Source organism: Salvia miltiorrhiza, unplaced genomic scaffold (genome assembly GCF_028751815.1).
Source record: "Salvia miltiorrhiza cultivar Shanhuang (shh) unplaced genomic scaffold, IMPLAD_Smil_shh original_scaffold_302, whole genome shotgun sequence".
NCBI classification, from domain to species: Eukaryota; Viridiplantae; Streptophyta; class Magnoliopsida; order Lamiales; family Lamiaceae; genus Salvia; species Salvia miltiorrhiza.
Genome location: NW_026651523.1, coordinates 221,378 through 292,915, shown reverse-complemented (window position 1 = coordinate 292,915; position 71,538 = coordinate 221,378). Strand labels below are relative to the sequence as shown.

General features: G+C 36.8%; 5 protein-coding genes across 8 annotated transcripts; all 5 read left to right on the top strand.

Moving 5' to 3' along the window:
* Positions 1-4,951: 4,951 nt before the first annotated feature.
* LOC131003954 (uncharacterized) lies at positions 4,952-6,957 on the top strand. Of its 2 annotated transcripts, none has more exons than XM_057930526.1 (7): positions 4,952-5,235; positions 5,389-5,436; positions 5,531-5,590; positions 5,811-5,999; positions 6,232-6,350; positions 6,462-6,573; positions 6,667-6,957. In XM_057930526.1, the coding sequence occupies exons 1-7, from the start codon at positions 4,996-4,998 to the stop codon at positions 6,766-6,768; spliced, it is 870 nt and encodes a 289-aa protein (XP_057786509.1). In that variant the 5' UTR covers positions 4,952-4,995; the 3' UTR covers positions 6,769-6,957. The 2 variants fall into 2 exon arrangements, with proteins under 2 accessions (XP_057786509.1, XP_057786510.1); XM_057930527.1 differs by having other exon boundaries at positions 4,956-5,211.
* A 7,542-nt stretch (positions 6,958-14,499) lies between these two features.
* LOC131003955 (uncharacterized) lies at positions 14,500-16,401 on the top strand. The gene is made up of 7 exons (XM_057930528.1): positions 14,500-14,824; positions 14,978-15,025; positions 15,119-15,178; positions 15,292-15,480; positions 15,674-15,792; positions 15,904-16,015; positions 16,109-16,401. Exons 1-7 carry the CDS (start codon positions 14,585-14,587, stop codon positions 16,208-16,210), a joined length of 870 nt encoding a protein of 289 aa, XP_057786511.1. The 5' UTR covers positions 14,500-14,584; the 3' UTR covers positions 16,211-16,401.
* Positions 16,402-25,745: 9,344 nt separating this feature from the next.
* Positions 25,746-27,518, top strand: LOC131003953 (uncharacterized). The gene is made up of 7 exons (XM_057930524.1): positions 25,746-26,045; positions 26,156-26,203; positions 26,297-26,356; positions 26,448-26,636; positions 26,825-26,943; positions 27,055-27,166; positions 27,261-27,518. The coding sequence occupies exons 1-7, from the start codon at positions 25,794-25,796 to the stop codon at positions 27,360-27,362; spliced, it is 882 nt and encodes a 293-aa protein (XP_057786507.1). The 5' UTR covers positions 25,746-25,793; the 3' UTR covers positions 27,363-27,518.
* A 16,080-nt stretch (positions 27,519-43,598) lies between these two features.
* LOC131003952 (uncharacterized) lies at positions 43,599-45,422 on the top strand. 2 transcript variants are annotated; one of them, XM_057930522.1, is made up of 7 exons: positions 43,599-43,878; positions 44,023-44,070; positions 44,165-44,224; positions 44,380-44,568; positions 44,741-44,859; positions 44,971-45,082; positions 45,176-45,422. In XM_057930522.1, exons 1-7 carry the CDS (start codon positions 43,765-43,767, stop codon positions 45,275-45,277), a joined length of 744 nt encoding a protein of 247 aa, XP_057786505.1. In that variant the 5' UTR covers positions 43,599-43,764; the 3' UTR covers positions 45,278-45,422. The 2 variants fall into 2 exon arrangements, with proteins under 2 accessions (XP_057786505.1, XP_057786506.1); XM_057930523.1 differs by lacking the exon at positions 44,023-44,070.
* A 4,325-nt stretch (positions 45,423-49,747) lies between these two features.
* Positions 49,748-51,836, top strand: LOC131003951 (uncharacterized). Of its 2 annotated transcripts, XM_057930520.1 has the most exons (8): positions 49,748-50,052; positions 50,189-50,238; positions 50,334-50,391; positions 50,513-50,701; positions 50,918-51,036; positions 51,148-51,259; positions 51,350-51,484; positions 51,563-51,836. In XM_057930520.1, exons 1-7 carry the CDS (start codon positions 49,813-49,815, stop codon positions 51,449-51,451), a joined length of 870 nt encoding a protein of 289 aa, XP_057786503.1. In that variant the 5' UTR covers positions 49,748-49,812; the 3' UTR covers positions 51,452-51,484; positions 51,563-51,836. The 2 variants fall into 2 exon arrangements, with proteins under 2 accessions (XP_057786503.1, XP_057786502.1); XM_057930519.1 differs by having other exon boundaries at positions 51,350-51,836.
* The last annotated feature ends 19,702 nt before the right edge of the window (positions 51,837-71,538 follow it).

The following is a 71,538-nucleotide window of genomic DNA, read 5'->3' as shown; positions in this document are numbered from 1 at the left end:
CGAATAGAGACGTCCCAAGCCAATCATTGCCTGCATTGGTTCAGGCATATTTTCAAACACCTCTTGCCCATTAATATCGGGTTCTGGCAATTTATCAAACAGCTTTAGTACATGTTGACAATGCACATGTAGCCCCATATGTGTCATGCCTGCTCGTTTAGAAAAATTTTAGGAGTTGATTTTGCCACAAATTAGAAGGTGGTGACGTTTTTCAACGTTTCAAAAGTCGTGTGTTTGAATTGCTAAATAAGTAAAAGTTCGTGCATTAATCGGTAATTAACCCTAAAACTAACAAATTTGGTTCAAATAATCCTCTAGTATTCATGAGAATTAAGTAACAATATAAAAGCTTAAAAATATTATTCTTTCCTTCTTTTTAATCATTTCATTGTTTTTCAACCTCTTTTACCTACAATTTCGGTAGTCCATATCTTAATTTAGCACTAAAACTCATCCATCAATTCTTGAAAAAACAAAAAAAAAAAACTAATTGCATCCAGTGGTCCTCCTCAAAATACGAACAAATTTGCATCTCAACTGCATCCTTTCTCCTATATATAAAGTCATGTGATATTCGAAATAATAAAACCAAGAAAACTGCGCAATAACTCGAGAGAGAAAAAATACAAAAAATTGTCCTGCATTTCCACCTTCACTCTTGAATTAAAAAAGAAAAAAGTTTGCTATGGCGAAAGCAGCGGCAATGTTGATGGTGGCAATGCTTGTCATGAGCGTCGTTGTTTCATCATCAGCTAAGCAAATCAGCTACGGTGCTCTCAGCTACGATAATATTATAGGACAACCGCGGGGAGTCCCGGTGAACCTCTACCACAGCCGCAAGCTTTTGGGCGATGATTCTGAGGTGTCGATCGTCTGGCATGGGACAGAGCAGGAAGCTGAGGATCTGAAACAAAAGATTATGAGCTTTTTCCAAGGATAATTTTTCTCTCGAAATTGTGCGCTAACCATATCATGGTTGGTTTTCTTTGTTTGGTTTGAGTGTAATATGATTGCACAATATGATCATTTATGAATAAAGACATAATGGCAATTTCTCTTGCCATTTTTAAAACATTATATTGCAATATATTATTACGGCGTTTTTAAACTTTTTTTTTTTTTTGCAATGATATGATCTCCAAATTCTTCGAAATCTTAGGTTAAACATCAGGAAACTTCACAAAAATATATATATATATGAATGAGAGTACTATATATTAAATCGTACCTAATTTGTTGCGGCAATGTGACGGCAAGCTGAAGGTCAACAACTTTCTTAAAAGTTCTAGAGGTACTATTCTAGACTCGACATTAGAAGCTTATGGTAATCAAAGACGTGAAAGAAAATATATGCTCTGATATAATTCTGTCACGCCCCAATTCTTGAAGGGATAACTAAAATTAAGGTGCGATCAATTCATAAAAATAAACAAGGGAAAAACCTTGTGAAATATCAATAATAGGATAACAAATCGGGCAATGCTCCTTTAAACGAAGAAAGACTGATATCAAATGATACAAATAAATCAACAGCATAGCTAAGCCTCAGGATCACAAGTTTGATTTTATGTTTCTGATAACCAACATTCATTAGTATAATACTAGAAGTCATAAGTCGAAGCTCGACAATAATATAGTAAGAGTATCGAAATATGTCTTAAGTTTGTGAAAACGAAAGACAAGACTTTAACTAATGCTACAACAAAAGTCAAAATAGGGAGATGCATTGGCTCTGTCCCGTCGGTACCTGCCAACCAACTTGTAAATATTTAAAAACATTTGGACTAAGTACTATTGTATTCAGTGGGCATATATTTCATTGGATAAGTAGTTTGCATTTCATGAAACATTTAGAGCTTTATAGCTCAAAGCTTGTAATTTACTCATAAACATGTCGTGGAATAAAAATAGTAGTGCTAATCCTCCTGATCCACAAAGCCAACAAGAAATTTAATTTTAATAGGTCTCCAAAATCTAATCTTATGTCATAGTGAAAGTGTGGTGGACGTCGTATACCACTAAATAATTCCTGCATAATTATCAAAACAAATTAGTATGATGATCCTGCATAATTATCAAAACAAATTAGTATGATGATAAGCAGGGTCGATCCCACATAGAGCAGGTAAAATCATTCAGTTCCCTAAAATCTATATTTTTGGTGATGCCACCACGCCTTAATTTTGAGAAGAATTATTAATTAAACTAAGAAAACAAAATTAATCAAATAAAAGGATCTAGAAAAATATCAATAGAAAGGTAATTCGGCTCAAATAAATCCATTACTAATTCAAAGCTCTGATCATCGACGCAATAATTAATTAATCCCTATCAACCAACTAGTTATAGGATACCGTGATACGCACTGACATACCCCAATTCCTACTTACTGTGTCGATAGACGGTTGGATACGCCAGTCCTGCCTATTTCCTTTATTAAAATATAACCTAGCCGGATATAACAGTCATAGATTTAATATTCTAATAGCATTAAGATGAAGAAACCCATTTTATATCAATTATCCTAGATACGCTAGTAATAATTAATACACCAATTAATTCCCACTACGAACACGGTAGCTTTATCACTAATTAGTCCTATTCCAACAATTACGGATTGACAGGAACTAATTGACTGTTATCCAATTAAACCTAAGTTGGCCAGACTTAAATAAAATCGAAATTATCTTTAAACCCTAGGAATTAATCGAAATCAATAGGAACCAATTTTATGTTCAATTAGGTCTCACAGATTAATAAATTAATGCTTCATTATTCTTGCCGAATTAAAAGTTTAGCTACTCATAATTAAACTAAGGAAAAGCAAATAAATTAAAGCAAACATAGAACAAAAGAATTGAAATTGCAATTAAATAAAATCACCACCAAACCAAAAGAAATTGAAGAAAATCGTCTGCCACAAGTTGAATCCAAGGTCCAGCCGCAAGTACCAAAAAAAAAGCAAGAAAATTTAAACCTTAACTTAGGGAATTAAAATCGTGTAGTGCAAAAGTAATTAACAAAACTTAAATCCTATCCTATCACTAATATGCATGCGGCTGGTATGTTGTGTCCTACTCAAACTAAACTAATCCTACATATATATCTAAAAAATGGCGGCTACCAAACTAAGGGAATTGATTCCCACAAAACACAAACAGTCGCCTACTCCAAATAATTGGACTTTCGGCCCTTACATAATATTAAACCTAAAATAATTAAAAACATGAGTTTTGAATATAATAAAAATTAAAATAATTTATCTTCAAGCCCAATCTCCAAACATCTTCAAAATTCACACGAACTTCATCCAAAACTCGACTTCTTTCGATTTCTTCCATCCACAAGATCATCTCCAACTTTCGCTCACTTCCTACATCCAAAATACCACAAATCATGTAAAATCATATAAAATCATAGCAAACACACACTAAACTAGGTAGCTAAAATACACACATCAAAGTGCTAGACATTCTTTGATTCATCACGCACGTCGGGTGTTCAAATTTAATAATAAATATTGAAAACTCACTTTTATTATGCAAATCATTCTTTAAAATAATTAATTAATCAAACCTACCCATTTATGAATCAAATTGATTAATAACTTAGCTTAAATCTTTAGTCCAATTAAAAAGATTGATTAGTTGCCCAATAATATATGCTAGTACGCCCAACCGTACGATGCACGACAAACATTGAAATTAAACGGCATGTTTAAATAAATAAGTATAAATATTAAATGTAATTAAAATATAAATAAATGCAAAATGTGTTTTAAAAATAAAATAAAATAATCCACATCAATTACTCAATAAAATTCCGAATTTATAAACATAAATTTTCAACTCTATATAAAGTGTAATACTCCCTCCATCCCACGAATCTTGATGCATTTGTTTTCAGTACAGGACTTAAGGAGTTGTAGATTAGTGTTTTAAGTGTGACGGTAATAAAGTCATAAAATAGGTAATTAAGAACCCTTATCTTTTAGCTAATTATTTTTATATTTAAAAATGCATCAAGATTCGTGGGACGGGGGGAGTAATAATTATAATTATTAAATAATTTTAAATCATTTGATGAAGATTAACATTGCACATTATTGTCATAGAGTATTACATGTCATAAGAAAAAAAATCATATACAAACATACATAAAAGTTGTAAAACTTTAACGAAGAGAGAAAAATTCCTGATTATTATAAAGTTTTCATCACTTATTCATTCTAAATTCAGTTTTGATGATTTTGATATCAAATTAAATATTTTCTCACAAAATTAAATTTAAGATGTATATTAAATCTCCTCTTAAAAAAAGATGTATATTAAATATTTATTCATTAATTAAATTTGACGATTTTAGAAAAGAATTAAATTACATAAAAAAATTAAAGATAAAAATTGGTGGGAGTGGAGAGAAAAAAAGGAAGAAAAAAATAGAGGCAAAAAACTCCTCTTTTATATATTACTCCCTTCGTTCCACGAATCTTGATGCATTTATTTTCGGCACGAAAATTAAGGAGTTATAAATTAGTGTTTTATAAGTGTGTAGGTAATATAGTAGATTAGTGATAAAGTAGAAGTGTCTATGTAATAAAGTAGAAAAGTGATAAAGTAGAAAAATGTGTAGGTAATAAAGTGATAAAGTAGGTAATTAAGAACCTTTATTTTTTAGTTAATTGTTACTATATTTAGTAATGCATCAAGATTCGTGGGATAACCCAAAAAGAAATATGCATCAAAATTCGTAGGACGGATGTAGTATATAGATTAAAATAAAAGGGTCAAGTTTTAAAATTGCATCCCAAATTTAAATGCTGATGAGCCCAATTACAATAAATCAAACCCAAGAATTTAGTTAAGAGGGCGTGGCCCAACATAATTAAAAGGCCTAAGCCCAACAACCCAAGCCCAACCTTAAATCTAACCCTCCTTCTTCCTCCACACACACAGTTCACTCACACACTCGCCCAAAATCGGCAGTAGAGGAAAGATGTACGGATTCAATTCGGCCACTCTCCTCACCGGCGCCGCCCCCTATGCGAAAATCAGGCACTCCTCTCGCCGCTCTCTCGCCGGAATCAGTCAGATTGTTGACCGCAGCAAATTTGAGAGGAAAATGGAGAAAAAGCTGAAGAAGCTCTCGAGTAATGTGGTGATGCTCACGTGCCAATCATCTGCGGATACTGGCGTGTGCAATGTTTATTTGGTCGGAAGCAATCACGCTTGTCAAGTAATTTAATGTTATTTGTTTGTTTTATATTTATGTCAATTTGAAGCAGCTCATTTTATCCAATTGTATTAATGCTGGGAATCATTTTGCATTGTTGAGATAAGAATTTTTAGTGAATCGCAATAGTTTACGATAATTGTTCTTCAATTTCAGAAATCTTGGGCAGAAGTCAAGGCTGTAGCGAAATTCTTGAAACCAGAGGTGTTTTTTCCTTTGAAATTAGAAGCAACAGTGGCTACTGCTATTATTATCCTTTTTTCTCTCTCTAATTAATATGGAGATTTTATGCTTTCAGGTTTTTTTCCTGGAATTGTGCTCTAATCGCCCAAATATTCTTACACGTGAAATACCGAAGGTTGGTCCGAATTTGTATTTGTTTTCAATATTTGAAGAAATAATTGAAAAGGTCACTAGTAGTATAAAGTAACACGAGGTATATATTTGCTAGCTCTTATTTGGATTCTTGGAGAATTAATTGAATTTAGTACAAGTCAATAGTCATGAAATGGTAGCTCTTATTTGGATTCTTGGAGAATTAATTGAAAAAGTCAAGGTTGGCCGGCCTTGTTATGCAGGTTCCGACCATGAGAGAAATGGTCGATATGTGGAAGAAAAATTATCAACCTACTTGGATTCTTTACAATTGGTTTATTCGCATATGGTATCCTCGTGAGGTTCCATTTAAAGGTGGAGAATTCCGCGCGGCAAATGAAGAAGCCAAGAAATACGGCGCCAAGGTTATACTTGGTGATCGACTTGATGATGTGAGCTACTTTTCTTCTTGTGTTTACTTGTAGTTGTAGTATAAAGTAACACGAGGTATATATTTGCTAGCTCTACTGTTGCCATAGGCTCATAGCCATACTACTTTTGCATGTTTGTCGATGTTATTATTGAAGTTTTTTTTGTCGGATCTATATGAAGCTTTCTAAATGTTTCTACACGTATATTCTTTAGCTTACTACAACCAGTTCCTAAGTTTTTCTTTTTTGGTAGATTTCATTGCAGAGATATCGTGCTAGGACGTCTCTTTGGCAAGTGCACACCTATTTATTTGAAGACACCACTTCGTATTATGATATTTGGGAAGATACCTTTGTCCACGAGCGCAACCTGTTTGTGTTCTGATCCAACTATGAATTTCATTCTAATTCTTAATCCTAGGCTTCGTATCATTGTAATATTTGGATGTTTGATTGCTTTCATTCTATATTTGTTGTTTACAGATATATGTCGGCCAAGATATTGGAAGTCGCGCGCAAGCATAAATCAATGGTAGCCGTTGTGGGAAGCTCCCATCTAGAAGGAATACAGAAGAATTGGAAAAAACCTGTTGACGTAAAGATGCTATTTCAAATACTCTGATCGTTCCATGTGTAATTTCAAATACATCATTTTGATGTAATTTCATGTTCTTGAATTTAATTTCAGATGGAGCAACTACTTTACGTACCAACAGGGAAGAAAAAAGTTGCATCCATTGGGGCAGCAGTTGCCATAATTTATGGCATTTATCTCTACATGAAGAATTAGCACTCTGCATTCCATGAGCCTAATCGAGACCAAGTGACAGATGTTGCAACAATGATGTCCTGATGATGTAATTAGTGTACTTATGTTGTTAGGCAATAGTGAATGGTGAGCGAATTTTTATTAGTGAGCTGGTTTAACCTTGACAATGGAATTAATTTTGATTTAATTCAAAATTTGGTTGAAATTTAATTAATTATCAAATTTGAGGCTAATTTGATCAAGCCCGAGAGTATCGACTTGAGTTGTAAATTCATACACGAGGGATGCGACGATTGGGAATAGACTTAGCCTTTTCTCGAAGAGCTCGATTGACATTTGACACAAGTAGGGCGGACAACTTTTAACACAGTATGGTAAATCCGACACGACCATGTACGGATTAAATTGGTTAATTTTATCGTACACAATATGGTAAATCCGACACGAACATGTACGGATTAAAATGGTTAATATAAAATCTTATCGTGTTCGTGTTGTTATTGGATCAACTTATTGTGTCGGGTACGAGTCACATACAAGCCACATATTAATTAATATAGATATATAGTATAATACTCCCTCCGTCCCGCCGAGCTAGAGGCGTTTCTTTTGGGCATGAGAATTAAGAAGTTGTTGTTTAGTTATGGGATAATTGTAGTCTGTGGCCTTAACTTTGGAGTTATTTGTAAAAATGGCCCGAAGTTTTATAAATATAAAAAAATAGCATGAACTTTGAAATCATTTGTATAAATGGCCCGAACTTTAAAAAATTCAAAAAAATAAGGGTTAATATTGTTTTATGTTCCGAACTTTCAGCGTTTTCCACAAAATGTCCCGAACTTTCATTTTCCCCTAAAAAACCCCGAACTTCCAATTTTTTTCACAAAATGTCCCGCTATACGAAATTCGTTGACAAAAGGATGAATTATCTCACCGAAAGAAATGTTTTGGGAACCGTCATTGTTGAAAAATCATATTAGGAACCAATTTCTACATAAGATTTTAGTAATGTAGGTGTAGCATAGTCACTAAGTCACATTAGACCAAATCCAGGAATTTCAATTTGGGGGTGTAACGTGGGCCGAAAATTCGAACAGGGATTGCGGCAAGAAGATTTCAATCTGGAGTAAAAGTGAATGTTGATGTAGAGAAGACATGTTTTTTATTAAGAATTCTAAAAAGAAAATATCACAGACACAAACAAATTCACAAATCAAATAAGCAAAAATACGATCTACAAATGAGTTGGACATTTTATAAAAGGGTTAAATGCATGTAAATTCACCAACTTTAGTCAAATTCCATGATCTTTCAAATCTTCAATTTTATACACCAACTTTGGGATTCTGTTCAATTTTAACAACGAATTCATCTCCGTTAATCTAAAAGCACACGTAACACTGACGTTAGTGACGTGTAAGCTCACTACCCTTTATCTTCCAACCTATCAGTCTTCGCGTCTGTTTTGGGAAGGATAGTGAGCTTATACAAGATGCCACGTGTGTTTTTAAATCGCTAAAAATGAACTGTAGAGTTTAATATAGTTACTTTAGTGATATTTGATGAGTGTAGAGTTTAATATAGTTACTTTAGTGAGCTGATCTTAGGTACACCCAGGTGTACTGTACACCCAGGTTACCCGCGACCCGAATCCAAATTACGAATATATATTAAATCCACGCCACATTTATCATCTAAAGACTTGGCGCCTTGTTTGTTAAGGTCGTGGGTTCGAAACCCAACTGAGTCCAGTGAGATTTTCTATTCCCTTCCAGTTTCTTTTTTGCTCTTTTACAATTACTTTCTTTTTCTTTTTGCATTTTCTTTTTTTTTTGGGTTAATTACGCCAAAAACCATGAACTTTGGGCCCATTTCCAAATTTTCCATGAACTTTGTTTTTTATCAAATTTTCCCTGAACTTAAGGGCGTGATCAATTTTTCCATGAATTTCGAAAATCCCCAATTTGACTGCTGACTTGGCACCATTTAAGTCGCCTGAAAGCTGACTTGGCACCGGCGACGATATGAAGAAACGACGTCGTTTAGTAGGGGGTAAAACGACGTCGTTTTGAGCCCAAACCTGTGGTGGAATTCGCCGGAAATCGAGCAGTAGCAGTTGGTGGGGGCGGATCTGATTTTGCGAAGGTGGGGGAAGGCGGTGGGTGGTGGAGAGAGAAGGTGGGGGAAGGCGGTGGGTGGTGGAGAGAGAAGGTGGGGGAAGGCGGTGGGTGGTGGAGAGAGAAGGTGGGGGAAGGCGGATCTGGCGGATCTGGTTTTTGCGATGATTTTTGCGAAGGTGGGGAAAGGCAGATCTGGTTTTTGCGATGGTGGTTGCGAAGGATGCCGAAAATCGAGCAGCAGCAGTCGATGGTGGTTCGTAGAGATGGTTGGTGGCGGCGGATCTGGTTTTGCGAGAGTAGGGGAAGGCGGTGCGTGGTGGAGAGAGAAGGGGCGGTGGAGTCCGATTTTCTGAGCCCTAATTTTAGGAATTCAGAGTCGGTGATCGGTGGCGGCGAGGAATAGGCCGATGAAGGTGGCGGCGGACGCTGCGCTTCTTGATGTGGGTGATTGGGGGAAGAGAGATAGAGATGAACGAGGGAGGGAGGCAGAGTGAAATAGAGGAGAGGGGAGCAGGGGCGGCGACTTCATCTTGTTCGGCGTTGGCTAACAACAGCATAGCCAGCAACCAGGTACTGCGGAGGGGGGCGACGCGAGATCTGGGGAAGAAGCAGATATTTTGAGGGAGAAGAAGTTGACGGCGGCGATGGATGTTTGGGGAAGAAGAAGAACGAGGGATGGAGGTTACTGGCGCGGCGGCGGCAGGGGCGCCGGATCTGGTGCGGGTGCCGGAGGCAGAGCAGAGCCAGAGCTGCTCTCGGCCAGAGCAGAGCCAACGCAGGGCCAGAGCAGAGCCGAGCCACGTAGGCGCCTTGTCAGCTCGGTATTGCCACGTAGGAGCCAGCTCAGACCGGAGTATTACCGGAGGTCAAAATCATGGAAAAATTGATCAGGCCCTTAAGTTCAGGGAAAATTTGATAAAAAACAAAGTTCATGGAAAATTTGGAAATGGGCCCAAAGTTCATGGTTTTTGGCGTAATTAGCCCTTTTTTTTTCTTTTTTTCTTCTTCTTTTTCCCCTTTTTTTGTCAGTTTCTTTTTTGCTCTTTTACAGTTTCTTTTTTTTTTTTTTTTTAGCATTTTCTTCTTCTTCTTCTTCTTTTTCATTTCCTTTTTGCTCTTTTATAGTTTCTTTCTTCTTTTTTTTCTTCTTCTTTTTCCCGTTTTTTTGTCCGTTTCTTTTTTGCTCTTTTACAGGTTCTTTCTTTTTTTACTTTTTTTTCTTCTTTTTTTCCTGTTTTCTTCTTCTTTTTTCCGTTTTTTATTTCTCCTTTTTTCTTTTTATTCTTGTTTTTTTTCATTTTTTCTTCTTTTAAGTTTTTTTGTCATTTTCTTTTTTGCTCTTTTACAGTTTCTTTCTTCTTCTTCTTCTTCTTCTTTTTTTGCATTTTCTTCTTCTTTTTTTTCATTTTTTTCTTCTTTTTATGCACAAAGTTTGTTCCAATTTCCAGTGGAGATACTTAAATTCCATTTTCTGTTCTAATCGTTTTTTTTTCTTTTCATTTTTTCTTTTTCTTTTTGCATTTTCTTCTTTTTTTGTTTTTGTCTTTTTTTTTGTTTTTACATAATTTCGAATGACACTATAATATTTCGAATTACACTATAAGATTTCAAACTACACTATAAGATTAGTAACGATACTTTAACATTTTAAAATGACACTATGAGATTTCAAATGACCCTTTAAGATTTTAAAATGACACTACGTCAATTTGAATGGAACTTTAACATTTGAAATGACACTTTAACATTTTAAAATGACAAATTAAGATTTTGAGATAACACTATGAGATTTGGAATGGCACTATAACATTTCTAATGAAACTACATGATTTCGAATGACACTATAAGATTTGGAATGACATTACATGATTTCGAATGACACTATAAAATTTCGAATGACACTATAACGTTTCGAATGATACTTTAAGATTTCGAATGAAACTTTAACATTTCGAATAACACTATATAATTTGAAACGACACTTTAACATTTCGAATGACATTGCATGATTTCGAATGACACTATAACATTTTCAATGAACGACACTTTAACATTTCGAATGACACTATGAAATTTTGAAAGACACTATAACATTTCGAATGACACTATGAGATTTCGAATGACACTACATGATTTCGAATGACACTATAATATTTCGAATGACACTATAATATTTTGAAAGACACTTTAACATTTCGAATGACACTTTAAGATTTTGAATGAAACTTTAACATTTCGAATAACACTATTAGATTTGGAATGACACTTTAACATTTCGAATGACACTATAACATTTCGAATGAACGATACTTTAACATTTCGAATGACACTATGAAATTTCAAAATACACTATAACATTTCGAATGACACTATAACGTTTCGAATGACACTACATGATTTCGAATGACACTATAAGATTTCAAACAACACTATAAGATTAGTAACGACACTTTAACATTATAAAAAACACTTTTATGTTCTACAAATGACATTAACACTACATGAACATGACACTAACACATGCAATTATGTTACATAAATAATACTATTGCGCGTGTTCTACAAATAACACTATTATGTTCTACAAATGACACCATTATGTTATATATAACACTATTATGTTCTATAAATGACACTAACACTATATGAAAATGACAATAGCGCCATCATGTTATGTAAATAATACTATCGTGCTCTACAAATAACACTATACAGAAATGACACTAATACTATTATAAATAATAAAAATCATTTGTATTATAAATTGAACTTTACTCTCATCACACTCAAGGGGTATCATCTTATTAATGTAGTTAGTGTAATTTTTTAAGAAAAAAAGTATCATTAAATGACACCTTTAATATATTAAAATTATATTTTTAAAAGAACAAAAAACATAAATTTGCAAATAAAAAACTGAAAAAAAAGAAATAAATTGAAAACTAAAAAGAACAAAAAAGAAAAAGAAAAGAACGAAAAAAAAAAAGAATTTATATTTGAATGACTCTTTTAATTATGTATAATGATACTATTTTTCTTAATAAATAACACTAAGACTATTTGGAAACGACACTAACACTATTTTGTGGAAATGACACTAACACTTTATGGAAATTACACTAAGACTATCATATTACATAACTGACACTAACATTATCTTGAAATAACACTAACACTTTATGTGTAGTAGGTGTGAAGAGAGAAGAGTGCATGAAATTTCTTTTTCTTTTATTTTTATTTGACAATTAGTAAGGGTTCTTTTGTCATTTTAATAGGTTTTGACCCCCAAAGTTATGGTTTTAAGTTTGTGGCTATTTAAGTCCTAAATAATGTGAGAATGACTAAGAATGTCTATTGTCACTTAATAAAATAAAAGAGTCAAGTTTTAAAATTGCATCCCAAATTTAAATGTGGATAAGCCCAATTACAATAAATCAGACCCAAGAATTTAGTTAAGAGGGTGTGGCCCAACATAATTAAAAGGCCAAAGCCCAACAACCCAAGCCCAACCTTAAATCTAAACCCTCCTTCTTCCTCCACACACACAGTTCACTCACACACTTACGCAGAATGTGTAAGTGTGTTTGTTAATATATGTTGAAAATTTAGATCTAGATCAAAGCAAATCACAACTAATTGAATTGAATAAGTCAAAATATATATGTTTTTGAAGAAGCCTAAGAGCATCCGCATTGGGACCTCCTTGATAGCCTCCTTGATAGCCTACTTGATAGTGTTTGTGTTATTGAGTAGGTAGTGCTGCATTGGGGTTCCTTGATAGCCTCCTTGATAATATTAGTTTTGATTTTATGTTTTTCATTTAAATTTAATTGCTCAAATTTAAATAACACAATTTATTACAAATTTAAATTGCATTAATTATAAAATCCTAAATATTACATAAAACTTTAATAAAATAAAAACAATTCCTAAAAATTAACTACTCTGGCCCTAGAGGTCCGAAACGTGCCCAAAGGTGCTCAGTCAAATCATATCGGAGCTGAGCATGTAGTTGTCTATCTCGGAGAAGGCTATCCCTTCGCACATATTCCTCGAAGGCCACCGGCGTTTGTCCAGCACTCTCCGTCGAACCACTGCTAGACGCCCCGTCATCATCTCTCCAGTTGGCAGCCGCTTCACCTTCGTGCTCCACAATCATGTTGTGGAGAATGATGCAACACAACATGATTTCCTTCAAGTGCTCTACGTACCAATTGCGCGCCGGACATCGAATGATTCCCCACCGAGCTTGAAGGACTCCGAAGGCGCGTTCCACATCCTTCCGTGCCGATTCTTGCATCTTCTTGAACCTTGCCTCCTTCGGATTGGTTGCCATTGATGGACTCTTCACGAAGCAACGCCACTCCGGATATATGCCGTCACACAAATAGTAGCCCATCCGGTATTCGCGCTGGTTGGCATGAAAGACCACCGGCGCCGCAGTTCCTCCTAACACGTCGGAGAAGAGAGGAGACTGATTCAGCACATTGATGTCGTTGTTTGAACCAGCGACGCCGAAGAAGGCGTGCCAAATCCACAAATCGAATGAGGCAACGGCCTCCAATATCAAGGTGGGCTCTCCCTGATCCCCGCGTGTGTATGCGCCGTGCCACGCCTTTGGGCAGTTCTTCCACGCCCAATGCATGCAGTCTAAGCTCCCGAGCATCCCGGGAAAACCATGTCTCGCCTCGTGCATTCGGAGTAGGCGTTGCACGTCTGTTGCCGTTGGACGGCGCAGGTAATGGGCTCCAAAAGCCCGTATGACCGCCTTGCAGAACTTCTTTAGGCATAGACGACCGGTTGAGTCTGCCACTTTGAGATACTCATCGAACACATCCGCACTAACCCCGGTGGCTAATTGGCGGATAGCCGACGTGCATTTCTGCAAAGGAGAAAGAGAATCTCGACCGAGTGCATCAGTGGTCATATGAAAGTAAATATCTTCACCTTGAACAGCATCGACGATGCGCAAGAAGAGCTCCTTCTGCATGCGAAATCGACGCCGGAAAAAAGTAGGGCCATACGTTGGATTGTCGACGAAGTAGTCTTGCATAAGACGTACATGGGCCTCTTCACGATCAAGGTGGACGTATGATCGGGGACGTTTCGCACGCGCCGGCTCCGGCGCCGGTTGGGGGTAGTATGATTGAAGCACTTGTTTCTGCAACTCAACCAACTCCATGAACTTTTCAGCGACTTCGTCGGAATCGGGCGAAGAATCATGTTCAGGTGACGACATTTTTGGAAGAACGAATATGATATTTTGCAAGAAAAATTGTAGGAGGAAGAAGGAATGAGTTGTGATGAATGAATTGTAGGTGAATGAGTTGTAGGGAGAAGTATTATTTATAGAGAGAAAAGAAGATAAAAAAAAAAAAAAAAAAAGGAAAATGGAAGAAAGCCGTTGGGAAGAAAAAAAAAAAAAAAAAAAAACAAAAAATTGCAAAACGGTCGAAATTCGAATTTAAAATAATTTTTTTTTTTATGACTGGCGCGTGCAGAGCACGCGCCTACTCGAGGATACTCGATAACTCGAGTACTCCTCGAGGTCCTCCACGCTGCATCGCCCTCCTCGAAGCCAGCCTCCTCCTCGAGTAGCCCATCGAGGACCCGCGATGCGGGTGCTCTAATCATAGTATATTTTATTATAAATAGGGAAGGGCTCTCACATCACCTCTCATTCCAAAATTTCACCCAAAATCGGCAGTAGCGGAAAGATGTACGGATTCAATTCGGCCACTCTCCTCACCGGCGCCGCCCCCTATGCGAAAATCAGGCACTCCTCTCGCCGCTCTCTCGCCGGAATCAGTCAGATTGTTGATCCCCGCAAATTTGAGAGGAAAATGGAGAAAAAGCTGAAGAAGCTTTCGAGTAATGTGGTGATGCTCACGTGCCAATCATCTGCAGATTCTGGCGTATGCAATGTTTATTTGGTCGGAAGCGATCATCTTTGTCGGGTAATTTAATGTTGTTTGTTTGTTTTATATTTATGTCAATTTGAAGCAGTTCATTTTATCCAATTGTATTAATGCTGGGAATCATTTTGCATTGTTGAGATAAGAATTTTTAGTGAATCGCAATTGCTTACTATAATTGTTCTTCAATTTCAGAAATCTTGGGCAGAAGTCAAGGCTGTAGCGAAATTCTTGAAACCAGAGGTGTTTTTCCTTTGAAATTAGAAGCAACAGTGGCTACTGCTATTATTATCCTTTTTTTTTTCTCTAATTAATATAGCGATTATATGCTTTCAGGTTTTTTACCTGGAATTGTGCTCTGATCGAACTGTTGTTCTTACAGGTGAACTACAAAAGGTTGGTCTGTATTTGTATTTATTTTCAATTTGTGTAGAATTAATTGAATTTTGTCATGAAATGAATGGTAGCTCTTATTTGGGTTAATTGAAAAGGTTGGCCTTGTATTGCAGGTTCCGACCATGAGAGAAATGGTCGATATGTGGAAGAAAAATTATCAACCTACTTGGATTCTTTACAAGTGGTTTATTCGCATATGGTATCCTCGTTGGGTTCCATTTAAAGGTGGAGATATGCGCGCGGCAAATGAAGAAGCCAAGAAATACGGCGCCAAGGTTATACTTGGTGATCGACCTGATGATGTGAGCTACTTTTCTTCTTGTGTTTAGCTAGCTCTACTGTTGCCATAGGCTCATAGCCATACTATTTTTGCATGTTTATCGATGTTATTATTGAAGTTTTTTTTGTCGGATCTATATGAAGCTTTCTAAATGTTTGTACACGTATATTCTTTAGCTTACTACAACCAGTTCCTAAGTTTTTCTTTTTTGGTAGATTTCATTGCAGAGATATCGTGCTAGGACGTCTCTTTGGCAAGTGCACACCTATTTATTTGAAGATACCACTTCGTATTATGATATTTGGGAAGATACCTTTGTCCACGAGCGCAACCTGTTTGTGTTCTGATCCAACTATGAATTTCATTCTAATTCTTAATCCTAGGCTTCGTATCATTGTAATATTTGGATGTTTGATTGCTTTCATTCTATATTTGTTGTTTACAGATATATGTCGGCCAAGATATTGGAAGTCGCGCGCAAGCATAAATCAATGGTAGCCGTTGTGGGAAGCTCCCATCTAGAAGGAATACAGAAGAATTGGAAACAACCTGTTGACGTAAAGATGCTATTTCAAATACTCTGATCGTTCCACGTGTAATTTCAAATATATCATTTTGATGTAATTTCATGTTCTTGAATTTAATTTCAGACGGAGCAACTACTTTACGTACCAACAGGGAAGAAAAAAGTTGCATCCATTGGAGCAGCAGTTGCCATAATATATGGCATATATCTCTACATGAAGAATTAGCACTCTGCATTCCATGAGCCCAATCGAGACCAAGTGACAGATGTTGCAACAATGATGTCCTGATGATGTAATTAGTGTACTTCATGTTGTTAGTCAATAGTTAAAGGTGAGCGAATTTTTTATTAGTGAGCTGGTTTAACCTTGACAATGGAATTAATTTTGATTTAATTCAAAATTTGGTTGAAATTTAATTAATTGTCAAATTTGAGGTTAATTTGATCAAGCCCGAGAGTATCGGCTTGAGTTGTAAATTCATACACGAGGGATGCGACGATTGGGAATAGACTTAGCCTTTTCTCGAAGAGCTCGATTGACATTTCACACAAGTAGGGCGGAGAACTTTTAACACAGTATGGTAAATCCGACACGACCATGTACGGATCAAATTGGTTAATTTTATCGTACACAATATGGTAAATCTGACACGAACATGTACGGATTAAAATGGTTAATATCAAATCTTATCATGTTCGTGTTGTTATTGGATCAACTTATTGTGTCTGGTAACGAGTCACATATTAATTAATATAGATATATAGTACTCCCTCCGTCCCACTGTAAGTGAGACTTTTTTTTTTTGGCACAGGAATTAAGAAATGTGTATTTTGTGTGTAGGTGAAATAGTGAAAAGGTGTTTAAAGGGAAAAACTTTTATCCAAAAAGGAAAGAGTCTCACTTATAGTGGGACGCCCAAAATAGAAAGAGTCTCACATACAGTGGGATGGAGGGAGTATAATACTTCCTCCGCCCCGCCGAGCTAGAGGCGTTTCTTTTGGGCATGGGAATTAAGGAATTGTTGTTTAGTTATGGGATAATTGTAGTTTGTGGCCTTAACTTTGGAGTTATTTGTAAAAATGGCCCGAACTTTTATAAATATAAAAAAATAGCATGAACTTTGAAATCATTTATATAAATGGCCCGAACTTTAAAAAAATTTTAAAAAAAAGGTTAATAGTGTTTTATGTCGCGAACTTTCAACGTTGTCCACAAAATGACCCGAACTTCCATTTTCCCCTAAAAAACCCCGAACTTCCAATTTTTTCCACAAAATGTCCTGCTATACAAAATTTGTCGATAAAAGGATGAATTATCTCGCGAAAGAAATATTTTGGGAACCGTCATTGTTGAAAAATCATATTAGGAACCAATTTCAGCATAAGAGTTTAGTAATGTAGGTGTAGCATAGTCACTAAGTCACATTAGACCAAACCCAGGAATTTCAATTTGGGGGTGTAACGTGGGCCGAAAATTCGAACAGGGATTGCGGCAAGAAGATTTCAATCTGGAGTAAAAGTGAATGTTCACGTAGAGAAGACAAGTTTTTTATTAAGAATTCTAAAAAAAAATATCACAAACACAAACAAATTCACAAATCAAATAAGCAAAAATACGATCTACAAATGAGTTGGAGATTTTATAAAAGGGTTAAATGCATGTAAATTCACCAACTTTAGTCAAATTCCATGATCTTTCAAATTTTCAATTTTATACACCAACTTTGGGATTCTGTTCAATTTTAACAACGAATTCATCTCCGCTAATCTAATAGCACACGTAATTCACTGACGTTAGTGACGTGTAAGCTCACTACCCTTTATCTTCCAACCTATCAGTCTTCTCATCTGTTTTGGAGAGGATAGTGAGCTTATCCAAGATGCCACGTGTGTTTTTAAATCGCCAAAAATGAACTCGTTTTTAAAATGGAACATGGTACCAAAGTTGGTGTATAAAAATGAATTTTTGAAAGTTCGTGTTAAAAATGAATTTTGACTAAAGTTCGTGAATTTAGATGCATTTAACCCTTTATAAAATAAACATATGAGAATTAATTTAGATGATGGAAGTGCAGTAATTGTTCGCTAATATTTTCACCACGCCGCAAGTATACGGGTAGTTGTAATATATGGAAGCAAGGTCGTATCCCACAAGGATTAGTAGTTCAATCTAGTGATTATCCTAATTCATTTTACTCGGCTATTTAGACTAAACGATTGAGTGATTGGTTTGATTATCTAACTAAATACTTAACAAGTGCAAAGACAAATAAAAATCAAATAAGCAAAGTGGATAAATAAGATGATTAAGGCGATTTAGGGACTAGGCATCGATGATTAAGAAAAGGACTTCAATTATAACTCAATACTAATCTTGACGAACCTAATTATCTAGAGTGATCTCCCAACTGGTTTTAGCCCCCTCCCGGACGACTAAAACGGTAGATTACGGGTCATAGTTGCCGTCCCCGGTCAACTTCTAACCTATAACTCCCAAAAGCACACAAAGATCGACATACTCTCACCCAACTCTCAACCTCCCGGTTATCGAATTGATATGTTTCAAACACCTTATCTATTGCAATTATCCTCTCCCAATTCAAAGTGCAAATTAGAAATGCATAGAATGTGGCCAACAATCCATACAAGAAATAAATCAAGGGTTTGAAAAGATAATGTGCAAATGAACAAACAAGATTTATATTGAGCATAAATAATCAATCCATTACAATAATCATCTAGCCTAATCCCCAAATCAAAGAGAAATTTAGCCTAACATGTTCAAACACAATAAATCAAAGTTTAAGGTGTACATAATGAAAGAGAGAGTAAGAAATGACAAATCCTATTAATGAGCTTCTTCTTCCTTCTCTTCACTTCAATGGTCTTCAATGGTAGATGGGTGTGTTAATGGAGGCTAGGGTTTAGTGTGTGGAGTGTTGGGGAAGATGAGTAGTGGAGAAGAAGAAGAATAATGAGAGAAAAAGGGGGAAAATGGGGTTTAAGGGCTGAAAAAACGCGACTCCGCTCTTTTCCCGCGGTCACGGCCCGCGCCCGTGGTGCTCAAACGTGGGCGAAAATCAGGTAACCCGCGGTCCCGCCCCGCGGCCGCGGGTGGTGACCGTGGGGGGACCCGCGGTCCCGCCCCGTGGCCGCGGGTGGTGACCGCGGGACATCCCTGGAATTGAGCACTTAGCCCGCGGTCCCACCCCGCGGCCGCGGGTGGTGACCGCGGGCGATACCTTCCCCACGACGCGTGCCCGCGGCCGCGGCCTCTGTGCGCGGCTGACTTTGTCGGCCTCGTTCTCCCTCGTCCGAGCTCCGATTCGGGCGCCGTTCACGCTCATGGATTCCTCTCGAGACGTACTTCAATCCTATGCTCTCACAATTCTCCAATCAACTCTTGATTTGCCCTGAAAATACTCAAAAACTATACCAAGCAATCAAAACTTCATAAATACTAAATATTCGGGCACAAACAAGCATTCACAAGCAAAACATGAAGGGAAATGACAACAAAACATGTGGAATTGAGGTACGAAAACCATGTTTGTCAACCCCCCAAACTTAAAGTGTTGTTTGTCCCCAAACGACGAAGAGAAGAGAAATAAAAGTAAACAAACATGTAAGCATGAATTGGTGTCATTTCCCTTCATGTTTTGCTTGTGAATGCTTGTTTGTGCCCGAATATTTAGTATTTATGAAGTTTTGATTGCTTGGTATAGTTTTTGAGTATTTTCAGGGCAAATCAAGAGTTGATTGGAGAATTGTGAGAGCATAGGATTGAAGTACGTCTCGAGAGGAATCCATGAGCGTGAACGACGCCAAAAACTTGTTCGCTAATATTTTCACCACGCCGCAAGTATACGGGTAGTTGTAATATATGGAAGCAAGGTCGTATCCCACAAGGATTAGTAGTTCAATCTAGTGATTATCCTAATTCATTTTACTCGGCTATTTAGACTAAACGATTGAGTGATTGGTTTGATTATCTAACTAAATACTTAACAAGTGCAAAGACAAATAAAAATCAAATAAGCAAAGTGGATAAATAAGATGATTAAGGCGATTTAGGGACTAGGCATCGATGATTAAGAAAAGGACTTCAATTATAACTCAATACTAATCTTGACGAACCTAATTATCTAGAGTGATCTCCCAACTGGTTTTAGCCCCCTCCCGGACGACTAAAACGGTAGATTACGGGTCATAGTTGCCGTCCCCGGTCAACTTCTAACCTATAACTCCCAAAAGCACACAAAGATCGACATACTCTCACCCAACTCTCAACCTCCCGGTTATCGAATTGATATGTTTCAAACACCTTATCTATTGCAATTATCCTCTCCCAATTCAAAGTGCAAATTAGAAATGCATAGAATGTGGCCAACAATCATATATTACAACTACCCGTATACTTGCGGCGTGGTGAAAATATTAGCGAACAAGTTCGTATCCCACAAGGATTAGTAGTTCAATCTAGTGATTATCCTAATTCATTTTACTCGGCTATTTAGACTAAACGATTGAGTGATTGGTTTGATTATCTAACTAAATACTTAACAAGTGCAAAGACAAATAAAAATCAAATAAGCAAAGTGGATAAATAAGATGATTAAGGCGATTTAGGGACTAGGCATCGATGATTAAGAAAAGGACTTCAATTATAACTCAATACTAATCTTGACGAACCTAATTATCTAGAGTGATCTCCCAACTGGTTTTAGCCCCCTCCCGGACGACTAAAACGGTAGATTACGGGTCATAGTTGCCGTCCCCGGTCAACTTCTAACCTATAACTCCCAAAAGCACACAAAGATCGACATACTCTCACCCAACTCTCAACCTCCCGGTTATCGAATTGATATGTTTCAAACACCTTATCTATTGCAATTATCCTCTCCCAATTCAAAGTGCAAATTAGAAATGCATAGAATGTGGCCAACAATCCATACAAGAAATAAATCAAGGGTTTGAAAAGATAATGTGCAAATGAACAAACAAGATTTATATTGAGCATAAATAATCAATCCATTACAATAATCATCTAGCCTAATCCCCAAATCAAAGAGAAATTTAGCCTAACATGTTCAAACACAATAAATCAAAGTTTAAGGTGTACATAATGAAAGAGAGAGTAAGAAATGACAAATCCTATTAATGAGCTTCTTCTTCCTTCTCTTCACTTCAATGGTCTTCAATGGTAGATGGGTGTGTTAATGGAGGCTAGGGTTTAGTGTGTGGAGTGTTGGGGAAGATGAGTAGTGGAGAAGAAGAAGAATAATGAGAGAAAAAGGGGGAAAATGGGGTTTAAGGGCTGAAAAAACGCGACTCCGCTCTTTTCCCGCGGTCACGGCCCGCGCCCGTGGTGCTCAAACGTGGGCGAAAATCAGGTAACCCGCGGTCCCGCCCCGCGGCCGCGGGTGGTGACCGTGGGGGGACCCGCGGTCCCGCCCCGCGGCCGCGGGTGGTGACCGCGGGACATCCCTGGAATTGAGCACTTAGCCCGCGGTCCCACCCCGCGGCCGCGGGTGGTGACCGCGGGCGATACCTTCCCCACGACGCGTGCCCGCGGCCGCGGCCTCTGTGCGCGGCTGACTTTGTCGGCCTCGTTCTCCCTCGTCCGAGCTCCGATTCGGGCGCCGTTCACGCTCATGGATTCCTCTCGAGACGTACTTCAATCCTATGCTCTCACAATTCTCCAATCAACTCTTGATTTGCCCTGAAAATACTCAAAAACTATACCAAGCAATCAAAACTTCATAAATACTAAATATTCGGGCACAAACAAGCATTCACAAGCAAAACATGAAGGGAAATGACAACAAAACATGTGGAATTGAGGTACGAAAACCATGTTTGTCAGTAATACCTTTCAATTGGATGGAGGAGCTCACTACAAGAAAAACGCTCATAGATGACGATTTTTAGCCATCATCTATGCCCACTACGAACTGTCAAGTATAATAGTGTCATGTATACCCCTAGTATAGATAACATTTATTAACTGTCGAGTATACTTACTTTTTTTCAACGGTTATATATGTATAGTTGACGGTTTGCAACCGTCAAGTATTATATAATACATGATACTCATAATATTTTTTCTTGACGCTTTCTGACTGTCATGTATACCATAGAACATGACGATTCTTGGTATTATATGTAGACTATCATGACGTTTATACAAATATACTTGACAGTTGACACTTTTGAACTGTCATATAAGTGGGTATACATTACGTTTTGTAATGTTTGACGAAAAATGTGGCGCTGCAGTAGCAATAAGATTGAACGACAAATAGATTCAAGTGAAGAGAAGATATTTTCTTTCTCACTGACTCTCGCTCACCTCTATGTTTATCTCTCTGTTTTTTTTCACTTACGCTTTCACCTCTTCGGTCGCTGGAAACATCTTGGTAGTAGAATTGTACAAATAACACTATTATGTTCTACAAATAACACCATTATGTTCTATAATTAACACTATTATGTTCTATAAATGACACTAACACTATAGGAAAATGACACTAGCACCATCATGTTATGTAAATAATACTATCGTGCTCTACAAATAACACTATATAGAAATGACACTAATACTATTATAAATAATAAAAATCATTTGTACTATAAATTGAACTTTACTCTCATCACACTCAAGGGGTATCATCTTATTAATGTAGTTAGTGTAATTTTTTAAGAAAAATAGTAGTATCATTAAATGACACCTTTAATATATTAAAATTATATTTTTAAAAGAACAAAGAACAAAAAAAAAAAAAAAAAACTGAAAAAAAAGAAATAAATTGAAAACTGAAAAGAACAAAAAAGAAATTAAAAGAAAAGAACGAAAAAAAAAACAAGAATTTATATTTGAATGACACTTTTAATTATGTATAAGGATACTATTTTTCTTAATAAATAACACTAAAACTATTTGGAAACGACACTAATACTATTTTGTGGAAATGACACTATCTCGAAATAACACCAACACTTTATGAAAATTACACTGACACTATCATATTATATAACTGACACTAATACTATCTTGAAATAACATTAACACTTTATGGAAATAACACTAACACTATCATGTTATATAACTGACATTTTTGTTTGGTACAAAATAACACTAACACTTTCTCTAAATGACACTACAAGATTTCGAAATGTAACTTTAAGATTTCAAAATGACACTACAAGATTTCGAAATGAAACTTTAAGATTTCAAATGACACTACAAGAAGTTGAATGACACTATGCATTTTCAATGACGCTATGATATTTCGAAATAACACTATAAGATTTCAAATGAAACTATGTCATTTTGAAATGAAACTTTAACATTTCCAATGACGCTATAAGATTTCAAAAGACACTATGATATTTTGAATGACACTACATTAAGAATTCAAATGACACTACAAAATTTCGAAATAACACTACAAGATTTCAAATGACACTTTAAGAATTCAAATGACATTTTAACAAGACATTTTTAATATAGTATCTAAAAATTACATTATTTTTCTTAGTGAATGCCACTATTTTTATTAATAAATAACGCTATATGCATTAATAAATAATATTATATTTATATTTAAAATGTCACTATCATATTATATAAATAACACCATATAGTTCTACAAATAATAGTATAAGAAAATGACATTATCATGTGTTGGGAACCTTGTGGAATATCCTAACCCTTGTTTTGATGATACCAAAATTCATACGTCTTAAATGTAATAGACTAGAATCGTTTTGAACTCAAGTGTTAGAGTTCGTTTCTAGTTTAGTTGCGGTGTCGAAGACTGAAGACTGAAGAATGAAGACTGAAGACTGGAGTTACCAACTGAAGTATCAGTTGAAGAATCAGTTGAAGACTGATTATTTAATGCGCGCCATAGACTGATACTAAAGTCAAGTATCAGTTGAACATTCCTCCTAGGACTGATCTTCCAATGTTCAGAAGAAGCCACGTACGCTCAAGTACAGCCGCATTAAATGCAGAGATATCTCAATATCTTATCTCTGCAGAGGTCATTCCTATCTGGTGGCTACTTTTCAGAGATGTCACATCTCATGTCCTTCAAAGAGAGCCGTTTCCACACAGACAAGGAACTTCGAAGATTGAAGCCTCAGCCCAAATTCGAATTGCTCTCCAACGGAAGAAATCTTGAGGACGATTTACGCCAACGGATCTATTCAAGAGTTCTCCTACAAATAGCGCTCGAGGATCACTTCAATCTTCACCGATTCAACAACATAAGCTGAAGCTCTGCCGAAATAGCTACTCAGCCTAAAGCTTAACCGCTCAAAGCTTGAATCGAAGAAGAGAATTCCAAAGCCAAAATCAGTCACTGCTGATTACATATATTCTCTTAGACCCTAGGCATATATTCTGTGTACCCAGAAGCCAAAGGTCAAACTTGCTTCAAAGAACTTGTTCTTTGTAAGTATAGTTGGCACTCGTTTAAACCTCTCCCCCATAAGAGTGTTTGAGTGACTCGGAGATTCAGGAAGGTACTCTGAACTCTGAAAGGGAAGTCTGAGCACGAGGTGTGCTTAGCAGGGAAACCCTACGCGAGTTGTGTAGGTGCTGAAATCCTATACGAGGTGTGTAGGTGGGGAAACCCTACGCGAGGTGTGTAGGTGCTGAAGAGAGTTTATCTTCAGTTTACGGTTTGCAGTGCACCAGGCAAGCACTTGCGGAGTGGATTGTTGGTCTGATCAACCAGCCGTGGATGTAGGAAAGAGTTTTTCCGAACCACCTAAAAGTCTCTGTGTTATTTACAGCTTTCAGTTTTACTTTCATAACTGTGCTATTTCAATTGATAAAACTGAACACTGACTAACAGCTAGAGAAACCCTAATCCAACTATCTGCTCCACCGAGGCTATTCGAAACTAAGTTTAATTTCCGCTGCGTATGATATCAATCTGACTCACTATCCTCTGATAGTAAGGAAGAGAGATATCATCTTTATCTTTGCAAACACGACTGAAGCCCTTACGTGGATCAGTTAAGTTCTAGTGACTTAACTGATAACTCTTTACTGAAGAGCTTTCAGTATCAGTCGTCAACCCTGTTGGTCAAAAGTAATTTCGGTTAAACAGGTGTCTGGTTTGCATGAAAAGTTTCTTTTCTATCTCTGACTGAGATCCCTCTGATTGAGGTTGGTAGATAGATATAAAATAGCCTATAGTTGTATTCCCCCCATACACCTATTCGAGACCCCCCGGACCTAACATCATGTTATATAAATGACACTATTAAAGTTATACAAATGACACTAGATGGAAACGACACCATCATGTTATATAAATAACACTATTATGTTATAAAAATGACATTATTATGTTATAAAAATAACACTAACACTATTATAAATGACAATTTTTTTATATATAAGTAACACTTTTACTATAGGTAAATAACATTATTTTTCTTATTAAATGATATTTTTTATATATTTAAAAATGACACTATTTTTATTAGAAAATAACACTATATGTAATAACAAATAATACTACATTTATATTTAAATGACACTTTTAATTTATCTAAATAGCATTATTTTATTAGTAAATAATACTTTTAATATATTTAAATGACACTGTTTTTCTTAGTAAACGACACTTTTAATATATTTAAAAATACACTTAGTAAGAGGGCGTGGCCCAACATAATTAAAAGGCCTAAGCCCAACAACCCAAGCCCAACCTTAAATCTAACCCTCCTTCTTCCTCCACACACACAGTTCACTCACACACTCGCCCAAAATCGGCAGTAGAGGAGAGATGTACGGATTCAATTCGGCCAACAGCCTTGTCACTCTCCTCACCGGCGCCGCCCCCTATGCGAAAATCAGGCATTCCTCTCGCCGCTCTCTCGCCGGAATCAGTCAGATTGTTGATCCCCGCAAATGTGAGAGGAAAATGGAGAAAAAGCTGAAGAAGCTCTCGAGTAATGTGGTGATGCTCACGTGCCAATCATCTGCGGATTCTGGCGTATGCAATGTTTATTTGGTCGGAACCAATCATGTTTGTCGGGTAATTTAATGTTATTTATTTTGTTTTATATTTGTGTCAATTTGAAGCAGCTCATTTTTTCCAATTGTGTGTCTTCTTGCATTGTTGAGATAATTGTTCTTCAATTTCAGAAATCTTGGGCAGAAGTTAAGGCCGTGGGGAAATTCTTGAAACCAGAGGTGTTTTTCCTTTGAAATTAGAAGCAACAGTGGCTACTGCTATTATTATCCTTTTTTCTCTCTCTAATTAATATGGCAATTTTATGCTTTCAGGTTTTTTTCCTGGAATTGTGCTCTACTAGCACAGAAATTCTTACACTTGAAATACCAAAGGTTGGTCCGTATTTGTATTTGTATTTATATTTGTATTCAATATTTGAAGAATTAATTGAAAAGGTCAAGGTTGGCCGGCCTTGTTTTGCAGGCTCCGACAATGAGAGAAATGGTCGATATGTGGAAGAAAAATTATCAACCTTCTTGGATTCTTTACATGTGGTTTATTCGCAAGTGGTATTCTTGGGGCGTTCCATCTAAAGGTGGAGAATTTCGCGCGGCAAATGAAGAAGCCAAGAAATATGGCGCCAAGGTTATACTTGGTGATCGACCTCAAGAGGTGTGCTACTTTTCTTCTTGTGTTTACGAGTGGTATAAAGTAACACGAGGTATATAGCCATACTACTTTTGCTTGTTTATCGATGTTATTATTTTTAAAGTTTTTTTTTGTCGGATCTATCTGAAGTTTTCTACACGTATATTCATTAGCTTACTGCAACCAGTTCCTAAGTTTTTCTGTTTTGGTAGATAACATTGCAGAGATATCGTGCTAGGACGTCTCTTTGGCAAGCGCACAGCTGGTTATATAAAGGAACCACTTTGCGTTCTGATATTTGGGAGGAAATCTTTAGGGATGAGCGCGACCTGTTTGTGTTCTGATCCAACTATGAATTTCATTCTAATTCTTAATCCCGGGCTTCGTATCATTGTAATATTTGCATGTTTGATTGCTTTCATTCTATATTTGTTGTTTACAGATATATGTCGGCCAAGATACTGGAAGTCGCGCGCAAGCATAGATCAATGGTAGTCGTTGTGGGAAGAGGCCATCTAGAAGGAATCCAGAAGAATTGGAAAAAACCTGTTGATGTAAAGATGTTATTTCAAATTTTCTGATCGTTTCCATGTGTAATTTCAAATATATCGTCTTGATGTAACTTCATGTTCTTGAATTTAATTTCAGATGGAGCAACTTCTTTACATACCAACGGGGAAGAAAAAAGTTGCGTCCATTGGAGTAGCAGTTGCCATTATTTATGGTATTTATCTCTCCATGAAGAATTAGCATTCCGCATTCCATGAGCCTAGTCGAGCCCACGTGAGAGATGTTACAACAATGATGTAATTAGTGTACTTAATTTTGTTCGGCAATAGTGAAGGGTTAGTGATTTTTTATTAGTGAGCTGGTTTAGCCCTGACAATGGAACTAATTTTGATTTAATTCACAAGTTTAAATTTATTTAATTATCAAATTTCAGCTAATTTGATCAAGCCCGAAAGTATCGACTTGAATTGTAAATTCATACACAAGGGATGCGACGATTGGGAATAGACTTAGAGAGTGTTTGGCTGAGCTTATAAACTCTTTAAAACAGCTTATATTGTTTAGGAGCTTATAAGCTCAAGTGTTAAGCACAATAAACTCATAAAGAGCTTATAAGCAGGGGCGGATCCAAGATTTATCGATAGGGGGGCTGAACTCGAATGTATTGAATGGGGGTTCGGGGTGGTAGCCTCCGAGCCAATTTTTTCGGGCAGTCTGTACAATTCATTTTTATGTGTAAGTAGAATTTTAATGAACTTAGGATTAGAATTCAATCACCAACTATAATAAATAATTATTCTCATTCTATTGATTCAATAACATATACTAACGCCACCCCTACGAATTGTACCATTATAGTTGAAAGAATATAAAAAACTACATCTATATATATTTAAAAAAAAAATTAATTTATCTTTACAAGAATAAATTAATTTTTATTTTTATGTTGAAAGATTTTTTTTTTTTTTTCTAAAAGTTGGATTGGGCTAAAATTAAACTATGTAGATATTGGACTAAATGTATTTAATATATATAGGACAAAATTTTGGGGTTGCACTGGGCTGGAGCCCGGTGCAGCCCCTATATAGATCCGTCACTGCTTATAAGTTTTCCAAAAAATAAGTTCATTTACCCCAATTTATTTTCTCATTACCTTATAACCTAATCTCTTTTTACAAAAATAACTCAATATAAAAAAGAACCTAAGTCCAAAAAGCTGATATATATTCCTTTGATATGAGGTGTTATTTATAAGCCCCCTAAGCATGAAGAATACAACAGAAAAAATATCTCAACAAAAAATCAAAAATCCTAATTTGAATCAGTAGACTTGACTTCATTCAACACTCCCCTTGATTCATAATTGCATACTCTAAGCTGAGTTATGAACTTTGACGTGCCTCTCCAAAGGCAGCGACTTGGTGAAGAAGTATGCTAGTTGCTCATGAGTGTTGCAAAACTTCAAAGCAATGGAACCATGAGCAACCAAGTCTCTTATAAAATGAAACCTTATATCGATGTTCTTCGTTCTTCCGTGCATGACTGGATTCTTCGTGATAGCAATAGCTGATCGATTGTCGCAGAAAATTTCAGTTGCCTCTTTTTGTTCTTGATCTAGATCAGCCAATAGCCTCCAAAGCCACATTGCTTGACACGCCGAAGAAGTGGCAGCCATGTGCTTTGCTTACACCGTCGAAAGTGCAGTCACTGCTTATTTCTTTCACAATCTCCATGTCACTACTCCTGACCCAAATTTAAAGACGAATCCAGAGGTACTTTGCCTATCATCCTCCGAGCCTGCCCAAATATTTTTGCAAAATTATTTATCTTCATTCTCCAAATATTTTCGTATTATTCATTTTTATTTATTTAAATTATATCTTATCCCATATTAATTTTAAATGAGATTTCACCAAATGAAAATCAATATAAAAAGATTTTTGTACTCTCTCAGCCCAAAAAACACATTTATTTGATAAATTTAAAATTTATATAATTAAATTTATATAATTTGAATTTCATTGTCAATTTATCTCGATTGGATTTATTTTCTTAAATAAAAAATTTTACAGCATATATCCATGAAAATTGTAGTGTGGTTTGAAGGACACAAGTTTTAATAAATAGTTGACAGATTGATATCAAGTGTAGAAGGGCCCATTAAAATTGAGTGGATAAAGTGACCCACCAAAGTTGAGTTAATGTATTAAATGATTGAATTGTTTTATTTATTTTTATATAAATATTGAGTGTGAATGAGTTTTAAAATATAAAAACTAATCTTATGTAAAATTGACTGAATCCGTGATAATCTCGGAGAAGTTAATCACGTTCTTTTAAATTTGAGAAGACCATCACACTTTTTTAAATTATACTCCCTCCGTCCGCCAAAAGTGTACCATTTTTACTATATTTGGCGTCCGCAAAGAGTATACCACTTTCCTTTTTTGGAAATGGTCCCACCATCCACTTTAATATTTTATCCTTACAAACACTCTTTATTTACAAAAAAACCAATCCAAATTCAATTTCAACCACACATCTCATAAAGTGGTGGGACCCTTTCTCCACTACATCAAAATCATTACCAATTTTATTAAATCCCGTGCCTAGCCAAAGTGGTACACTTTTGGCGGACGGAGGGAGTATTAAAAAATATGGCGCTAAAGTTTTACCGTTAAACTGCTTAAAGAACTTCCTAGGAGGGAGTGACACGTGTTTTAAGAAAAATATTATTGAGTGTATTAAAAGTGGAGAAAAAATTGTTGAGTGTATTGAAAGTGGTGAAAAAGTATTATAATTAATATTGAGAGTTGTGAAAAAGTGAAAGTAAGAGTAATTATAAGTGGTGGAGTATAGTCCAAAAATAAGTAGGAAATTTTTTTGTGGACGTCCCAAAAAAGAAAGATAAGAAGTTCTATCGTGGACGAAGGGAGTATATAGATATATAGATTGAGTTTATAAATAAAACTAATGAAATTACAAATATGCAAATCATTTCATGCTCAATTTATATAATAAGTACTTATATTTACATATACACATAATAATATTATTAGTATTATTATGCAAATTATTCTTTAAAATAATTAATTAATCAAACCCATTTAAGAATCAAATTAATCAATAACTCGGGCTTAAATCTTTAATCCAATTAAAAAGATTGATAAGCCCAATTACAATAAATTAGGCCCAATATATAATTTGATTAAGAGGGTACGGCCCATACTGAATTAAATGTAGCAGCCCAACATAATTAAAAGGCCCAAGCCAAACCCTAAATCTAACACACACAGTTCACTCACACACTCACACAGAATATGTACTAGTTAGTTCATATATGCTGAAAATATAGATCTAGATCAAAGCAATCACACCAAATTGAATTGAATAAGTCAAAATATATATGTTTTTTAAGAAGTGTAATCATATATTTTATTATAAATAGTAAACTTTTATTTAAGTATTATTATTATTTTAAAAGGAGATTGTAAGGAGTAAAATGGGGGCTATGAATAGAAGCATCTGTTTTAAAATCGCATCCCAAATTTAAATGTTGTTTTTTGGAACACATATATTAAGCAGTACTTCTGCACTTCACATGAATTAGTTCGCAGCATGTAAATATTGCTGCCACATTGCTTCAGCGAGGGCATCCCTCTCCGCGCTCCATGCTTGAGACGAATCAATTGTATCAATGAAATCATCTTCGCTGTCATTCGCGTTCTCAAGTTCTTGGAGGAGCAAATCATACTGCTGCTCAACTGGATCAAATGCCATGTTGGACCTAATGAAGTTCTCTAGAAGAACACACGCCATCATTAGCCTAACTTGAACTTTGATCGGGTAATATGTGGTGCTTCGCAGTACGGCCCACTGCATCTTCAGGATTCCGAATGCACGTTCAATAACATTCCTCGCTTTCGCATGTCGTAGATTAATAAACAACTCATCAGCATTTTGTGGCCTTGCACACGTAGGTCCCTACTCCTTCACTGTTGGCGTATCCATTATCCACCAAATAATAATTCCCTAAACAATAGTAATCACAAAGACCAGTTCAGAAAACAAAATTGAAAAAAAAACACAGAATTTCGAATTAGAAACCTACCACGAGGAACTCTAAATCCATGTGGCCTATTAAGTGCATCCCGGAGTACGTGTGAATCAGCCGTTGAGCCTTCCCAACCCGGCAAAGCATAGACAAACTTCACATTGCGATCACAAACTCCTAGCATCCCTTACAAAAATTATACCTGGCCTTGTCAATATTGGGTACTAACACACAAATGTATGTGCCATCTAATGCACCGAGGCATCCCTATAAAGTGGACAAAACAAGCTGTTTTAAGACTAGATAGACTTTTATTACAGATTCTTCATAACATGCGAACATATTGATTTATTAAATTATATAAGGTTTTGTGTTATTATTTTCCATTATTCGTACCTTACATTATTCGGGTACGGGTTGTGGCTTGATCAGTAGAAGTACATGGATCTCCAAAATGGCTTTCAAAACAATATGCATATAATGTGATATTGTTTGCCCCGATCTCCAAGAATCAAAACAGACAATCCTATTCTTCTTGTGATGTGCTAAGATTGATAAGAACATGGTCACTTGTTCTTCGACACTTACATATCTATCGTCCGCCAAAGAGCCTAGTTGTTTTAACAAATTACATAATCGACCAAATGTGTTGCGTTCCATCCTCAGATTCAACATACAATCTACATCACTAACATAATCAATCGGTTCAAGTGCTTTACTTGGTTCGGAATTCGGCCTATCATGCTGTAAGGCGCTGTTTCAGAACTACGTCATTTTCTTTTGCGTGATTTCAACCTAATAATTACTTCTACGATAATGACTAGTTGGTAGTAAAATTGACGCATAACCTCCTCGATCAACCAAGCCACAACTTTCTTGTTTGTTTCTGTGTTTCTCATTGTGCACCAATTTGTAAAATAGAATAAGTGTCTATCAATTATAAGAGCTCACAGCCACAACGAACCTCCATAAAATTACCACAAAGCAGGGATTTGAACACATGGAACAATATACAACTCAATCCAATATATGAAAACAAGGAGCAAAGATGGAGTAATTGAGTTTCATAGAAAATAGAAAAGTATCAGACATCAGTGAGTTCAAAACACCAAAAAAAGAATAGCAAACTCCCATATCCACCGTTTTGATGAAGAGCAAGTATAAATCCAGAAAGCAGAGTATGTAAAATTCAAGTAAAATTCCAAAAAAAGCAACAGACCATTTCAAATCGTTCTACCCATCAAGGCAATAGCTAATATAATAGTTGTTGTATACTATTCTTCGTTGTTGCCTTGCTCAGCAGCACAATTGCTATTGCAGCCAACCCGAAAGAACCTCCAACCTTGTACCTCATAAAACATAGAAACACTCAATCGCAACCCATATATTTCCTCAACAGAACCAGCAAGGTATAGTATGAATAACAGCAAGAATATACGAAATCGATTGGTATAACTCAAATAATGAGGCGCAAACAATGAGTAACCCCAAATCCAGATAAAAAAATTCAGAATGCCCCTAAACCCCAACTCCAGGAAAAAATTTCAGAATGCTCGTTAAGTGATAACAACGTAAAAAATCAAATTCGTGAAATCATTTTGAGAGAAAAATAAAATTCATTTTCACCGGTATAGTCACTGCTCATCTCCAAAAAAAAGTATCATTTTTTCCGCAAGAAACGATACCCATTCATCAGCAAAATATAATCGGAGAAGAGGATAATTACATCCTGTTGGGAACCTTGTAGAATATCCTAATCCTTGTTTTGATGATACCAAAATGCATAGGTCTTAATTGTAATATACTAGAATAGTTTTGAACTCAAGTGTTAGAGTTCGTTTCTAGTTTAGCTTGCGGTTCTGAAGACTGAAGACTGAAGGACGAAGGTCTGAAGACTGAAGACTGAAGATACCAACTGAAGTATCAGTTGAAGAATCAGTTCGGAAACTGATTACTTAATGCGTGCCGCGTGGACTCAGCGGACTGATACTAAAGTCAAGTATCTGTTAAACATTCTTCCTCGGACTGAACTTCCAACGTTCAAAGGAAGCCACATACTCACAAAAGTACAGCCGCATTAAATGCAGAGATCTCAGGATCTCCTTATCTCTGCAGAGGTCATTCCTATTTGGTGGCTACTTTATCAGAGACGTCACATCTCATGTCCTTCAAGAGAGTCGTTTCCACCAAACAAGGAACCTCGAAGATTGAAGCCTCAGCCCAAATTCGAAATGCTCTCCAACGGAAGAAATCTTGAAGACATTCTCCGCCAACGGATCTATTCAAGAGCTCTCCTTTAAATAGCGCTCGAGGATCACTTCAATCTTTACCGATTCAACGACATAAGCTGAAGCTCTGCCAAAATCGCTACTCAGCCTAAAGCTTAACCTCCCCAAAGCTTGAATCGAAGAAGAGAATTCCAAAGCCAAAATCAGTCACTGCTGATTACATACATTCTCTTAGACCTTAGGCAAACCTCTGTTTACCCAGAAGCCAAGGTCAAACTTGCTCTAAAGAACTTGTTCTTTGCAGTATAGTTGGCACCCGTTCAAACCTCCTTTCAGAAAGAAATAGTAGAGTTTTTGAGTGATTCGGAGTTCAGGAAGGTACTCTGACTCTGATAGTCTTAGCGCGGGTTGTGCTAAGCAAGAGAAATCCGGCACGAGTGAAGTGTGGGTACTGAAGAAGCGGTTCCTTCAGTGGTACGGTTGTGTGCACCCGGCAAGCACACGGTTTGGTTTGCAGTGCACCTGTTAAGCACTTGCAGAGTGGATTGTTGGTCTGATCAACCGACCGTGGATGTAGGAAAGGGTTTTTCCGAACCACGTAAAAGTCTCTATTATTTACAGCTTTCAGTTTTACATTCCTACTTGTGTTGTTTCAATTGATAAACTGAATACTGAATAACTGTAAAAAGAAACCTAAGACCAACAACGTGCTCAACCGAGGCTATTGCGAAACTAAGTTTTTTTCCGCTGCGTATGATATCAGTCTGACTGATCTATCTTCTGATAGTCAGGCAGAATGTTATCATCTCTGTTTTTGCAAACTCGACTGAAGCCCTTACGTGCATCAGTTAAGTTCCAGTAACTTAACTGATAACTTCTTACTGAAAAGTCTTCAGTATCAGTCGTCAACCCTGTTTGGTCAAAACTCCTTTCAGTCAACAGGTGTCACAGTTTGCGTGTAAAGTTTTGTTTTGAGCTCTATCTGGAGATCCCTCATTTTGAGGAAAAGAAAAATAGCCTATAGGTGTATTCCCCCCCATACACCTATTCGAGACCCTCCGAACCTAACAATTGGTATCAGAGCAGGTTGTTCGCAAGAACACTCTGTATCTGATTAGGTTCTAATTGAACTAGATCCTATTTCTAAAAGGTCTCGAAAAAGTTTTCTCTTTATGTTTGTGCTTGCTATTTGCTCTATCTGTTGTTATTTGTTCTCTCTTTTTGATGGAGACTAACCACAGCAGATTATCTTCTCTACCTATGTTTAGTATTGAAAAATACGACATATGGAAGTTTCAGCTTGAAAGCTTCCTCACCGCCCAACATTGCCGAATGTGGGAAGTTATCACCAACGGACCAATCACCATCACCGAAACCGTCAAAAGGGTTCCTGTTGATCCACGTCAGGAACCTTACGATGAGGTCCAGCCCAAGCAAAAGGCAGACTTCTCCACCGAAGAAAGGAAGCAAGATGAGCTAGACAACCTCGCCAAAAGCATCATCTCCAGCACCGTTCCCGACAAGCATGTCATGAAGATCATCAAGTGCGGAACTGCAAAGGAGATGTGGGACATTCTTGAAAGAATGTGCGTAGTTCCGAGGAAATCAAGGAGAATAAGCTATTCATAGCTTGCCAAAAGTTCGACTCCTTCCTCATGCTCAAGAATGAATCTGTCGAAGAAATGGAACTCAGATTCAATCAAATCCTGAATGAAGTTCAATCCATTTCTAAAGACAAATACACTCAACGAGAAATCAACTTGAAGATTCTTCGAGCATTGCCACGAGGAGAATGGCAGATCTACTCAGTCGCTCATCAGCATAAGCCTGGATTCAGTCAGCTCCCGACAAACAAGCTTTTCTCTGATCTCATGGCAAATGAGTTCGATCTTCAGAGAAATCTTGGAATCAAGAAGGCTGGAGGATCAGACGAAGATGGTCCATCAACCTCAAGAGGAGCAGCACTGAAAGCTTCAGTGAGAGAAGGCAAGAAACAAATCAAGGAACCAGCGGAACTCAACCCTGAGGACTTCTTCAGTCAATATGCTTTGTTGACTGAAAGATTCAACAAGATGGAGTCCAAATTCCGTAAGTACAGAAAGTTCCACAAGCAGCACTACAAAGGAAAGGAAAGAGAAAGCAACTCCAGACATTCCACTGATTGAAGCGGAGAAAGAAAGTCAGCCGCTTACGACATCAAAGACATGGAATGCTTTGGATGTAGAAAGAAAGGGCACTTTCGAAATGAATGCCCTGAACTGACTCAATCTGAAGCAGATATGGGTTCCAAAGGGAACTCGAGCTAACATTGAAGGACCCAAATCTTGATTGGGTACCTGAAGTAACTCTTCCTTGCAGGTCAAAATCAGGAAACATAAAAAGAAAGAATAAGTTAAAGCTTCAATCAGAACATGGTATCTGGATAGCGGCTGCTCGAAGCACATGACGGGCTACAAAGAATATCTATCTCAATATGTTGAGAAAGCTGGATCCAAAGTTACATTCGGAGACAACTCAATCGGAGAAACAAAAGGCTATGGTGTGCTCAACATGGTTAACGCCAGTATCAGTAATGCTAGCTTTATTTCTGGTCTTAAACATAATCTGTTGTCTGTGAGTCAATTTTGTGACAGCGGTTTCACAGTGAAGATCAAAAAGGATGAATTCAGTTTCAGACAATGGAGTCTCTACGTCGTTTCATGGGAAGACAGCCCACCAGAAACGTGCCTCATCAGCAAAAGCAGCTCGGAGCTCAACTGGCTGTGGCACAGGAGACTCAACCATCTCAATTTCAAGACGATCAACGAGCTTGCTAAACATCAACTAGTAGAAGGTCTGCCTTCTATTGTGTTCCAGAAGAAGCAAGAATGTGAAGCATGTCAAAGAGGAAAGCAGACGCGAATTTCATTCAAGTCAAAGACAGGACACTCCTCTGGAAGAATTCTTCAACTACTTCACATGGATCTGTTTGGCCCAATCTCTCCAAGAAGCTACAACGGTAGGAAGTACACCTTAGTTATTGTAGATGATTATTCACGATATACTTGGGTTATCTTTCTCTTCACGAAGAAAGAGACACTGGAGGAACTGCCAAAGCTGCTGAGAAGACTGAGCGTGGAAAAAGAAGTCAACATCATCAGCATCAGATCAGATCATGGAACTGAGTTCCTCAATACTGTCATTCGTGAGTATTGTGATAAACAAGGAATCAGTCATCAAACTTCTGCAACAAGAACTCCTCAACAGAACGGAGTTGCAGAAAGAAGAAACAGGTCTTTGAAGGAAGCAGCAAGGACGATGCTAGCCGAATCAAAACTCCCCTTGAAGTTTTGGGCCGAAGCAGTCAACAACGCATGCTACACGCATAATCGCTCATTCCTCACTCAAAGACATGGAAAAACTCCATACGAGTTATGGAAGAACATGAAGCCTTCAATTGCTTATTTTCATGCTTTCGGTTCTAGGTGTTTCATCCACAACAATAAAAAGAAGAGGTTAAACACATTTGATAGCAAGGCTGATCCAGGAGTCTTTCTTGGATACTCTGGAACATAACGATCCAGCAAAGCCTATCGAATGTTTAATTCTCAAACTCTTTGTGTTGAAGAAATACCACATGTTGTCTTTGATGAGTCTACAGATGATTTCAGGAAACAGGAAACTGAGAGATGTGTTGAGAACACTGAAGTTTCCAAAGCTGAAATCCACAACACCGAGCCTTCTACTGTCTTGGTGTGGGGACCAGGAAAAGATGAAGATACTGAGAAGCTTCAGTATCAAAAGATCAGCCAAAGGTCTGAAGTTCAGACTGGAGCCAATGCAGATGGCATCAGTCAATGGGGAACTCCAGTTGCTGAAGATCGAGTTGAACGTGCCGAAGCAGCTCCAGCTCAACTTTCCCCTGCTCCAGAAGGTGCTCAACACTTCAGAACCATTCTGACTGAAGAAGCCCCACCATCACCAGAAGAGATCAAGAAGTATCGAAGATGGTTTGAACTCCATTCAAAGGAGAACATCATTGGAGAACCATCAGACGGTGTCAAGACTCGAAGATCAATGTGCAACCTCGTCTTTGATATCAATCAGAACTGCATCAACGAAGATAAGAATTTCAGCTGTTTCTTATCATCTACAGAGTCCAAGGATGTTGAAGAAGCTCTGAAGTCCACTCAATGGGTCATCGCAAAGCAAGAAGAACTCAATGAATTCAACCGGAATTCAGTTTGGGAGCTTGTGGATCGACCAGACGATGCAAAGGTGATTGGTTTGAAATGGATTTTCAAAAACAAGAAAGACGAAGAAGGAAATGTTGTGAGAAACAAAGCAAGGCTTGTAGCAAAAGGTTACAGTCAAGAAGAAAGAATCGACTACGACGAAACGTTCGCTCTAGTTGCCAGATTGGAAGCAGTCAGACTCTTCTTAGCCTTCGCAGCTCACAAAGGTTTCAAGGTACACCAAATGGATGTGAAGTGTGCATTTCTCAATGGAGTGCTCACCGATGAAGTCTACGTGGAATAACCTCCAGGCTTTGAGGTTGCTGGACCAGAAAAGATGTACAAGCTGAAGAAAGCGCTCTATGGCTTGAAGCAAGCTCCAAGAGCATGGTATGATACTCTTTCGGAGTATCTTGTTGAACAAGGTTTCAAGAAAGGATATATGGACAGAACGTTGTTCACTTTCAAAGAATGAGAAGATCTCTTGCTTGTTCAGATTTATGTCGATGACATAATTTTCAGATCCAAATCCGAACGCATGTGCAAAAAGTTTGCTAACATCATGACCAACAAGTTCCAAATGTCCATGATGGGAGAAATGAATTTCTTTCTCGGATTGCAAGTCAAGCAGACCAGCGAAGGAATACTGATCAGTCAGTCCAAGTATGCCAAGGAACTGATAGCCAAGTTCAGTATTCAGCACATGAAATCAGTCAAGATCCCAATGAACACAAACTGGAAAGTTGATCTAGGTTCAGAAGGAAAATCTGTTTCTTCGACGAAGTACAGAGAAATCATTGCATCTTTGCTGTATTTGACTGCGAGCAGACCAGACATCGCATTTGCAGTCAGGGTATGTGCAAGATATCAGTCAGATCCAAAGGAAGCTCATTTGGATGCAGCCAAGCGAATACTACGATATCTTAAAGGTACACCCAATATAGGATTGTGGTACCCAGCAGACGACGACTTCAAGCTCACCGGATATTCAGACTCAGATTTCGCTGGATGTAAAATTGATCGCAAATCAACCTCCGGAACCTGTCAATTCCTAGGCAACAAGCTCATCTCTTGGTTTTCAAAGAAGCAGACTTTAGTCGCCACCTCCACAACTGAAGCTGAATATGTTGCTGCCGGAAGCTGCTGCTCACAACTCCTATGGTTAGTCCAACAGTTGAAGGACTATGGGATAGATGAAAAGGAAGTCCCAATCTATAGCGACAGCTCCAGTGCTATTGCAATCTCCCATAATCCAGTTCATCACACCAGAGTCAAGCATATTGCTATTCGACATCACTTCATCCGTGATCACGTCGAAAAGAAGAATATCTCTGTTGAATGGATTCCAACTGCTGTTCAGAGAACGGACTTGCTGACCAAAGCTCTTCCAAAAGAAAGGTTCAACGATCTGTGTGGAAAGATCGACCTCATCAACCCTGAAGAGTGATGCTGTGTTTGAAGATTTTCTCAAACAGTCATGCTGACTGGTGGTCAACCAATTACTGTTCTACGACCGCTGACGTGGAAAGCAATCAAGACAAGCGCTCATTTGAAGAGAAGTCATCCTGATGAATCAACCAGGATCAAGTGGTATCGACTTACTACGATGATCAGTCAATCAGTAAGTATTTTTCAAACTTACTATTTAAAATCAGTTATATCAGTTAAGAGCTTTGTGTTTTAATTCAAAATATTTCTCTAACTGATCAGTTTCTTTCAAAACCTTTAACTGATTGTTGGAAAATGGAATATCCGAGAAGGACAAGTATTTTTTTTTAAAAAAAGGAAAATTCTATTTTTATTGAACTTGTCCAGATCTTCTCTAAAAATCTTTCCAACCTGTTGCCTCTGTGATCAAATTTCTTGAGAACCTCATTGACATGACATAATGCAATGATACCTCTCACCTTTTTGAAGCTTCAGTCCCCTGCAGTGATGGCGGACGTGAATTTTTCTTCAAAAATATTTTAGGCACAGTTTTCGAAAAACTTTTCATCTTCTTACTTGGTAAAATTTTGTCTATTTATACCATGTTGTCTTCACTATTTTTCTGCATCAACTAACAACTCTCCACAGCCTTCACTGTAAGAAAAATTTCCAATCCTTCCAAAGTTGCTGAGAAAATTTGTTCCGATAAAATGAGAAATCAATGACTGCAAAGTCATGGAGTGGGAGAATGACGCTCACATACCTGGTCTTCACCGGACCCTTCCACTGGATCTCAACGTCTCTCCGACGTCAAAGTTTGCTCTACCCTCACTTGTATCCAGCGAAGCGAGTGTCTTCCATCCTCATGCCCGGACCATATGGCTTGAAGTACCTGTCTCAAGAACACGGACTTCACCTATTTCTCAGGCGAGCTTCTCACCTTTTGGTGAAGCTTCCATGTGGTGCAACAACAATGAGCAAGAGCTCGTTGTCAACCGGCGCAACATCGACAGTGCTAGTCCTCGCGACTATCACTGATTCAATTTTTCATCCTCACCTTCTCTTTTCTCCATGTATGACGAGACGCGTTTTGATCTAATTCTTTCATCAAAGCCTCGCCATACATTTTATTCGTTTCTCCTCCCCACTTCTCGCACTCCTCTTTCCCATCTTTCCTCGTCTGTCTCCTCGCCCTCCGGATCGTATGTATAGCTGCATCTCATGATTATCTCTAAGATGCTATGCATACTTTCCTTTCCTACACTTTGCTCTTCTCCATCTCTCTGTCTCCATCACTTCTCCGTCTCCCTTCTCATCTCTCTACCTCTCCACTGTCGTCTTCTTCCTTCTGCATCTCGGGATCTCATCCTCTTCTCAAGTCTTCCCACAAATGCTTGAGAGTCGGAGTTGAAGTCCCATACGATCAATGCCTCCATCATCAGCTCTCTTTTTGATGTTGCCAAAAAGGGGGAAAGTCAGAAGTCAGAGAGAAACCTTCCCTAAGGTTGCTCCTGTATCTTCTTTCTTGACTGAAGATGGGACAACAAAAGAATCACCAGAAGTTGTAAGGATGACGCTCCAGTAAAGACCTCAACTCAACGGAAAACAAGTGAGAGTGGAACAAGCTTAGGAACATGAAGACACGAAGACAGAAGATGAAGATCAAGAAGTTCAAGGCGCAGCCAAGCAGACTGCTGGAGTCCATGGGTTTTCCATGTTATTTTTGTTTTTCTTTTTACTCCAATGTAAGTCTTGCTCTGTACCTCGACTGATGGCTTATCAGTCTTACTTTAATGAAAAGAACTTCTTTTTTATCTCAACCTGAAGACAATGACTCTTTGTCCAGGCTCTGATTATGTTTTTATGTCTTCTCTTTGTTTTGTTTTAGAACTGTTTCGTTCTTGACTCTAAGTACAAGTCTTTAGGTTCTATTGTTAAGGGGGAATTGTATTCACCCCAGTTTTAGAACTTGTGCTGTGAGTTCAGTCTTTTTGTTTATCTAGAACTGCTGTATGGTTTTGGCATCATCAAAAATGGGGAAATTATTGGGAACCTTGTGGAATATCCTAATCCTTGTTTTGATGATACCTAAATGCATAGGTCTTAATTGTAATAGACTAGAACAGTTTTGAACTCAAGTGTTATAGTTCGTTTCTAGTTTAGCTTGCGGTTCTGAAGACTGAAGACTGAAGGACGAAGGACTGAAGATTGAAGATACCAACTAAAGTATCAGTCGAAGAATCAGTTCAGAAACTGATTACTTAATGCGTGCCACGTGGACTCAGCGGACTGATACTAAAGTCAAGTATCAGTTAAACATTCTTCCTCGGACTGAACTTCCAACGTTCAAAGAAAGCCACGTACTCACAAAAGTACAGCCGCATTAAATACAGAGATCTCAGGATCTCCTTATCTCTGCAGAGGTCATTCCTATTTGGTGGCTACTTTATCAGATACGTCACATCTCCTATCCTTTAAAAGAGCCGTTTCCACCAAACAAGGAACCTCGAAGATTGAAGCCTCGGCCCAAATTCGAAATGCTCTCCAACGGAAGAAATCTTGAAGACGTTCTCCGCCAACGGATCTATTCAAGAGCTCTCCTTTAAATAGCGCTTGAGGATCACTTCAATCTTCACCGATTCAACGACATAAGCTGAAGCTCTGCCAAAATCGCTACTCAGCCTAAAGCTTAACCTCCCCAAAGTTTGAATCGAAGAAGAGAATTCTAAAGCCAAAATCAGTCACTGCTGATTACATACATTCTCTTAGACCTTAGGCAAACCTCTATTTACCCAGAAGCCAAGGTCAAACTTGCTCCAAAGAACTTGTTCTTTGCAGTATAGTTGGCACCCGTTCAAACCTCCTTTCAGAAAGAGTAGAGTGTTTGAGTGATTCGGAGTTCAGGAAGGTACTCTGACTCTGAGAGTCTTAGCGCGGGTTGTGCTAAGCAAGAGAAATCCGACACGAGTGAAGTGTGGGTACTGAAGAAGCGGTTTCTTCAGTGGTACGGTTGTGTGCACCCGGCAAGCACACGGTTTGGTTTGCAGTGCACCTGTTAAGCACTTGCGGAGTGGATTGTTGGTCTGATCAACTGACTGTGGATGTAGGAAAGGGTTTTTTCGAACCACGTAAAAGTCTATGTGTTATTTACAGCTTTCAGTTTTACATTCCTACTTGTGTTGTTTCAATTGATAAACTGAATACTGAAAAACTACAAAGAGAAACCTAAGACTAACAACGTGCTCAACCGAGGCTATTGCGAAACTAAGTTTTTTTCCGCTGCGTATGATATCAGTCTGACTGATCTATCTTCTGATAGTCAGGCAGAGTGTTATCATTTCTATTTTTGCAAACTCGACTGAAGCCTTTAAGTGCATCAGTTAAGTTCCAGTAACTTAACTGATAACTCCTTACTGAAGAGTCTTCAGTATCAGTCGTCAACCCTATTTGGTCAAAACTTCTTTCAGTCAATAGGTGTCACAGTTTGCGTGTAAAGTTTCGTTTAGATCTCTATCTGGAGATCCCTCACTTTGAGGAAAAGAAAAATAGCCCATAGGTGTATTCCCCCCCTCCCCCATACACCTATTCGAGACCCTCCGGACCTAACAGATCCATCATCGAAGTTGAATTTCAGAGAAGAAATAATGAAATTTAGAAATATGGATAGCCAAATTCATATGAATTTTGTACTAGTTCAGCGGAGCCCCTCTGCAAGACGAAGAAGATGAAAATGGGTGACTTGTTGTTCCCAGATTTTTTTAATTCAATTTTGGGAGGATGAAAAATGAAATTTGAATTTTTGTCCACAAGCAACTAAGCACTAGATTCATGTAAACAGGCAACTTGCGCGGGTTTAGTAAACGAGACGAAACAGCTGAATTGAAGTGGGCCATCATTTTCATACGGGCCGCATTGGTAATTTGCCAAACCCCCCAAACACCGAGTACATGCTAGACTAATTCCCAAACTAGCGTAACCAACCCTACCAAACTGGGCCTTAAGAGAGAGGGTGTGGCCCATACTGAATTAAGCCCACGTTTGGTTGAGTGTTTTTAGAGGTTGGAAAGGGATTCAATTAATTGAATCTATTGCTTGTTGTTTGGTTTGAGTAATGAGTTAACCATTACCCTTACTTGAGGGTAACACAATCACCCAATTTGTTACCGCTCAAAATAGAGGTGAAACAAAAGAAAGGGAATCCCTTACTAATGACTCATTTTCATTGTTAAACCAAACACTTAATAAAAGTAATAGTTATTGTTACCATTCCACTCCTCTATTTGAACCAAACGACTAAATGTAGCAACCCAAGGCCTAAGCCCTACACAAAACCCTCCCCCTTCTTCTTCCTCCACACACACAGTTCACTCACACTCACGCAGAATATGTACTGATTAGTTAAAATATGCTGAAAATTAGATATAGATCAACGCAATCACAACAAATTGAATTGAATAAGTCAAAATATATATGTTTTTGAAGAAGTCTAATCATATATTTTATTATAAATAGGGAAGGGCTCGTTTCGAATGAGAAGGCTCTCACATCACATCTCATTCCAAAATTTCACCCAAAATCGGCAGTAGCGGAAAGATGTACGGATTCAATTCGGCCACTCTCCTCACCGGCGCCGCACCTATGCGAAAATCAGGCACTCCTCTCGCCGCTGTCTCGCTGGAATCAGTCAGATTGTTGACAGCCGCAAATGTGAGAGGAAAATGGAGAATAAGCTGAAGAAGCTCTCGAGTAATGTGGTGATGCTCACGTGCCAGTCATCTGCGGATACTGGCGTATGCAATGTTTATTTGGTCGGAACCAATCACACTTGTCCGGTAATTTAATGTTATTTATTTTGTTTTATATTTGTGTCAATTTGAAGCATCTCATTTTTTTCCAATTGTGTGTCTTCTTGCATTGTTGAGATAAGAAATTTTAGTGAATCGCAATAGCTTATGATAATTGTTCTTCAATTTCAGAAATCTTGGGCAGAAGTTAAGGCCGTGGGGAAATTCTTGAAACCAGAGGTGTTTTTTCCTTTGAAATTAGAAGCAACAGTGGCTACTGCTATTATTATCCTTTTTTCTCTCTCTAATTAATATGGAAATTTTATGCTTTCAGGTTTTTTTCCTGGAATTGTGCTCTACTCGCACAGAAATTCTTACACGTGAAATACCAAAGGTTGGTCCGTATTTGTATTTGTATTTGTATTTGTTTTCAATATTTGTAGAATTAACTGAATTTAGTACATGTCATTAGTCATGAAATTGTAGCTCTTATTTAGATTCTTGAAGAATTAATTGAAAAGGTCAAGGTTGGCCGGCCTTGTTTTGCAGGCTCTGACCATGAGAGAAATGGTCGATATGTGGAAGAAAAATTATCAACCTACTTGGATTCTTTACAAGTGGTTTATTCGCAAGTGGTATTCTTGGGAGGTTCCATTTGAAGGTGGAGATATGCGCGCGGCAAATGAAGAAGCCAAGAAATACGGCGCCAAGGTTATACTTGGTGATCGACCTAATGATGTAAGCTACCTTTCTCCTTGTGTTTACATAGCCATACTAATGCATGTTTATTAATGTTATTATTTTTGAAGTTTGTTTTGTCGGATATATCTAAAGTTTTCTAAATGTTAGTACAAGTATATTCTTGAGCTAGCTTACTACAACCATTTCCTAAGTTTTTCTTTTTTGGTAGATTACATTGCAGAGATATCGTGCTAGGACGTCTCTTTGGCAAGCGCACGCCAAGATACGTAATGGAACCACTTGGTGTCATAATATTTATAAGGAAACCTTTTTCCACGAGCGCGACCTGTTTGTGTTCTGATCCAACTATGAATTTCATTCTAATTCTTAATCCCGGGCTTCATATCATTGTAATATTTGCATGTTTGAGTGCTTTCATTCTATATTTGTTATTTACAGATATATGTCGGCCAAGATACTAGAAGTTGCGCGCAAGCATAAATCAGTGGTAGCTGTTGTGGGAAGGGACCACTTACTAGGAATCCAGAAGAACTGGAAAAAATCTGTTGACGTAAAGATGTTATTTCAAATTCTCTGATCATTGCACGTGTAATTTCAAATATATCGTCTTGATGTAACTTCATGTTCTTGAATTTAATTTCAGACGGAGCAACTTATTTACGTACCATCAGGGAAGAAAAAAGTTGCATCCATTGGAGCAGGAGTTGCCATAATTTATGGCATTTATCTCTACATGAAGAATTAGCATTCTGTATTCCATAAGCCTAATCGAGCCCAGGTGAGAGATGTTGCAACAATGATGTAATTTCAGAACGCGTATTGATGTAATTCGTGTACTTAATGTTGTTAGGCAATAGTGAAGGGTGAGCGAATTTGTATTAGTGAGCTGGTTTAGCCCTGACAATGGAATTAATTTTGATTTAATTCACAAATTGGTTGAAATTAAATTAATTGTCAAATTTGAGGCTAATTTGATCAAAGTCCGAGAGTATCGACTTGAGTTGTAAATTCATACACGAGGGGTAGGGATGACAACGGGCTGGATCTTGATCGGATCCTGCTTGGTCCAGATTCAGAACCGAATTATTTTATTTAGGTTCGGATCTGGTCTATATCCATTGAATCCCAAAACACAAGATTCAATTCAGATATATAAGATCCACAAGATCTCGGGTCCAGACCCAGATCCATATTTTGTTCTCTTTTTTAAAACATTTATAAATTTTAAACTAACTAAAAATAAAATCATAATTATCATCTAAAGTTTCAACAATTATTCAAAAATAAATAATTAAATCATTATCTATAGATAAAATATTACTATAAAAATTCAAAATAAGTAAAAATATAATAATCAAGTTGTAATAACATATTGAAAAATAATAATAATAATAATAATAATAATAATAATAATAATAATAATAATAATAATAATAATAATAATAATAATAATAATAACAACAACAACTTAAATTTAAATTAGGATAAATGTAAAATATTATCTTCCATATAATTATATAAATATATGTATAAAATCTGGTTCGAGGCGGATTCCTCTTATGTCGTTCATATTTTATCTACTAAATCGCGCCGCGTTCCTTGGCGATTTGCTGCCATTTGGAACCGGGCTCTTATCTTGCTGGAGAATATGGAGTTTCGCATTTCTCATATATATCGTGAAGGAAACTCTCCTGCCGACATCATGGCTAGTCCGCACACACCTCAAGGTTGGTGGACGCACACAATTGATATCATTAGGGATGCGGTGATTAGAGATCTTTTGGTTCATAGTCATGTTCGTCAAAAATTGTAGCTTTTGCGGCTGGCAGCTGTTTGTTTTTTGTTTCTTTGGTTCCAGCTGTACTGTCATTGTTGGGCTGGAGTCTGGCTTCAATGCCTTCGTTTGGGGGTGGGTTTTGCTCTTCTTTGTCGACGACATTACTACGAACATTTGGTGTGCTGCTTCTCTGGCTCGGTTTGGTGAGTGGAATGGGGGTTGTTTGCTGCTCCTTTCTCTTCTGCCAGCGTCGAGTTTCTTTGGTTACTGTCATTGTTGGGCTGGAGTCTGTCTTCAATGCCTTCGTTTGGGGGTGGGTTTTGCTCTTCGTTATCGACGACATTTCTACGAACAGTTGGTGTGCTGCGTTTGTGGATCGGTTTGGAGAGTGGAGTGGAGGAGGTTTGCTGCTACGTTCTCTTCGGCCAGCGTCGAGATTCTTTGGCTCCAGCTGTACTGTCATTGTTGGGCTGGAGTCTGGCTTCAATGCCTTCGTTTGGGGGTGGGATTGGCTCTTCGTTGTCGACGACATTTCTACGAACAGTTGGTGTGCGGCGTTTGTGGCTCGGTTTGGTGAGTGGAGTGGGCTTTTTTCTCTTCTGCCGGCGTCGAGCTTCCTTGGCTCCAGCTGTACTGTCATTGTTGGGCTGGAGTCTGGCTTCAATGCCTTCTTTTGGGGGCGGGTTTCGCTCTTCTTTTGTCGACGACATTTCTACGAGCAGTTGGTGGTGTGCGTCTGCTGCGCTTGTGGCTCGGCTTGGAGAGTGGAGTGGGAGTTGTTTGCAGCTTCTTTGTCTTTTTCAACTTTTGCTTTTGATTTTCGTTTGATGTTGTTTCCGTTACCTGGCAGCTTTGAGGTGTCCGGGTTTACATGGGGGCGATGGTTAGGCCGGAGTTCCTGATGCATTCCCACCCTCGTTGCTGCATTTTCTTTTGCTTTTTCTTTTTTCCTTTCTAGACGAGTACTCTTTTTCCTTGTTACGGTTTTTCCCTTGGGGTTTTCTGTAACAAGGTTTTAACGAGGCTCGGCCATTTGATTGCGTCATGTGCTTTCTTGGGTTTTTTTAGGTTTTTTGTTTTGCAATAAAATCGTATTTTAATAATGTATAGATTACGAATAGAACTTTAGGCTAGAGTTCGATAAAAATAAAATAAAATTATATTTTTTATGTATAACTGGATCCACGAGCTAGAGTTGTGTCTCATAACTTTAGCTCCAGCTCCAGATACGCAAATCATAGAATTAATTCAGATTCGGTCCAAGAACCTTTTTTTACAAGGTCCGGAGCTTAGAAAAAGGATCTAGATCCGTGGATATGGACCGGGCCCAGGATCCATTGCCATCCTACAAGGGATGCGACGATTGGGAATAGACTAACTTTTCTCAGAGAGCTCGATTGACATGTGAAAGATGTTGCTACAAGTTGCTAAGGCAGACATTTTTTAACACAATATATGGTAAATCCGACACGAACACATACTGATTAAATTGGTTAATATCAAATCTTATTCGGTTCATGTTGTTATTGGATCAACCTATTGTGTCTAGTTCGAGTCACATACAAGCCACATATTAACATAAATATATAATATAATATTATTTTACTGGTTTGCCCCTCAAGCTAATATCCATTTCATCGGTTTTCGTCATGTGGACTTGAGTGGCTGTCATGAACTTCATTAAGATATCTTAAATCCGGGTGGTGGTTGCAAGAAGTTGTTGGGATTGCCATAAGAAAGATTTGAGTGGGGATTTGCTTGGAGTCCTTGGTTATATTGATTTTGCCCTTGATGGCCTCCTTGGTGTTGACGATGAAAGTTCCCGAAGCCTCGGTTGTTGTTGATGTAGTTTACATCCTTAATGTTAGTTCATTCCTCCACCATAGGCTCCGGCTTTGATGTGGACATAGCATCAATTTTTCTATGAAAGAGGTCAATTGAGCCGTCAAGAGGGCTATATTGGATCCGAGCTTGTTGTAGCTATCACTTTCTTCAAAATTATCCTATCCATCGGGAATCGATAGCTATTGACGGCTAAATTTCGATGATGTGTGTATCATTTTCATGGTTCTTCTCCAATAATGCACCATTAGCCGATGCATTCATATGCCTTTGCATTTCTCCACTACACCCGGTGAAAAATGAGCAAACGACTTTTAACGAAAGTTTAAGGTATGTATATATGTGTGGTCACAAAATATTAGTAACAGACAGATTATTGTAAATAAACTTATCAACTTAATTTGTTACACTTTGTTAATTTACATTTAATTTATCTTTAAAATTTTGCAATTGAATACACAAACCTTCCATTTCTTGTAATTCATATCACACGAATAATAATTTTCGGCTATTAAATAGACAAACTTTCTTGCAACTCAAATCATTAGGTCAATATTCTCAAAGGAAAAAAAAAATCGTTAGGTCAATTGTTTTTTATGGAAATAACTCATCAAATATCATAATAATTTTTGGCTATTAAATAGACAAACTTTCTTGCAATTCAAATCATTAGGTCAATATTCTCAAAGAAAAAAAAAATCGTTAGGTCAATTGTTTTTTCTAGAAATAACTCATCAAATATCACTTCGTATCTTTCTAAAGGGCCCGAGTACAATTAGTTGATATCATGCTAGCTCAGTGATTAAGAATGGGGCAAAGTATAAACTCGATCGATAAGAGAACCTCGATCAACAGAATTTTCAAACAACGTGTTAGATCATAAGAGAACCTCGATCGATAAACTTATGCAAGCCTTACACATAGTAGAGTGCACAAAATATTTTATTGGATAGACAATTTGCATTTTATGAAATATTTAGAGTTTAATAGCTCAATCATACATTTTGAAAAATAAGTCCACCTGGTTAGGCAAAGCCCATAGTTTACTCATAAACCTGTCTCGGAATAGTAGTGTTAATCCTCCTGATTCACAAAGCCTACAAGAAATCTATTTGGTAATAGGTCTCATAAATCTAATCTTATGTCATAGTGAAAGTGCTAGACATTTTTTGATTCATCACGCTGGGTTTTAAATTTAATAATAAATATATGCACATAATAATAATATTAATATCATTATACAAATCATTCTTTGTAATAATTAATTAATCAAAACCCATTTAAAAATCATTCTGTTTTCATTCTCTTTAATATTGATATTTATTTATTTATTTAAACATGTCGTTTAGTTTTGATGCTCGCCGTGCATCGCACGGATGGGCGAATTTGTAATTTAATTAAGAGGGTGTGGTCCATAACGACACACAGTTCACTCACACACTCACGCAGAATGCGTACCAGTTAGTTAACATATGCAGAAAATTTAGATTCAGATCAAAGCAATCACAACAAATTGAATTGAATAAGTCAAAATATATATGTTTTTGAAGAAGTCTAATAATATATTTTATTATAAATAGGGAAGGGCTCGTTTCGAATGAGAAGGCTCTCACATCACATCTCATTCCAAAATTTTGCCCAAAATCGGCAGTAGCGGAAAGATGTACGGATTCAATTCGGTCACTCTCCTCACCGGCGCCGCCCCCTATGCGAAAATCAGGCACTCCTCTCACCGCTGTCTCGCCGGAATCAGTCAGATTGCTGACCGCCGCAAATGTGAGAGGAAAAAGGAGAATAAGCTGAAGAAGCTCTCGAGTCATGTGGTGATGCTCACGTGCCAATCATCTGCGGATACTGGCGTATGCAATGTTTATTTGGTCGGAGCCGATCACAGTTGTCCGGTAATTTAATGTTATTTATTTTGTTTTATAATTGTGTCAATTTGAAGCAGCTCATTTTTTTTTTTCCAATAGCATTGTCGAGATAAGAATTTTTAGTGAATCGCAATAGCTTAAGATAATTGTTCTTCAATTTCAGAAATCTTCGGCAGAAGTTAAGGCCGTGGCGAAATTCTTGAAACCAGAGGTGTTTTTCCTTTGAAATTAGAAGCCACATTGGCTATTATTATGATTATAATTATGATTATGATCTGATTAATATAGCAATTATATGCTTTCAGGTTTTTTTTCCTGGAATTGTGCTCTGATCGCACAAATGCTCTTACACGTGAAATAGATAAGGTTGGTCTATATTTGTATTTGTATTTGTTTTCAATATTTGAAGAATTAATTGAATTTAGTCATGAAATAAATCGTAGCTCTTTATTTGGGTTAATTGAAAAGGCCAGCCTTGTTTTTGCAGGTTCCGACCATGAGAGAAATGATCGATATGTGGAAGAAAAATTATCAACCTACTTTTATTCTTTACAAGTGGTTTATTCCCAAAGTGTATCCTGGTGAGGTTCCTTCTGATGGTAGAGATTTTTACGCGGCAAACGAAGAAGCCAAGAAATATGGCGCCAAGGTTATACTTGGTGATCGACCTCTAGATGTGAGCTACTTTTCTTCTTGTGTTTACTAGTAGCATAAAGTAACACAGAGGTATATATTTGTTCACTCTACTGTTGCCAATTGCCATAGGCTCATAGCCATACTACTTTTGCATGTTTATCGACATTATTATATATATATTTTTTTTTTGTCGGATGTATATGAAGTTTTCTACATATTTGTACAACCAGTTCCTAAGTTTTTTCTTTTTTGGTAGATTACATTGCAGAGATATCGTGCTAGGACGTCTCTTTGGCAAGTGCACGCCTTCTTATATGGTCAAACCACTTTGTGTTATGATATTTATGAGGAAACCTTTGTCAACGAGCGCGACCTGTTTGTGTTCTGATCCAACTATAAATTTCATTCTAATTCTTAATCCTGGGCTTCATATCATTGTAATATTTGCATGTTTGATTACTTTCATTCTATATTTGTTGTTTACAGATATATGTCGGCCAAGATATTGGAAGTTGCACAAAAGCATAAATCAGTGGTAGCTGTTGTGGGAGAGGACCACTTACTAGGAATCCAGAAGAACTGGAAAAAACCTGTAGACGTAAAGATGTTAATTATTTTAAATTCTCTAATCATTCCAATTTCAAATATATCGTTTGATGTAAATCCATGTTTTTGAATTTAATTTCAGACGGAGCAACTTCTTTATATACCAACAGGGAAGAAAAAAGTTGCATCCATTGGAGCAGCAGTTGCCATAATTTATGGCATTTATTTCTCCATGAAGAATTAGCACTCTGCATTCCACGAGCCTAATCGAGCCCAGGTGAGAGATGTTGCAACAATGATGTTGCAGAACGTGTCGTAACGCCGTTGCAATAACCTCAACATGTCTACGTGGTAGTTGGCAATAATAGTCGTCACAATCAAATTCCAAGATTTGTCGATAAGGGGCTAAACTTGTTGAAGTATTGAGCTTGAAGGTACTTGCACGGGAGTTCCGGGGCTTCGAGCCAAATTTTTCAGGCAGTCCGCTCAGTATGTTTTTTGGCCCAAGTAAAATCTTAATGAGCTTACGACCAGGGTTTAGTAATAAATAAATGTTCTCTTTTCTTTGATTCAACAATGGATACATTGAAAGCATACAAAGAGTTACACGTTTTTTTAAAACTATGTATCATCATGTATAAAAATAAACTAATTTTCATTATTAATAGTGATCATAATATTATTTTAATTATAGGATTGACTCAAACCCAATATCGAAAATGAACTAAGACAGGAAATGAGATAAAAATAACACAAATTAAACAAACTAATATAACAAACCATTGTAAAATATTAAACTACTTGAAAATAAACTAAGAAAGGAAATAAGCTAAAAATAACACAAATTTAACAAACCACTCTAAAATATTTAGCAATTACCATGTATGCTACGCTCTATCATCTTATTTCACAAAATAAGAAAGTTCCATTTTCTTTATTCATATTTGATCCTATTGTGCAATAATATTACACGAGATGATCAATTACAAGGTCACGAATCAACGGAACATTGTCTTTTTTTCTTTTTCTTTTTTTTTGCATGAAATAGTGCAGAATTTCGAGAGAGTCTCAAAATTCATCCATGGAAAACTTTCATAATCTTTGTCTTTAGATCCTCAACTTCTTTCTCAGCTCCCTCCAAGGCCGTTGGCGCCTCGGATTCACTCAAAAGCTTCCGGTTGCCGCCTGTGTCACCACGGCACTGTTCCTCGGCCTTGCATGGCCTCTTTACGTAGTCTTTCTGCACAGCTAATCCTGGATCAGAATTACCTTTGAGAGCACCATAGTCGATAGGGGCTGTTGCCGATGACGACGAATGAAGAGAGCTCATGACAAACAATGCCACCAACATCACCGCCGCAGTCTTCGCCATTCTAGCAAGTTTTTTCTTTTTTCTTTTTTCTTTTTTTTTTTCCTTTTTGAAAATGAAATGAAGGTAGAAATGTAGAATGATTTTTCTCTTGAAATGTTGCACAGTTTTCTTGGTTTTATATTCTCTATAATCTCATAACTGTATATAGAGATGCAACATTTGTTGGTTGATGTAATTGTAATTTGTTAGTATTTTGAGGAGGACCATTCATTGCAAATTTGCAATTAGTGTTCTTACGAAATTAAAGGGGGGAATTATTAACAACAATATTTATAGCATATTGGAATTTTCCTCACACAATTGAATATAATAGAATAGAATAATCTTTTGAGAAATGGTTAGCAAACACTTTGAATAGGGGCAAGACAAGGATAATATAAAACATGTGTAGCTTCTTAAAATAAACCCTTTATTAATAAATTAAAAATTACTCCCTTCGTCCCACCTTCACAGTCCACTTTACTTTCACACATATTAAGAAAATACAATTAATATTGTTTGGAAAATACAAACTAGATGTAATTATTCAATTTTGCTCTTATTTATTATTCTATGTTTGGCTGTATTTAAATAGGGTTATTAAAAATAAATTTAATGCTAATTTGATTTAGAAAGTGCACTATATATATTGGGACATCTCAAAAATGAATAAAAGACTATGAAGGTGGGATGGAAGGAGTATAAAAAGTTAGATTAAAAATCTTAATTTAAACTCAATCAATGTGCTTTGCAAGAGTAATATTAAATAAGATTAAAGAGCTTTAAATAAGTTTAAATTTTGCCAAGGGTCTAAAATATTAAGCTTAAATTTCAGCAAGAGTCTTAAACAAACTTGATGCTTGAATTATCCAAAAAGTTAAGGCTTGATTTTTAATTATCCAAGAAGTCTAAGGGCCTTATAAAAAAAGCTTGATGCTTTGATTATCCAAAATGCATAATTATGTTAAGGGCAATAAATAAGATCTCGTGCTACATAATGCAAAATTATAAAAACATCATTTCATTTTTGTTGTTAATCATGTTGTTGTTCGTGCAATCGTAGTCATTGTGCATTTAGGATTTTTAGAATTTTGTAGTTTAATCTTAGTGTTCAAATAATTTAAGATAATAACTATTGTCTGTACTTGTAATTCATATCGTTGTTCATGAAATCGTAGTTCTTGTGCATTGCAGATCTTTACAATTTCACATTTTTGGAACAAAATTATAATTACCATTAATAAGATTGCTTATCCTCTCTTAGTACCATAGATCCCCTTAACAATGCATATATATATGAATTCAAAATCGCACAAATGTTTTAATTAACTCGATAACACATTATTGCATATGTATACAATGCATTATCAAAAAGTACGTGATTATATATACGATAACAAATTACAATAATTGGATTTCTGTGCAAACCTTATTTAACATAAAAACTACGAACCTTACACTTAACGTATAAATCAACCGCACTTTCCTAGTATTGTAATTGCTCTCCCTTTGGGATTCGAACCCTGGACCGGGAGAGTGCAAATACTTTATCGGTAAAGTGCAATTACTTTATAGGTTAACTACAAGTGGTTTGTAATTTTTACATTAAGAAAGGTTTTTATTAGATCCAATCCATATGTATATATCATCCTCTCTTTTTTTCCCTTTATCACAACATGTGCATTTAGGATTATGCATGAATAGAGCTACTTGTGAGTTACAGGAATCAACAAAAGTATGTTTAGCTTGAACTTGGCATTATATTACTAAGCTCATCTTATTTGATTAACTTTTATATACTCCCTCCGTCCCAATAGTAATGTCTCACTTTCCTTTTTGGGACGTCCCCATACAAGTGTCTCATTCCCTTTTTGGCAATATATTATCTCTATATACCTTATATTTAAATAATTTTTCACCAACCCACTTTATTTACTTTTTACACATTTCTTAATCTTCGTGCCCAAAAGTTATGGGACACTACTTTTGGGACGGAGGGTTGAACAATGACTTTATTTACTTTTAAATTATTAACAATTTAATGCAAATCTTTGATAATTAATAAAGTTCTGAGTTCGACTCGATAACAAATAAGTATTGCACAATTCAAATAAAAGGAAAGTTCCATCTTCTTTATTCATAAATGATCCTTTTGTGCAATAATATTACACAAAATGATCAATTACAAGGAATCAATGAAACATTTTTTTTTTAATCAAATAAAAGAAAACCAACCATAATATGGTTAGTGCACAATTTCAAGAGACAAATTGATGATGAAAATTTCATCAATGGAAAAGGCTCATAAACTTCGTTTTCAGATCCTCGGCTTCCTTCTCAGTTGTCTGCACAACCACGGAGAATGACATCTCAGATTCACTCAGAAGCTTCCTGTTTCCGCGGCATAGATGTTCGGCTAGACAAGCCCTCCTGACGTGGTTTATCGGGACATCCTGCTTCGAGTTACCTACGAGAGAACTGAAGTCGATAGCAGCGGCTGACGACGAAAAAAGAGCGCTCATGACAAATAGTGCCGCCAACATCAATGCTGCAGTCTTCGCCATGCTAACACCTTTTTCTTTTCTTTTTTGAAAGGATGATTTTTAATTCTCTTGAAATATTGCACTGTTTTCTTGGTTTTGTTTTCTGATAATCTCATGGCTTTATATAGGAGAAAAAGTTGCAGTTGAGATTCAAATTTTGTTGGTTGGTGTAATTTTATGAGTATTTTGAGGAGGACCATTCATTTCAATTAGTGTTGATCCGAAAATTACTGAGTTGCATGTTCTTCATTTTTTTTTTTTTTTTTTTTTGCAGTTGTGTTATTTTTTATTTTTCTGTCTACCACATTAAAGGGGGAAATTATTGACACCAATATTAAAGTATATATAAATGACACTACTTGATTTCTCCTACAATTCTTAGTATTATTTTCCGGTTGCTCAGATTTTGAGTTAATTTGTGTAACCTCTTTTGAATGAGCTATAAAATCTTCTTCCAATTTTGTTTCATCTGCTGCGCAGATTTTGTGTATGGATATCCGTTGCTAGTTCAATTTTTTCTCTTTTAGTAGCTTTTCGTGATAATCACAAATTGATCGTCTGAAATGTGTTAATTACGATTATCTTATGGTGCAACTGATGTTTCGAGTACCTTCTCCCCTTATGAGGCCTTTTAAGGGGATGATGCATGACCCAATTCTAATATGGTATCAGAGTAAGTCCAAATTTGACGAGGACTTTGTTTGTTCACGTAGAAGTTGTGTATGAGTCATACTGGCTTACACGTGCCATCGATTTTGTAATGATCTTGTCTCCAAATAATTAAATTAATTGACAATTCAAAAATAAAATTATCTAACTCATGCCCAATAATCTTGTGAAGATTTTCACGATAACGTGACAAAGGCCACCCATAAACGATTGCTGATGACGAAAATACGAGCTGAAATTTAATGGCAAGCAAGCAAGATCAGACAAGACAATGAAAATGTAAGGGAAAGAAAGACTACTTTTTTACATCCATGGCTTTCAGTAGAGCATTGCCCCAATAAGCTTATTGTCATCATAATGCATGGGGCCTTTACGTTGCATGATTGATAAGCTGCATGATTGAGTATTTTTATTATTTACAGTAGGATTTCTCCAATTCCACCTTTTCCATGGGATATAAATCAAGCAAAACTAGTTTAAATAATAGAAATAATCAACAGTTTTGAGATATCCCAATGGTTTTTGGGTTTCTACACAATTCCCCCCAACTGCTTTTAACCCAACAAAAATGAATAACAACATCAAATATTTAACGTGAAAATATTGTATTTAATTAAAAAAACCTAATAATTGATATTTAAATATAAATCTAAACTTAGAAAGCCAAAAATTGTCGAAGTATTCTATAAATAAAATTCGAGCTCGACTCAATAACAAACGAATCAAGCGTGCGCCGCTCTCTTCTACGTTGTCCGGTTATTAGACACGTGTCCCTTGCTCGTCAATCCCTTGGAGTTTTATTGCTAGATGGAACACGATGCTTGATCTTTTAAATTCTATTAATTTTCCTTGAAGGCAATACGGTTGCTAATATATTGGCGAATCGGTGCACTTCTTCCGGTTGGTGGGATCACGTAATTTATTTGGTGCGACCTTGGATCGAGTGATTGATACATTTCGAGTTCGTGGTTTGGGTGCTGGAAGATGGCTATCTTGTTTTGGATATACGACAAACACTTGGCATGCTCTCTTGCTCTTTAGTCTTTTGGTTCCAGTTTTCGTTGAGACTTTACGTCGAGCATCTGGTGGGTTGGCCGAAGCTTGTGTTTTTCAAAGTTATCTACATCAAATGTCTTCTTTATTTCATTCATTGGTTCATGTGGTTGATGGTCTCTCTCCTTAATTCGAGCGGTTTTTGGCTGTGTTCATCATCGGTGGGCCGAGGTTGGGAGCTTGGTGCTATGGGGTTTGGTCCCCTTTTTTGTGTTGTTTCTTCATTGTTTTGGGGCAAGCCAAGGTGGCTTTTATTTGGGGATTTTTGGTGCGTTCGAGTTTGGTCCCTTTTTTCAATGCTGTTTCTTTGTTGTTTTGAGGCTAGACAAGATGTTTCACAGGTTGTTTTTTGTTGGTTGGTTGCGCTTTGTTTTGTGTTTTCTATTTCTTTTTTCTCTGTGTTCTTGTAATAAACGAGTACTCTTTTACCTTTATTAGTGATTTCATCATTGGGTTTTTGTCGGAAATATTTTAGTGAGGCTCGGCCCTTACTCTGCATTTTGTGCTTTCAAGGGTTATTAGGTTTTCTTTTCTTTATTCTGTTTTCAATAAAATCTTATTTCAGCATTGCAATTCCAAATAACAATAGAGTTCCATCTTCTTTATTCATAAATGATCTATTGTGCAATAATATTACACGAAATGATCAATTACAAGGTAAGAGTCAAGGGAATTTTTTCTTTTATCAAATAAAAGAAAATCAACCATAATATGGTTAGTGCACAATTTCAAGAGAAAAATTAATATAAATAATTTGAAAAAAAAAAAAAATCCTCAATGGAAAAGGCTCATAAACTTTGTTTTCAGATCCTCAGCTTCCTTCTCCGTTGTCTGCACAACCACGGAGAATGACATGTCAGATTCATTCAGAAGCTTCCGGCGGCATAGATGTGCGGTTAGGCAAGGCCTCCTGACGCGGTTAGTCGGGACATCCTGCTTCGAGTTACCTACGAGAGAACTGAAGTCGATAGCAGAGGCGGCTGACGACGACGAAAAAAGAGCGCTCATGACAAATAGTGCCAACAACATCAATGCTGCAGTCTTCGCCATGCTAACAGCTCTTTTTTCTTTTAAAGAATGGAGGTAGAAATGTAGGATTATTTTTCACTTGAAATGTTGCACTGTTTTCTTGGTTTTATTTTCTGATACTCATCACTTTATATAGGAGAAAAAGTTACAGTTGAGATTGAAATTTTGTTGGTTGGTGTAATATTATAAGTATTTTTAGGAGGACCAGTCATTTCAATTAGTGTTGATCCAATAATTTCTGACTTCAATCTCTCTCCAAAAACTGCCAGTCGATCAGCCGTGAATGTTGGTTGAAAATATCATGGGTCGTGAAAAATAAGAACAAAATGCCCGCTACTTTAGACCATGATTAACCACCACACCACTTATTAAAAACGTGGTCCACTACCACAAAACCTTTATTCCACAATCAAAAAATAATAAAACGTAAAAGGAATGTAAAGATTAAATATTTATAGTTACCAAATACATAGTCAAAGTTCAACTTCAAGGAAGACTCCGCAATGTTGGTTGGTTCCCAGAAATGTTGACAACATATCAATATTTAACCCAACATTGTCGGAGTCAACATTGACTCTAACAATTCGTTTTAACTACAACCACTTATTTGTACACGACTCCACGTTCAATTTAACCACAATCATTTATTTTTACATACCATTAATTTATCCACCGAAAAACTTATATATTTCTATGCAACCCCACTAAGTTTCCGTTGTTGTTGTTATCTTTTTTTTTTGTTTCTTACAACCCATATTTAATTAAAACGCTCATTCAAACTTATGAATTAAGAATTATTTAGCTAAAGAATACAACAACAGATAATGTATAAATCATGATAATGATATAAAAATATTTATTACTATTAACTATACTAAATTAACTACAAACCTTATACAATAGAATAATCAACACCAATTACCGAAAATACAAAGTATAAAGTAAATACTAAAATTATTAAATATGCTAACAGTAACGGTGAACATCTTATTAATTATTACTGCATATGAAAACAACAACTAATCTACAACAAATATTGAGAACTAATGTTTATCAGACTCCAGACTATCAAGTTATTAGATAACGAATTTTTGAACTCATGTCAAATTACAAAAAATATAAAATTTACGTATTTTTTTCATCAAAAAAATAGATCAAGTTAAAAACAAAAATTTGGGTATAGCGCTAATCAAGAATTGGAGTATAATCGCCTCAAAACAAAAAGAAAAAAAAAAGAATTGGAATATAATTTTTATTTCCACTAATTAAATCCCAAACAACAGCAAAAAAATCATCTTGCATACATAACTATCATTATTGTGTAATAATTTCACACAATATGATCAATCGCAAGGAAAAGAAACTAATCAATCACTATCTCAAAAAAAAAAAAAACATCAAACTATGATGGTTAATTAATTTCTGAAATATTTTAGTCTAAGAAGATTAACATATATATATAATTTGATCAATAACTCAGTTGAAAAGGTCTACAACCTTGTCCTTCATATCCGAGGCTCCCTGCTTCGCCCCATCGACGGCGTCTTCGACGTCCGTCAGCAGCCGCCGGCCGCCGCGGCAGTGCTCCGTCGGGTTGCAGCCGCGCTGGTAGGGATTCGCCTCGTTATGCCCCGGGTGTCCATAATAATTGTCTCCTTGAAAAGCGCCGTAGTCGATAGCTTTGGCCTCCGACGACGGAAGAATAGCGCCGACGAAGAGCAGCGCCGCCATGATCACAACAAGTGTCTTCGCCATTTTATTTAATTTTTTGGTTAGGATTATTTTTTTTCCTCTAACGTTTTGAAATTGATAGAATTTATTGGCTAATTTATTTTGAGAATTCCTAATGTTTATATATGGACGTGTTTCTCAAAATAGTAGTGAGGAAGAGGAATATTACCGTTCAATTATTAACAGAAAATGGCTTATTTAGTAGACGAGCAAAATTGTAGGTTGCTATATTGGACTAGAAAATTTTTCGAGATCTTCTATTAAAAATTTAATTGATAAAAATTATGGAAAGAGAAATGAATGGTTTAGCCATAGTTTTCTATTTTCATATTTGAATTTGATTCAAGAAAATTGCGTAAATGTAGGGATTTATCTGATATATCTATATAAAGTCAACCGCTCCTTACCCTTCGAAAAAAGGAAATTGTGTTAATTTTAGAAATATAATTAATTTTAATATTAAATCATGGATGTGATTGATTGTTCAAACATCAAATTCAGCAAACTCGACAAGATATATGTATAAACTCTCTCTGAAAGTAAAATTTTGCTAATTTAATCCACATAATTTGTACAATAAATTCAAGAGATGATCATAGTAGAATGTATTTTTTTTTAATCTGAAATACTATTAATTTTCACACTTACTTTTTTTTAGGCGATTAATTTTCACACTTATAATTAAATAACCGGGCAATTTGCAGTACGAAAATTTATAACCGGGCAATTTGCAGTACGAAAATTTACTATGCTGAAATAGTTGTGTTGTGGAATTGCTCGGGAAGACAACGAACGCAGCAAGAACAAAATGAAAAAGAATACAAACAAGATTTACGTGGTTCGGATTTTTCAATCCTACATCCATGGACAAGAGATAAAGATTCCACTACTACACAAATTACAAGTTACAGATTACAAACAAGAAAATCAACAAACAAGATAGAAGACTAAGCTATCTAATTCTCAAGATTTACAGCTTAACTTTCCTCACTTCTATCTCAGATTTCTCTCTACAGTACTACTGTTTCATTAGCCTCTAATGAAGAAGAAAACGCAACTTAAGTAATGAAGGTGATAAAGTGTAAAGATACATTGAACTTAGACACTAAACTGCAGTTGGAATAATAGAAATTGGAACCCTCTGGAATAGATCCGTTGGCAACTAAATCTGAACCTTATTTGCTAAGTCATCCCTCTGACTTCCTAATTTGCAAATTAGTCCCTGAGTGACTAACTTCCCTCTATGCAGCCACACACCTCTACAAATCTCCACCTTAGCTGTATAGTAGCAATATCCTTATCTCTTATCAAAAACAAGAACAACTTACTGAGAATCAACACGGCACTCTTTGTGAGAGCTCAAACTGATTAGTGAGCAGCGTTTCTTAAACTTCCCTGCTGTCAAAGCTTTGGTGAGCATATCTGAGGCATTATCCTCAGTTGATATCTTTTGCATCTTTATCGTTCCTTTCTCTAGTATGTCTCGAATAAAATGTAACCTGACATCGATGTGCTTGGTTCTCTCATGGAAAACCTGATGTTTGGTGAGATGGATTGCACTTTGACTGTCACACATAATTGTGACAGATTCTTGCTTAATTCCAAGTTCTTGCAGCATGCCTTGTAACCAGATTCCCTCGTTTATAGCCTCTGTGATAGCAATGTACTCTGCCTCGGTTGTGGAGAGTGTATTGAAGTGTCCCACATTGGATTGGAGATAGTGGCATGAGCCACTTTATATGGTGAGGCAACCCTCTCCCTTATAAGGCCTTTTAAGGGAGGAATGGGCCCAATATCCATTTCTAACATGGTATCAGAGCCAACCCAATCCAATGATGGGCCCCCCCAATATCGTTGTCAACAAATGGTGTTTGGGATAGTCCACGCTGCGCGTGCGGGGGGTGTATTGAAGTGTCCCACATTGGATTGGAGATAGTGGCATGAGCCACTTTATATGGTGAGGCAACCCTCTCCCTTATAAGGCCTTTTAAGGGAGGAATGGGCCCAATATCCATTTCTAACAGAATGCAACCACAGACTGTAAGGCAGACTTCCAACTGATAGTTGCACCATAAAGTGTAAATACAAAACCAGATTGAGATTTTTTTGTATTAATACTTCCTGCATAATCAAAGTCAGTATAGCCAAGTAAAATTTGTTCATTTTTGTAAGCTCCACCTTGAAACATAATCCCTAGCTCAACAGTAGTTTTAAGGTATTTCAGCACACTCTTGAGAGCATTCCAATGGCATTTACCAGGATTAGCCATAAACCTACTGACTTTACTAACCACATGAGCTAAAACCTTCTTAACATAGTCAGTTTGAACAAGCCAAAGTCTCCTCAGATTTCTATCTCTTTTAATATCCATACCAAGAATTCTTCTAGCACATCCCAAATCCTTCATATCAAATTCAAAATTTAATGGTTGTTTAACTTTGTCAATCTCTGCACTAGACTTTCCAACTATAAGCATGTCATCTACATACAGGAGCAAATACACTCTCTCTGAGTCACTGACTTCTTTCTGGTAAACACACCTATCATGCAGAGATCTAACAAAGCCTATACTCAACATAAACTCATCAAAACGTTTATTCCATTGTCTAGGACTTTGCTTCAATCCATACAATGATTTCTTCAACAGACACACCATATTTTCAGCACCAACTACCTCAAACCCCTCAGGCTGACTCATGTATATAGTCTCCTCGAGTTCACCATTTAAGAAGGCAGTTTTTACATCCATCTGTTGTAACTCTAGGTTTAGTTGTGTAGTGAGTGCAAGTATAATCCTTATAGAACAGTGTTTGACTACAGGAGAGAAAACCTCATTAAAATATACCCCTTCTCTTTGAGTAAATCCCCTAGCTACAAGCCTAGCCTTGTACCTAATAACAGTTTCAGAATCTCCCAGAACCTCCACCTTCTTTTTGTAAAGCCATTTACAGCTTACACATTTATGATTTCTAGGTCTCATAACTAATGTCCAGGTTCTGTTCTTCATGAGTGATTCTATCTCTTCCTCCATAGCCTTAATCCAGAACTTGCTCTCACTACAACTAATGGCTTCCTTATAGGTTCCAGGTTCTTTATAGCTAATATCTTCAGCTATAGAAAAAACAAAACTAACTTGATCAGCTTCAGAATACCTAGCTGGAGGTCTTGTAACTCTTCTAGTTCTATCTTTAGCTAACTGATATTCACTCAAATTTTCAGAGTCATCTGTACTTGTTTCTACTTCTTCTTTGTTAACAGAAGTGTTAGATATTCTAGGTGTAATCTAACCATCATAAGTAGTTTCATCACTATTTATCCCAGACTCTACTTCCACTTCAGAATTTATATCAGTATTACTAGTATCAGATTTTAAAGGCATAACAGCCTCCTTAAAGACTACAACTCTGCTCACAAAGATTTTTCCCTTACCAGGTTCTATACACCACTGCTTGTACCCTTTCACACTTGAGGGATAGCCTAACATGACACACTTAAGAGCCCTAGGTTCAAGCTTGTCCTGTCTAATATGCATATATGCCAGACAACCAAAACTCCTAAGATTATTATATTCAGCAGGTCTACCATTCCACTTTTCTTCAGGTGTTTTAAAATCTATAGTTGCAGATGGGCATCGATTAATCAAATAAGCAGCAGAAGCAGTTGCTTCCCCCCAAAACCTGGCAGGTAAGCCTGAACTAGACAACATGCACCTAACTCTCTCTAATAGAGTTCTATTCATCCTCTCTACTACACCATTTTGTTGAGGATTACCTGGAACAGACTTATGTCTCTTTATACCTTTCTCTTTGCAATATTCTTGGAATTTGTCAGATGTAAACTCCAGCCCATTATCAGTTCTTAGGCATTTAAGTTTGCACCCTTTCTCATTTTCCACTTCATTGCACCACTCAACAAACTTGTTAAAAGCATCAGATTTATGTTTCAAAATATACACTCATACTTTTCTTGAAAAGTCATCAATCAAAGACATGAAATAGGACCCTCCACCTTTAGTGATAGTCTTGGATGGCCCCCATAAATCACAATGAACATATTGTAATGGCATAGTAGATGTATGTTTACCAACTGAATAAGAGAGCTTATTGCTTTTACTATGTGCACATGCTTCACAATTATGGAGCTTGATTTCATGAGATAGACTAATGATTCCTTGTTTTCTAAGTTCATTCAGTCCCTTCTCACTAACATGAGCTAGTCTAGAGTGCCATAGTTCAGTTTCAGGTATAGATATATTTTCGAATTCACCAACTATAGTAGTTGCAAGAAGATGATATAGAGTTTGCTTTCTAATGCCTTTCATTATAATATTGGTTCCTTTAACAATGTGAAGATAGTTTTCAGCAAATCTAAACTCATAACCTTTCAACTATAATGACCCTAAAGATATCAAGTTCCTTTTAAGACTAGGAATATACTTGAATTCTGTTAAGAGTCTTACGGAGTTGTCATGAAGTTTTAACCTGATGGAACCAATTCCCTTCACAGTACATATTTGATCATTTCCTAGGATAACTAATCCAAGATCTTTAACCTGCGGGTCAGAAAACCAATATTTATTAGGGCACATGTGAAATGAGCAACTAGTGTCAAGAATCCACTCATTAGTAGTATTAGAGGGGGGTTATATTCAGGGCTTCAGCTTCTTGGAATTGTTCTGTAATATCAGCAGCATAAGTTGACCCCTTTTGAGCCTGCCTTCTCTTCCAGCTATAGCAATCCTTCTTGAGGTGTCCAGGTTTCTTGCAATAGTGACACTTTCTTGACTCCTTTTCTTCATCTTCCTTTGGCTTTCCTTGACTACACTTTTTATTATCTTTCCATATATGGCTTCTTCTGCTTGCCCTTGCTAAACTTTTCTTTTATGTTGAAGCTCTCACACTGAGTCTCTTGTTTGGTATCAGACACTCTGTTCAACTCCTTTGACTTCAGAGCACTTACAACTTCTTCAAGAGAAATAGATTTTTCCCTTCCATAGAGCATAGCCTCTTTCATGTTATCATTAGATTTGGGCAATGCATTCAGTAATAAAATGGCATTATCCTCATATTCTAACTCAACTTCAATGTCTGCCAAATCATCTATGGCCTTATTGAAATCATCTAACTGATACAGGATACTTTTCTCTTCAGAAATCTTGTAGGCATATAGCCTTCTTTTCATGTACAACCGATTCGCAAGAGACTTAGTCAGGTAGATGCTTTCAAGCTTGGCCCATACCCCTGCAGCAGATTCTTCCCTTGAAACTTCTCGGAGCACTTTATCCCCTAGAAAGAGAATAATGTGCTATGAGCTTTTCGTAGCATCTCCTCATGCTTCGCCTTTTCTTCAGCCTCTTTCACCATTTTTCCTGGTTTTAAGGCATCATCAAGCCCTTGTTGAATGAGGATGGCTTTCATCTTCATTCTCCATAAGGAGAAGTCATTCTTCCCTGTAAACTTTTCTGTGTCAAATTTGGTAGTAGCCATTGATTTAGATCCAATCAACTTCGTGCAGTCCCTGCACACTGATGAAACTCTTTTTTCCTTCCCGATCGCAACATATCAGAATTCTAGTTCCTCAGTAGACTTCAAACACCTCTCCTCTAGTTCAGATCTTCTTCAATTCAAATCTCAAATAGTTGGCATGCGTCGATCTTCCTCTTCCCACGGACGGCGCCACTTGTTGTGGAATTGCTCGGGAAGACAATCAATGCAGCAAGAACAAAATGAAAAAGAATACAAACAAGATTTACGTAGTTCGAATTTTTCAATCCTACATACATGGATAAGAGATAAAGATTCCACTACTACACAAATTACAAGTTACAGATTACAAACAAGAAAATCAACAAACAAGATAGAAGACTAAGCTATCTAATTCTCAAGATTTACAGCTTAACTTTCCTCACTTCTATCTCAGATTTCTCTCTGCAGTACTACTGTTTCATTAGCCTCTAATGAAGAAGAAAATGCAGCTTAAGTAATGAAGGTGATAAAGTGCAAAGATACATTGAACTTAGACACTAAACTGCAGTTGGAATAACAGAAATTGGAACCCTCTGAAATAGATCCGTTGGCAACTAAATCTGAACCTTATTTGCTAAGTCATCCCTCTGACTTCCTAATTTGCATATTAGTCCCTGAGTGACTAACTTACCTCTATGCAGCCACACACCTCTACAAGTTCAAATTGAACTTAATTATATCATATCCCATTTGCCAATTTCTTTATATCATATCCCATTTGCCCATAGAAATTTGCAAAGTAATATTCAGAAAAAAAAGGAAAAATTATACTACATCTGTCCCATAAAATTGAATGAGATTCGGTATATTACAATTAATATCCCACTTTGTATCTCACTTTCAATTTTATTTAGGGTTAATAGTGTTTTATGTCCCCGAACTTTTAGCAATTTCCATAAAATGTCCGGAACTTTCATTTTCTCCTAAAATGTCCCGAACTTTCAATTTTTTTTATAAAATGTCCCGCTATACAAAATTTGGTGACAGAAAGATAACCTATCTCGCGCGGATGAAATATTTTGAAAATCGCCATCGTTGAAAAACCATATTAGGAACCACTGTTGGTGGAAAAATGTTGAAAGTTCGGGATTTTTTGTCATCTTTCCATCACCGAATTTTGTATAGCGGGATATTTTATGGAAAAAGCTGAAAGTTCGGGACTTCTTAGGAAAAAATGAAAGTTTGGGACATTTTATAGAAAATGCTGAAGTTTGGGACATAAAATACTATTAACCCTTTTATTTATTTGCTTATATACTCCCTCCGTCCATGGAAGAACTTCCTATATTTCTTTTTTGGGATGTCCACAAAAGAACTTCCTACCTATTTTTGGACTATACCCCACCACTTATAATAACTCTTACTTTCACATTTTCACAACTCTCAATATTAATTATAATACTTTTTCACCACTCCCAATACACTCAACAACTTTTTCTCCACTTTTAATACACTCAATAATATTTTTCTTAAAACGCGTGCCACTCCCTCCTAGGAAGTTCTTTCGTGGACGGAGGGAGTATTTAATATGCATATTAAATTAAAGATCAGGATAAGAGCTTTAATTTGATATATTTTATGTAAATATTTTATTTAAAATATAAAAGTTATGTTTATTTAAATATTAAAATTTTTAAAAAATCTCTCTCCTCTCTCATCTTTTTTGAATAAATCTATTTTTTAATTATTTTTTATTTTTAACTTATTTTTTTTGTCTGTACATAATATCAATTTTTATTATTGTGAATTCTTTTTTATTTTTTTCATTTTTCAATATTCAAATAAAATATATCTAATTAATTAAAGTTAATTTTTATTCAATTTTTTATAAATTTAAAAATATAAAAATGTCTCAGGTGCATTGCACAGGGTGCAAATGCTAGTTAGGCATATCCAACGGTTTACATAATTAAGTTATTTTAGATTATTAATTTTAAGGAAGGTTAATTAATTATGTAATTACGTATTTTATTCTAACCGTATATTCCTAATTTATCTGAATCACATCTATTTAATTTTGGGAAGTTAAGTAACCCATATTCATGATGCAATATTTTACTCCCTCCGTCCCACTTTAATTGGCACACTTGCCTTTTTTGTTTGTCCCACTTCAATTGGCACTTTCCAAAAATAGCATGTGGTCCCTACCTTCTCTACACACATTAAACAAATGGTCCCCACCCATTTTATAAACTCAACCCTTTATTCTTAATCTACGTGCCCAAAGTAAAAGTGTCAATTGAAGTGGGACGGAGGGAGTAATATTTTATTCCTTGCATATTCAACAAGATAGATATTGTGATTGGATTGAGTAATTCGTCATTTTTTTCCCTACCATTTGACGTAGAGTAGAACTGTTGGAGAATATTCTACGAAATAGATTTATATGAGAGAATGCAAAGCTACAGCTCTTGCTTTATGGTTTTATTGATAGAAGTAGATAAAGATCCAAACTACATAGAGGATACTTATAGTAGATGGATACATACGAAAAGGCATAAATACTTAAGAGCCTTATTAATGCAAATAAAGACTTGACTCTTGAAGAACTCTAACCGACTTAGAGAAAAGACTTTACAAATTACTCTTTAACACCCCCTCGTAATTTGTAATCTTCATAGCTTCCTTGAACTGGTGAAGTTTCTCAATACCCACGGCTTTGGTGAGGATATCTGCTGGCTACTCCGTGGTCTTGATATACTCCAGGAAAATTATTCCTTTGCGAATGACGTCACGAATGTAATGGTACCGCAACTCGATGTGCTTCGACCTTGCATGAAAAACTGGATTCTTGGTCATCGCAATCGCAGATTGGTTATCACAAAAGATTGGTGTTGGTGCGGAGACATCTTGCTGTAGAATTTTCAGAATTCTCCTCAACCATATTGCTTCCCGTGCAGCTTCATTTGCAGCGATATATTCGGCCTCTGCAGATGATAAAGCAACTAAACTTTGCTTCTTAGAACTCCATGAAATTGGTTTGGAACCAATGCAGAAAATGTAAGCCGGCGTGCTTTTCCTATCGTCTTGACTTCCGGCCCAATCACTATCCGTAAAGCCGATCAACATGTTTCCTTCTTCTTTTTTATAGTTGATTCCAAAGTTCTTCGTTCCTTGAAGATAACGAAGGACTCTTTTCGCAGCGGAAAAGTGGATTTTGCTCGGATTGCTCATGAACCTTGAAATAAGACTCACAGGATAGAGAATATCAGGCCTTGTGTTAGTTAAGTAAATCAAAGAACCAACAAGACTTCTGTACAGACTAGGATCAGCCTTTTCTGCTCCATCTTCTTGCTCCAACTTTTCATTCAAAGCAATGGGAGTTTCAGCCAACTTGCAACTCTCCATTCCAAACTTCTTCAACAAGTCAGAAACATATTTTGCTTGAGAGATAAAAATCTCTCCCTTCTTTTGCCTTACTTGAATTCCGAGAAAGTACTTCATCAAACCAAGGTCAGTCATCTCGTATTCTTTCATCATTTGTGAGTAAAGTATCTGCATACAATTAGTCTATAGCTGAGGGGTCAGTTAGCAAATGTGTAAGAGTTAAGGGAGTTCAGTTTTAGGTTAAAACACTCTGGTCGAATTCGCGGCTCTCGCCAGAGAAAGGGCTTCCGCTCTGGCGCACTTAATTCCTCTGGCGCACTTGAGTCCTCTGGACTTGATTCCTCTGGAGTTGTTTTCTCTGGCATTGATTTCGCTGGCTTTGACTTTTCTCCCCTCTGACTTAGAAGCCAGCGCACAGCTCAACCGTCTTAGCTGTTATTTCTTTTCTTTAAATACCTAGGTTAGTTGTTGAGTTAAAGCTTAAGAATTTCCATTACTGTAAACTAGTTGAGAGTGAGGATACATAGCAATCTTGATAGATTTGTAGGCTATACACTTTTTCTAGTGTTGAGAGTTCTCAATTGTAATTGTAAAGTTCTTGAGTGTTTATAGTGAAATAGAGTGGATCGTTTCTTCTCCGTGGATGTAGGATTGAAAAATCCGAACCACGTAAATCGTTTTCGTGTTCTTTTCTTTTATGTTCTTGCTGCGTTGATTGTCTTCCAAGCAATTCCACAACAAGTGGCGCCGTCTGTGGGAAACGGAAGATCGACGCACACCAACTGTTTGAGATTTGAATCGGAGAAAATCTGAATCGGTGGAGGAATTGCCATTCTTTTCACTACTACGACGTGCTGAATCTCAAGACTGGAGATCTACCAAATGTCGATTGCTAAATTCGACACCGAGAAATTCACAGGTAAGAATGATTTCTCCCTGTGGAGAATGAAGATGAGGGCCGTTCTCATTCAACAGGGCCTTGATGATGTTCTTACCACAGAGAAGGCACCTAAAGAAGGAGATGGGAAGGTGAAGTTCGCTGAAATGCAAAAGAAGGCTCATAGCACTATCATCCTGCATCTGGGAGATAAAGTGCTGAGAGAGGTGTCAAAAGAAGACACTGCAGCTGCAGTATGGGCTAAACTGGAGAGCCTCTACATGACTAAGTCTCTGGCAAATCGGCTCTTCTTGAAGAAGAGGTTGTATTCCTTTAGAGTTTCAGAGGAGAAGAATCTATCTGATCAACTGGATGAATTCAATAAAGCCGTTGATGATTTGGCTGATATTGATGTAAAGCTAGAAGATGAAGACAAGGCAATCCAGCTCCTTAGTGCCCTGCCCAAATCCTATGACAACATGAGGGATGCCATGCTGTATGGGAGGGAGACTGCTATCTCCCTGGATGAAGTCATGAATGCCTTAAAATCTAGGGAGTTGCAAAAGGCATCTGATGGCAGGCAAGAAACCGCAAGTGAAAGCCTCAATGTCAAAGCTAAGTACAACAAAGGAAAATCCAAGAAGCCATTCAAAGATAAGAAGGCTGGATCTGGCAAGAAGGAGGATGATGATAAGGAAAACAAGAAATGTCACTACTGCAAGAAGCCAGGGCATATCAAGAAAGATTGCTACAGCTGGAAAAGGAAACAAGCTCAAAAGGGCTCCTCGGATGCAGCAGACATTGCTGAAGAATTTCAAGAAGCTGAAGCTTTAAACATTATATCCTCTAAAATTGAAAATAAGTGGATTTTAGACTCAGGTTGTTCTTTTCATATGTGCCCTAACCAATCTTGGTTTTCTGAATTACAGATGAAGGAGATGGGATCAGTAGTCCTGGGAAATGATCAAGTATGCTCAGTCAAAGGCATTGGATCAATCAAGTTAAAGCTCCATGACAATTCTGTAAGGCTTCTAACTGAAGTGAGATACATTCCTAGTCTAAAAAGAAACTTAATCTCTCTTGGATCATTACCGTTGAAAGGTTGTGAGTTTAAATCATGTGAAGAGTATTTACATGTTTTAAAAGGAGAGAAAATTGTTATGAAAGGCATTAGGAGACAGACTTTATATCATCTATTAGCTGATACTATTATTGGTGAATCTGAAATTGCTTCCACTCCTGATATTGAACTTTGGCATGATAGATTAGGCCATGTTAGTGAAAAAGGATTAGTTGAACTCAGAAAACAGGGCATATTAAGTGTTTCTAATGATGCTACCTTAAGTAACTGTGAAGCATGTGCACTAAGTAAGAGTAAGAAACTTCCATATCCTGAAGGTAAACATGTCTCTTCTATGCCACTTCAATATGTACACTGTGATTTGTGGGGGCCATCTAAGACCACCACAATAGGTGGAGGTTCTTATTTCATGTCTTTAATAGATGATTTCTCTAGGAAAGTCTGGGTTTATATTCTAAAACAAAAATCTGATGCATTTAACAAGTTTGTTGAGTGGTGTAGTGTTGTTGAAAATGAAAAGGGGTGTAAACTGAAATGTCTAAGGACTGATAATGGCTTAGAGTTTACCTCTGAGAAGTTCCAAGAGTTCTGTAAAGAAAAAGGTATAAAAAGACACAAGTCTGTACCTGGTAATCCCCAACAGAATGGGGTAGTAGAGAGAATGAATCGAACACTCCTGGAGAGAGTCAGATGTATGCTGAACAGTTCAGGGATGCCACCTAAATTCTGGGGAGAAGCAGTAACTACTGCTGCTTACCTTATCAACAGATGTCCATCTGCAGCTATAGAGTTCAAAACTCCTGAGGAAAGGTGGAGTGGCAGGGTTGCTGACTATTCACATCTAAGAAAGTTTGGATGCTTAGCTTATGTGCATATTAGGCAAGATAAGCTGGAGCCCCGGGCTTTAAGATGTGTCATGTTGGGTTATCCAACAGGTGTAAAAGGATATAGACTCTGGTGTATAGAGTCTGGTAAAGGGAAAACTATAGTCAGCAGAGATGTGGTGTTCAAGGAGAATGTCATGCCATTAAAAGCTCCATCCACCACCATCATTAAGAGTACAGAAGTTGTAGTAAATATGGAAAGAAATAAGACCAGTACAGCTATTGATACTGAGATACCAAGAGCACCAGAAGCAGATGTAA

Excerpts from the sequence above, each read along its gene's own strand:
- LOC131003954 (XM_057930526.1), top strand. The coding sequence starts at position 4,996 with ATGTACGGATTCAATTCGGCCACTCTCCTCACCGGCGCCGCCCCCTAT. Across the intron at positions 5,236-5,388 it reads GAAGCAATCACGCTTGTCAA|AAATCTTGGGCAGAAGTCAA; the intron begins GTAATTTAATGT and ends CTTCAATTTCAG. Across the intron at positions 6,000-6,231 it reads TTGGTGATCGACTTGATGAT|ATTTCATTGCAGAGATATCG; the intron begins GTGAGCTACTTT and ends CTTTTTTGGTAG.
- LOC131003955 (XM_057930528.1), top strand. The coding sequence starts at position 14,585 with ATGTACGGATTCAATTCGGCCACTCTCCTCACCGGCGCCGCCCCCTAT. Across the intron at positions 15,026-15,118 it reads CGAAATTCTTGAAACCAGAG|GTTTTTTACCTGGAATTGTG; the intron begins GTGTTTTTCCTT and ends ATATGCTTTCAG. Across the intron at positions 16,016-16,108 it reads ATTGGAAACAACCTGTTGAC|ACGGAGCAACTACTTTACGT; the intron begins GTAAAGATGCTA and ends ATTTAATTTCAG.
- LOC131003953 (XM_057930524.1), top strand. The coding sequence starts at position 25,794 with ATGTACGGATTCAATTCGGCCAACAGCCTTGTCACTCTCCTCACCGGC. Across the intron at positions 26,046-26,155 it reads GAACCAATCATGTTTGTCGG|AAATCTTGGGCAGAAGTTAA; the intron begins GTAATTTAATGT and ends CTTCAATTTCAG. Across the intron at positions 26,204-26,296 it reads GGAAATTCTTGAAACCAGAG|GTTTTTTTCCTGGAATTGTG; the intron begins GTGTTTTTCCTT and ends TTATGCTTTCAG.
- LOC131003952 (XM_057930522.1), top strand. The coding sequence starts at position 43,765 with ATGGAGAATAAGCTGAAGAAGCTCTCGAGTAATGTGGTGATGCTCACG. Across the intron at positions 43,879-44,022 it reads GAACCAATCACACTTGTCCG|AAATCTTGGGCAGAAGTTAA; the intron begins GTAATTTAATGT and ends CTTCAATTTCAG. Across the intron at positions 44,225-44,379 it reads TTACACGTGAAATACCAAAG|GCTCTGACCATGAGAGAAAT; the intron begins GTTGGTCCGTAT and ends CTTGTTTTGCAG.
- LOC131003951 (XM_057930520.1), top strand. The coding sequence starts at position 49,813 with ATGTACGGATTCAATTCGGTCACTCTCCTCACCGGCGCCGCCCCCTAT. Across the intron at positions 50,239-50,333 it reads AAATTCTTGAAACCAGAGGT|TTTTTTCCTGGAATTGTGCT; the intron begins GTTTTTCCTTTG and ends TGCTTTCAGGTT. Across the intron at positions 50,392-50,512 it reads TTACACGTGAAATAGATAAG|GTTCCGACCATGAGAGAAAT; the intron begins GTTGGTCTATAT and ends TTGTTTTTGCAG.